The 72089-nt window shown below is 44.6% G+C and overlaps 1 protein-coding gene across 1 annotated transcript; it reads right to left on the bottom strand.

The window, feature by feature from the left end:
- Nucleotides 1-49076: 49076 nt before the first annotated feature.
- On the bottom strand, nt 49077-51878 carry LOC127311298 (uncharacterized). The gene is made up of 2 exons (XM_051341706.2): nt 51587-51878; nt 49077-50590 (listed from the first exon to the last, which is right to left on the bottom strand). Exon 2 carries the CDS (start codon nt 50579-50581, stop codon nt 49382-49384), a length of 1200 nt encoding a protein of 399 aa, XP_051197666.1. The 5' UTR covers nt 50582-50590; nt 51587-51878; the 3' UTR covers nt 49077-49381.
- Nucleotides 51879-72089: the final 20211 nt, after the last annotated feature.

Below are 72089 nucleotides of genomic sequence, written 5' to 3'. Positions count from 1 at the left end.
CAAATTCTGGTGATAACACATGCCCCCCTGGTTTTGGAAATGACAATTCCAAAATCATTTTGCTTTTCCTTCGTCGGGTCATGTCGTGGCAGAGCAGAACCGTTGCAGTATCCTCCATCATGATGCCTTGCCTCTTCCACGTCTGCGTGAACTCCCATTTTTGAAGAAGGTTTCGACGAAGGACCAGCCGATGACACCCCAATCAGCTTTTAAAACAGAGCATCTACCAGGCCAGCTGCCCCCCGAGCCTCAGCCAAGGCGAGAATACTGGTGAAGATGCACAGATCAGACCAAAGGCTTGGAACTCAGATAATTCTGAGACAGCCACCCTGCCGATTCAGCCGCTCTTGACCCCATCGATTGCCTCTTCCCCCGTTGAAAGCCGATGTTGTACGCCAAAACTAACTTCTGACAGCACTGTTGTAATCGGCTCATTGCAGCTGAGGAAGCTCTCATCGTTTGCCCCCTCGAGGAAGCAGAGGGCCTCAAGAAATCCGTGTCTTGCACCCCAACCGGTAGATCTTGCGTAATTGTACTAGAGTCGATGGTTGTGCATCGGCTGTATGTCATGAAAAATCATCTATGGAAGAACATTGCAAAACCAAATGACATTTGGACTGAAAGGGCAAAAGGTGGCATCTTCTGGATATTATCAACATAAAGTAATATAACAAGTGCAATATGCAAGTATGTAGGAATCAATGCACAGTTAACACAAATGTTTGCTTTTTAGATAGAAGGAAATGGGTAAACTGACTCAACAATAAAAGTAGAAGAAAGGCCCTTTGCAGAGGGAAGCATGGATTGCTATATTTGTGCTAGAGCTTTGATTTTGAAAACATGAAACAATTTTGTCAACGGTAGTAATAAAGCATATGTATCATGTAAATTATATCTTACAAGTTGCAAGCCTCATGCATAGTATACTAATAGTGCCCGCACCTTGTCCTAATTAGCTTGGACTACCGGATCATCGCAATGCACATGTTTTAACCAAGTGTCACAAAGGGGTACCTCTATGCCGCCTGTACAAAGGTCTAAGGAGAAAGCTCGCATTTTGGATTTCTCGCTTTTGATTATTCTCAACTTAGACATCCATACCGGGACAACATAGACAACAGATAATGGACTCCTATTTTATGCATAAGCATGTAACAACAATTAGTAATTTTCTCATATGAGATTGAGGATATTTGTCCAAAACTGAAACTTCCACCATGGATCATGGCTTTAGTTAGCGGCCCAATGTTCTTCTCTAACAATATGCATGCTTAACCATAAGGTGGTAGATCGCTCTTACTTCAAACAAGACGGACATGCATAGCAACTCACATGATATTCAACAAAGAATAGTTGCTGGCGTCCCCAGAAACATGGTTATCGCACAACAAGCAACTTAATAAGAGATAAAGTGCATAAGTACATATTCAATACCACAATAGTTTTTAAGCTATTTGTCCCATGAGCTATATATTGCAAAGGTGAAGAATGGAATTTTAAAGGTAGCACTCAAGCAATTTACTTTGGAATGGCGGAGAAATACTATGTAGTAGGTAGGTATGGTGGACACAAGTGGCATAGTATTTGACTCAAGGATTTTGGATGCATGAGAAGTATTCCCTCTCGATACAAGGTTTAGGCTAGCAAGGTTGTTTAAAGCAAACACAAGTATGAACCGAGTGCAATAAAACTCACATAAAAGACATATTGAAAGCATTATAAGACTCTATACCGTCTTCATTATTGTACCTTTTATCATCATATCGAAGCCGATCGCTTGAACCGGCCTCCTCTTTGTCCTTGCCACCAGAGTGACTGCTCTCTTCTTTGTCTTTACCATGGCGGTATACAGAAGCTGCACTGAAGACCGACTTGGTGAAAATCCACGTCTTGAACACGCAGCGGGTAGATCCATGAGAAATTTTTTTTTTACTGGCCGATTTTTCTATCGGCCCCCAATATTTCACTGCACATGTATCGCACATGTTCATAGCATCTGTCTATCTGATTATGTGCCCCTGAGCCGATTACGTCGGGTTGCGCAGATATCGGCTCTGCAGTTATCCACAGAACTATACCTAAACATCGGCTCTGCAGACATGACCAATGCCGATTTCCTCGAGCTCTCAAGCCGATGTAGTCCCACCGGGCGTGCCAGAATGTGTTGTCGTCAGAAACCCACCAGCGGGCAGCGACGGGCAACACCGTAGAGCCGGGAACAACCTAGGGCTGCGGCTGGCCGAGGTCCCTCCGAGCGACGGCCCGCAAAGCCTTCTGGTCACACGTCCGATGCTGATTGCAAGGGCGTGCCACCTGACCTATACCTGGTCAGGAAGGTGATGGAGATGCCTCGCTTAGTTTCCTGCATGGCATACACGTAAACATTAAATACGAGCCTCGATCGGCTCTCAGGTTATCCTGTGAATCGGCTCAAGGAGCCGATCCACCCATGATTCGTACAGGGTGCACGAATATATGGTGGTCCTGCTTGATCAAGATAAAGCTAATTAGATCTACGACGATTTAGGGTTTTCACCGCATAATCGGAACATCCTACTCAGGATTGGGCCTCGCGGCCACGCACGGTGATCGTAAGTCGATCCTAGACAAGGCCTAAAAACCAACACGAGGTTGATCCCCGGAACATCCTGTCTAGGACTAACGAACGACACCCTACGTGCCGCTGGATCCTCCAGCCCCTTGTAAGGCCTAACTATTGCAGATATTAAACTAATCCTTGATGAACAAGGAGCAATCGTAACGGATCAGATCTACTAAATAACGATCAAGCGGGCTGCCGCCCCCACACCTGAGATAGGTGTGAGGGCGGCTAGATATGCAAGGGTTGCACTACGATAGCATGTTTACGCGAAGAACTATGCTAACCCTAACACATCTATGATAACTACGTTGCTCGCCATCAACAAGGCTTCAGTACGAGCAACGCATGAACAACGTGGAGCTTGTGCTGCCTCGATCGCAAGATGCGATCTAGGCAGCATATTGCTTACCGGTAGAAACCCTCGAGATGAAGGAGTTGGCGATGCGCCGAGATTGATTTGGTTGGCTGAACGTTGGTTGTTGTTTATTCCATAAACCCTAGATACATATTTATAGTCCGTAGACTTTCTAACGTGGGAATAATCCCAACCGTGCACGAGGCAAACTCTAACTAACCGACACGTATCCTACTATGTTACATATACACGGGCCAACTAGCCCAAACTTTGCATATAAAGGCCGATTCACGTATTCCTTCCATGTATATTCTTCAAGCCCATCTCCAATCGCGGCCCACCTCTGATCCGGTCAAATTCTGGTGATAACAGATCCAGGCTTACCTTTTCATTTTCATGTTTTAAACTTGTTTAAATCTAGGTCAAACCTAGGATTTGACCAATATAGTAAGCATATAGTCTTCTTATGTCATATAGTAAGCATTCAAAAGTAAAAAAATAAATAAAATAAAAAACCAAAGCACATAGTCTTCTTATGTCATATAGTAAGCATTCAAAAGTTCATAAACAAGGTCTAGACATATTCAAACCAGACAAATCATGTACCCCCTAACCCTAAACTTTGTCTTAATTATATATGAAGTCAAGCATGAAGCAGAGAAGTGTGGTTTTGGGTTTCAAACATGGAAATTTCAAAAACCTCCCAAAAAGCTTCATTTTAATTAGACTGGCTGGTTAATTAAGAAGGATCCATGATTAATTACCTTTTCATTGTCATGTTTTAAACTTGTTTAAATCTTGGTCGAATCTAGGATTTAACCAAGATTCAAATGGGCATAAAAATTCAGAAAAAAATCGAAAGAATGAAAAACCAAAGCACATAGCCTTCTTATGTCATATAGTAAGCATTCAAATTGATAAACATGGTCTAGACATATTCAAACCAGAAAAATCATGTATCTACCCCTAACCCTAAACTCTGTCTTATGAAGTCAAGCATGAACAGAAGTACGGTGGTTTTGGGTTTCAAACATGGTAAATTCAAGAACCTCCCAAAAGCTTCATTTTAGAGTTACTAAGAGAAAGATCCAGACTTAATTACCTTATCATTTTCACATGTTAAACTTGTTTAAATCTTGCTCAACAAACCTAGGATTTTACCAAGATTCTCAAATGGGCATAAAAATCAAAAAATGAAATACCAATGCACATAGTCCTCTTATGTCATATAGTAAGCATTCAAGTTGATAAACAAGGTCTAGACATATTCAAACAAGACAAATCATGTATCTACCCCCTATCGACCCTAAACTTCGTCTTATGAAGTCAAGCATGAAGAGAAGTGGTTTTGGGTTTCAAACATGGAAATTTCAAAAACCTCCCAAAATTCAGCTTCATTTTAGAGCGACTAAGAAGGATCGATGCTTACCTTTTCATTTCCATGTTTTAAACTTGTTTAAATCTTGGTCAAATCTAGGATTTGACCAAGATTCAAATGGGCATAAAATAAAAAAACGAAAAATGAAAAACCAAAGCGCACATAGTCTTCTTATATGTCATATAGTAAGCATTAAAGTTGATAAACAAGGTCTAGACATATTCAAACTAGCTAGACAAATCATGTATCTACCCCCTAACCCCGAAACTCTGTCTTATGACGAAGTCAAGCATGAAGATAAGTGGTTTTAGGTTTCAAACATGGAAATTTAAAAAACCTCCCAAAAACTTCATTTTAGGGTGACTAATTAAGAAGGATACATGCTTCCCTTTTCATTTTCATGTTCTATATATACTTGTTTAAATATTGGTCAAACGTAGGATTTGACCAAGATTCAAATGTGCATCAAAATTCCAAAAAATATCAGAAAAATGAAAAACCAAAGCACATAGTTTTCTTATGTCATATAGTAGCATTAAAGTTGATAAACAAGGTCTAGACATATTCAAACAAGAAAAATCATGTATCTACTCCCTAACCCTAAACTTTTTCTTATGTAGTCAAGCATGAAGAGAAGTGGTTTTGGGTTTCAAATATGGAAATTTCAAAAACCTACCAAAAGCTTCATTTTAGAGTAACTAAGAAGGATCAATGCTTACCTTTTCATTTTCATATTTTAAACTTGTTTAAATCATTGTCAAACCAGGATTTGACCAAGATTTAAATGGGCATAAAATTAAAAAAATCAGAAAAATGAAAAACAAAAGCACATAGTCTTCTTATGTCACATATATATATAGTAAGCATTCAAAAGTTGACAAACAAGGTCTATACATATTCAAATAAGACAAATCATGTATCTACCCCTAACCCTAAACTCTGTCTTATGAAGTCAAGCATGAAGAGAAGTGGTTTTTGGTTTCAAACATGGAAATTTCAAAAACCTCCCAAAAGCTTCATTTTAGAGTGACTAAGAAGGATCCAGGCTTACCTTTTCATTTTCATGTTTTAAACTTGTTTAAATCTTGGTCAAACCTAGGATTTGACCAATATTAAAATGGGCATAAAATAAAAAAATAAAAAACCAAAGCACATAGTCTTCTTATGTCATATAGTAAGCATTCAAGTTCATAAACAAGGTCTAGACATATTCAAACCAGACAAATCATGTATCTACACCCTATCGACCCTAAACTTCGTCTTATGAAGTCAAGCATGAAGAGAAGTGGTTTTGGGTTTCAAACATGGAAATTTCAAAAACCTACCAAAAGCTTCATTTTAGAGCGAGTAAGAAGGATCGATGCTTATCTTTTCATTTTCATGTTTTAAACTTATTTAAATCTTGGTCAAACCTAGGATTTGACCAAGATTCAAATGGGCATAAAAATTCAGACAAAAATCTAAAGAATGAAAAACCAAAGCACGTACATAGCCTTCTTAATTATGTCATATAGTAAACATTCAAGTTGATAAACAAGGTCTAGACATATTCAAACCAGAAAAATCGTGTATCTACCCCTAACCCTAATTAAACTCTGTCTTATGAAGTCAAGCATGAAGAAAAGTGGTTTTGAGTTTCAAGCATGCATGGAAATTTCGAGAACCTCCCAAAAGCTTCATTTTAGAGTGACTACAAAGGATCCCTGCTTACACCTTTTCATTTTCAAGTTTTAAACTTGTTTAAAACCTGGTCAAACCTGGGATTTGACCAAGATTCAAATGGGCATAAAATTCAAAAAAATTAGATAAATGAAAAACCATAGCACATAGTCTTCTTATGTCATATAGTAAGCATTCAAGTGGATAAACAAGCTCTAGACATACTGAAACCAGACAAATCATGTATCTACCCCTATCCCTAAACTATGTCTTATGAAGTCTAGCATGAAAAGAAGTGGTTTTGGGTTTCAAACATGGAAATTTCAAAAACCTCCCAAAAGCTTCATTTTGGATTGACTAAGGTGGATCCAGGCTTACTTTTTCATTTTCATGTTTTAAACTTGTTTAAATCTAGGTCAAACCTAGGATTTGACCAAGATTCAAATGGACATAAAAAATCAACAGTTTACAACAGCACACAAAATAAACATGAAATTACATCTAAATCCCTAACTTTTACATGGAGGACCCCAGGCTGAAAGCAAGAAATGCGATCGGGTCTTGAATCTTGATGCGTCTTCTCTTGACAAAGAAGATCGCTGGGAGTTTGCGTACGTACAGCACGTCACTTGTGCTCACTGAAGTGTGGGACATGACGCATGCATGGGCAACACACGTAAGTGACATGGATTCAAGGGTATGGAAGCCAAGAGAAAAAAACGAGAATTTGGACAAAAATAACCCAATCTTGCTAGTATGTCGAAAGTTTGTTTTCCCAATCTTTTCGAGTTTGGGTTATTTCTGTCTATTTTGCCGATCGAAAAAACGAGGACAGAGACTGGAAACGGTGATGCATCTAGCTTCAGAGTACGTTAGATTAAGACTTCATGAGCAACACTAGTCTGACGTAAGTACAGTGTATACAGACAAGACAGGGACTAGACATTGCTACCCACGTCCCTCTGCGCCCCTTCAAAGAAATCATACTCCGTACTAGAATCTCGAACGTAGGAATTAGTCTGACACGATTTCTGATTGTTTAATTCATAGGATTGCAATTTTCAGAATTCATTGACAATACATTTTTATACAAAAACAAAAAATCCTTCATTGTGTAACAGTATGTTACTACTAGTATTTCTTTTGGTTTTCACACGCAATCAAATGTTATTGGATCCAAATACCGTTGTTTCTCAATCCTATATATTTGGAGATGATCATCACTCTCTAATCATACAATTTTCATATTCCCGCACTTTGAAAATCTTGCGAATAATCAAAGCAGCCAAAATGTATGGTGTGTATTGTATATGTTTATGCCATGCTTAGTTTCATCGAATATTGTTTGGTTGCATCGCGGGGAAACCGCGTGAATTTAGATTAATTGTTGCATGTTTGTTTGTGGTGTGACCAACTGCTTTTGCAACGAAACAACCCCCCCACCATGTACGCATTGTTTGGGTCGCATGCATGATGTGTACAAAATGTTAAAATAGAAATAATGTAGGAATTGAATATGATTGCATGTTGAATTAATCCTATATGAGAGAAATCACACAAATTTGAATTGCATGTTCTTTGGTTGTAGTGCTAAACAAAAAACACGTGAATTAGTATGAATTATCATGTATTCAAGAATCAAAGGAGCCACTGAGATTTGAATCCCACAAAATTTCTATGAATTTTCTTCGAGCCAAACAAGCCCAACAAGATTCCAAAGGAATATAATACAACGAACAAACAACTTCCGTTGTTGGAATATTTCCTTAGGACATCAATCCAATAGAAACTATATGATCCAGTTTCAGCGACAATCTGGTCGGTGTAGGCTCGAGGAGGCCAATTGTATATATATGTTTGGACCCGATTGGTTGAGTGATCATGCTCGTGACATCCAGCCTGAAAGGTAAAATTCGGGCAAGGCCAGCGTGACGCCACAATACTTTTGAAATATTCAAAAGCGCGTAATATTTGTGAAATTTTAATAATAGCTACTCCTTATGTGAATTTTTTTCGTTCATACGCTTATTGGGGGGTAGGCTAACCCTAATGGCCTCCTCAAGATCCCTACCTCTACCAAGGTTTCCCGAGTTCATCCACCTCGACGGGTTCCTTGCCACTTTCGACCATGTTGTGGGCATCATTTCGGGTTCCCGTACCACGGCCAGTCCTTTTCAGGAGTCCCGAACCCGATGCCATAATATTTGTTTGAAAAAAATTCAAGACCGCACAATATTTGTTGAAATAAATGAATAAGCATTTTTAAATAGCTAAATAAAAGAAGTATGAATTTTGAAAAATTTATTTTTTCTAAAACATTAATTGGAGCATTGACATGTTGAACCCACTTGTCGATTTTGCTATCAACATGACTAACTAGCTGATTAGATAACCAAGTGGTGAAATTTGCAACATATTAGACCACCACATGGTGGAAACTGCAAAAAAATGTCCAAGTGGTGGTTTGTGCAACATATAGAGCAATACAGTATATGGTAGTACAAGATGAATGTGCACTGCCGTGGGCCCGTGGTAATATATCATGATGATGGCAAAGGATCTTTTCTCTACTGAAACTGTCCAGAGCTGATTTGATGAGACAAAATACAGCTCCACGGCGTGCAAGGACAGTATACAGTACATTAGCTTCTTCTCGGGTCACACGCCTTCACGACAGGTGCAGTAGTGCAGCAGAGACCAGAGAGAGAAGGCACGCCCGTAGTACTCGTATTATTGATTTCAATTCAAATTGTTTTTTTTGCCTGCTTCTCCGTCTTCTTCATCTCCATCTTCTCTGGCGACCCCGCCTACACCAGCAGCCCCTGCACCACCGCCGCCATGCCTTTTTCGGATCATCTCGAGCCACCTGTTTGATGGTACTAGTAGGAGTTGTGGACTTTTATCCATATCGCTCTACCAGCTGCCGCTCGCACTGTCCTCCAATACCTCATACCCAAACGCCAGCGTCCCACTCCCACACCCCCACACCCACTTGACCGCATCCTTCCAATGGCGAGATCGATCAATGAGAGTGGCAGTTCTTGGGTGTTTCCTGATGGCCCCCTTGAAGAAATCGCATCCCGATGCGATGTCATCACCGCCGCGAGCCTCGTCGGTTCATGCAAGTTTTATCATGATTCAGCAACACAAAGTGTAGCTACGCTGCATCTCAGCCGTTTGGCATGCCTGTGTTCTTCACACTCACCAAACTGAGGTACCGCCCGCGCACAATCCCTTCTCCCGCGTCCACAAGTTCAAGCAGCAGGGTGCGCAGAAGGACAAGCAGCATGATGCAAAAGATCGCAAGGGTACCTTGTGCCAACTGACGCCGCTGGACAGGATCTCTTTCGATGCCGTGATTCTAGATGGTGGTATGGGCATGTGGGCAGGCGCGAATGGAGATTGGATCGCCCTTCTTGGCTTCCCCTGGAATTGGGAGCTTGTCAATGTGTATACTGGTCGCCGGATTCCTCTACCACCAATAAGTGAGTTTAAATCCACCCCGGATAAACTTGTGTTCGAGTCTAATGATCAACATCTTCAACTGCTGAAGATAGCTATTTGCCGAGTTCCAACAGCTGCTTCAAATTATACTAGTTTCTCTGTTCTTGCCATCTTCAACGCGGCAATTGCAGTCCTTCACTGTGCTTCTAGCAGATGGACAGTTCTTAGCGTACGGCTACTCCGATGCAATCATCCACAAGGGTATTGTATTTGATGTAACTCAGACAGGCGAAGTTTATGCATGGAATCAACTTTCTTGGGGTAATTTTTCTCATCTCATATGATGTGTTTTCGCTATTACCTGCTAGTTTCAGATTTAGCTTTAGCCTTTTTCTTTTTGTTGTGCAGTTTTCGTGTCATGCCTGTACCTTTCCCCCTCTATATTCAATCAAAATCAGCAGCGATATGCCTTTGAGTCAAAATAAAGTACTCCCTCCGATCCAAATCAAATTGACTCAGCTTTGTCTAGCCAGTGCATCTAGCTAGACAAACTTGAGTCAATTAATTTGTGCATATCTAGCTAGACACATCCAGTTGAGTCAATTAATTTGGATCGGAGGCAGTATTTTAGCTACATCATTATTCATGTATGTAATGAACTAATCAAGTTTTGCCGAACTGACTTCAAGCTGTGCTTTCCTTTGCAAGGTCCTTTGTTGATCAGCACGGCACCTATTCCGCCAGAACTTGATGAACAAGGTCGGTACAATCTTGGCTCCTGGTGGTTAGCACGATCTCCTGATGGTTCTAGACTTTTTCTGGTCCATACCTGGGGCGTTACTGACGGGCGGGATTATACTGGACTGGTTCGGATTTTACCTGCTGCTGCTACCTCTGAGGGTCGTCATGGTCGCACTATTCGCGGGTATGGTAATGATTTACTTGGCTGCGAGGTGTACAGCATGGACACCAGTCAGTTGATGCCACCGAGGCCATGGAGGAGGATTATTTCCCTTGGATCATATTCTCTCTTCCTTGGAGTGAACTATCCGATTATCATTCCAGTAGAAGACGGGGCAGAACATGACCGTCCAAATATGGCGAAGCAACTCTGTTTACACATCGCACCATGCAGTAGGCCTTGCATATCCTCCTTCTCCAGAAATTTGCCGCTTCGGTTTGAATTAGAAGACTGTCTTTGTTGGTTTCCAAACCAACATTAGATGGACATGGCGGCAGGTTCCGTTGTGGCTCATCCCAAGCTTCGCCAACGCCCGGCAATGGAACCTGCCTTCGCGTCACAGGTCCAGAAAGAAGGGCTGATGTACTTTATGTAATACTCGTATTGTAATGCAAGATTTGTATCTGTTGAACTATTTCATTTGCATGTTTATCTCTACCTAGGCTACTCCCTTTCCTTAGTTGTGTTGTACTATCTGTTGAACTATTTCCTTTGCCTGTTATCTCTACCTAGGCTACTCCTCCGTAGTTGTTAAATTGATGTAATGCTCCTACAATGCAGGCTACACTGGGCGTGTGGCCTGTAATGTTATCAAACACCTTTTGTACTCGTTCTAGTAAGCATTTCACACTATAGCTCACATAATTAAAGTACTCCTATAACGTATTAGTTGAAAGATATCTCTCATAAGTAAGTACCCCTCTTTGAGCTTATGCGAAACATAAATGACTATTTTAGAAATATATACTCTCGACACAAGATTATATTAAAAACAATGGTACATAGTTCTATTAGAAAAAGAAAGTGTGAATAGTAGAATGATGGAGAAGTGTTTTTTGAGGTGCAATGCATAGCTAGTGTTCATGGTGCAAAAACACTTAGACTAGTCACAATGGGAAGTATCGTAGACTGATACTAGTCTATGATACAACACCTTCAATGCATAGTATCATGAATTAGTATCATGCAATGTTGCGAAAAACCAATTATTCATTTCTTTCCAAATAGACTAGCTTTGCGAGGATGACAAAACATTTCTTTATTGCCCTCTCGTATGAATCACCTCCATACATCACCTCTCATATCGATTGAAAGCCATGCCAAATCGTTGGTTCAAGACCATGAATACCAAGCCAATTTTGTTAGCTAGTTGGACCACCCTCGGATTGAGAACCAACGGTTGAAAGAAAGGTGGGCGCCAACTCATATTTTTTTCTCGAGAGTCCGACACTTGATGTTGATTGCAAAGTTCACAAAGGCCAAAATTTTGACATCCTCTTTGTGCAAGTCTTGCCACCATCCAAACTCGGTTTTGAAGTACCAACCAAGAAAAAAAAGCTTGCACTTTGGAGGACCCCATGGACCATGAAAATTTTGAAAAACTTCCAGTAAATCATGCATATTTCGATTTATATTTTGGTGAAGTTTCATCCGATTTGAATCATAGGTTTGTGAGCAAATATATATTTAGTTTAAACTAGTGCTCGAGTACGTAAGAATCTATTTAATCACAAGCTAGTCATCCGAATGGGATGAAATATTCATAGATTTTAAAACAAGGAATCTACATATTCTTGGATTTTTTTCAAAATTTTCTGAATAGTTTTTCTTTTTTAGCTTCGAAATAAGAGATAGTTTGGAACGTTGGATCTCAAATGGATGGTAGATGGTGGGACACAGTCACAATGTATCTTGGAAGCATCAAGTCACTGAAGCTCTATCCGGTTTCCAAACCAAGCTAGGAAAGGCATTGAAAATGAAGTTCTGCTCTAAAACATTTCTCATTCCATTTTGGTGCTCGCGCGGATGCATGCTGCCCACGTGTTAAGGTACGTGTCTCTGGTATGTAGAGAACTACGATTATTGGCGAAAAATATATCGAAATGGAAACTGTAAAAAAAAGCCCTCTCTGGTCAACCTGATGTGACGAGACATCACTGCACCAAACGTCGTCGCAAATTTATAGATGGGTGGCGTGCTAGTCTACCAACGATCAAATCGGCGCCCGATCGCAGCAGCAGCCTAGAGTACTACCTAGTTTTTGCCCCTTGCATGTCTATCATCTTCTTCTTCACCCCGTTACAAAAAAAATAAAAATCTTCTTCTTCACCCTCCCAGAATCACGCGCACGCGCAGGATCTCGATCCCCACCACGCCGCATCACTAGTACTACTCCATATACCTTTCTCTCCTTACCCCGGCCAGCCGTGCGCCGCATCGTTCCTTCCATAGCGCTCGCCCTCTCCTCCGAAAACCCCAAGCGCAGTTGCATCCGCCATCCACCTAAATCCATCTTCACGTGATGGATTATTCTAGGCTTTGCCGGGGCGGCGGGGACGGCCACTTGGAGGCTCTCACCGGCGACAACATCGACCTCATCGCTGCGCATCTGGACGTTACCTACACCGTCCGACTTGCTGCATGTTCCAGGGAGCTCTACGACATGATCAGCAAGGATGAAGGTAAGATGCACCATTGGGATGAACCCTGCCTGCTGATGCCTCCGCCTGCTTATTGGTTCGGTGAACACTGGGACCTAGCGACAACATCTCGTCTGCATGATACCGTGTACGACCTGGTGCCCCTCGACCATCCTCGCTGTTCTGTCGCCCTGCCGTTCATGCACGACAGAAAATGGCTTGGCGCGAACGGCGACTGGATCGCCGCCGCCGATCATCATGAGTGGTGCCTCGTGAACGTCTACACCGAGCGACATATCCCCCTTCCATCCCTACCTGATTCGAAGATTCATCATAGTATTGTTTCATATCGACCTGCATACTCTTTTAACTGGGGTCCAGCAATTAATTTGTTGAAGATTGTAATCTGCCAAGTGCCCACAAAAGGTGGGAGGTACGCAGATTACAAGCTCATCGCCTTGTTCGACAAAACGATTTTCTACCTTGAAGGGGGTGGCGACTGGAGAATGTTGGAGGCCCTTACACCTGCACCTGATTATCCAAATTACTGTGATGCCATTGAACTCCGTGGCCATGTTTTTGCGGTGGACGAAACTGATGGCTCCACGTACTTCTGGGACACCGCAAATGGTATTTTTTCAGTCCTTATGTTGCATTGCATGATACACTGCCTTAGCCAATGAAGTTATTCATGAACTACCTTGTTTATATTTTACCTTTCTTATATGACTTAATGATCACACCCCCTTTTGCTGAATATGAATGAACCGTTGCTTGCAATGAATTAGTAGTACTAATTAGTCACCAACAAACATAGTATGCTCAGTATGTGATTGCATTCCTGAATTAGTAACTCTACGCCACTGCAGAATATGGGTGTAATTAACCAGTATCTCAAAAGATAACGTGGCACTATGAAGGCACCCTTTTTGATAACCTTTTACACCCATTGTTTCATATATAACTAATTGATTTTGCCTCCAAAAGGAGGACGAGAGACCCCCGCCATCTGCATCAGAGAGATGCATAAGGACTTTCATAAGTATATGACTTAACGATCACATCCTTTATCTGAATATGAATGAACCGTTGCTTGCAATGAATTAGTACTAGTCAGTCATCAGCAAACATAGTATACTCCGTATGTGAATGCATTCCTGAATTAGTAACTCTATGCAACTGCAGAATATGGATGTAATTAACAAGTATCTCAAATGTTAACGTAGAAACAGAAAAATAGAAGAAAATCGTTTGTAATTACATGCGTAGCTTATATTTTCTAGAGATCGGGAAAAAAGCCTTGATTGGATGTACCTACATGCAGATCAAACAGTTCTTTGTTTATATCGGTGAACAATCTGCAGAATGGTATAATTAATTTTGTTTTTGATACATTTTTTCTCCCATTTTCTTGAATAGATTTTAGTTTCCCACAATTATCTTTCATTAGTGATTGTGACGTCCCCTCATTCAAAATAACTCAGGTTATCTTTTTCCTAATTCAATGATATTTAAGTTTGAGTAAGTTTACGATTAATATCTACAACCTCATATATATATAAGATTTAGCACCTGCAGGCCTAACAAAGTTAGCTGCCTCTAGTCCCCTGTATAGTTCTTTCTTTTTGCTTTCTCAGTTTTTCGTAGCCTTGCTACAACCCTGTATGCTCTAATATATAATGATGCACGACTAGGCATGTGTTCGAGAAAAGAAAATCTAAATATCTTTTGTAATATATGAACCTATATTGATGTTTTAGATGTTGGTAGTATAATTTTCGATAAACTTGAACAGACTTAAATCAGTTTAACTTAGCACAACCATATAGCGTACCTTTTTTAGAACGCGAAAATGAGGTAAACAAATACCATGTGTACCCTTTACTATCAATAGTAGAGAAGAGATTATGAACCTTCAACTCTAAAATGCAAATTCTTCTACTGAATGGATAGCTGCATCTGATACCTATTTTGCAAATGTTACCAGACTTGGGGTTAGCTACAAAGAGCATTTCTTTCTTGTCAAGCTTCATGCACTACCAACACAACCAAAAGTCCGAACTGATCGCAAGGGCGGCAATCCACTTATACAATTCAACACCCCCCTCACGTGTGATGGGAGACAAGTCAACATGTGGAAAGACTCAGAGGTATAGCTCAAGAGGCATATACGTGGACTCCGAGGGGGCAACAACAATTTTAGGATAAATTGCGAAAGCCAGGACTCGAACTCGAGACCCTGGCTCTGACACCATGTCAAGCTTCATGGACTAGCCAACGCAACCAAAAGTCCGAACTGATGGAAAGGTCTAGGCAATCCACTTATACAGTTAAACATTTCTTACCCTTCGGGTGGTCACAGGGAAGCTCTCTAATAGATCACTTAAGACAAAGGGAATTAACTACAACACAGGACTTAAACTTAAGATGATATATATTTGTCAAAATTTGAATGTATCTATATGCTTTCCTTTGTCTAGATACATCTGAATTTGGACAAATCTCGGACACTTTCGGTGGGACAGAGGTAGTATATAACTGTGTATACACTAACTAGTGTCTAGTTTTGGCGAAGTTTAGACTAGTTTCGTGGGATGGATGCGGTATAAGCGATATATTGGAAACTCGATTTGACAACATGAATGACCAATGTCCTTAGCTTACATAGTCGTATTTATACTTGTGAGCATGAACGATGAACAATGCTCTTTGTTTGAATATGGTTGCCGGTAACACCCTATTCGTCTCCATTTCTAATATTGCGAGAAAACCTGATGCTCCCGTTTGTAATCCCGCCACCGGTGGTGGATGATCAGCAGTACGCGTGGTTCCTCGCTCCATCTGCTGATGGCAAGCGATTGATGATCATCCTTACAGTAAACAAGATTGGGATTGCCAATGCTGAAGTACCTCCTGACATTCCCTATGCTGCTAATGGGCTTCAGCTACGGCAATATCCTCTGTTGCCACCTACGTCTTTGAGCTGGATCCCTTATCATCGCACGTGCGGGGGACTTTCTTTGGAGGCGGGTTAACAGCCTCAGCGACCACTCTCTGTTCCTTGGACTCAATTACCCAATCATTGCCAACCTGAAGAAGCGTGAATCCAAAGCTCCTGATGGCACATTGGTTCCATTCATGAGGAAAAACTGCGTCTACACAGCATACCGGAATATTCGTTATAATCAATACCCTAAAATTTTGCGCTGCAACCTCCAGCCAGATGAAGGTGAGACTGTGGGAGTTATCAGCCTTCCCAAGGATGGTTGGGATAGTGTCCGACAAGCGGCTATGTGGTTTAAGCCTGCTTTAAACATTGCCCGTTCGGTGTTACCTTTAAAAAAACAGTGACACTTTTTTATTATGCTTGAAGTGTTGAGAAGTAGTACACTGTTTTTAGTATGTACTAGTTTGAATCAGTTTATTTGAACACTGCCCTGCTTTTGTATTTCGTGTTGCCTTCATATTATAACCCATGCATGGCTGTTTTAGGATTGACTTTATTTCAGCACTATAATTACAATGTGTGTACGTCCTTTATAATATAGCCACCTCTTGTTGATCATACTCATGAGAGGACCATTCCTATTTTTTTCGCCGCTAAAGGGTAAAGTACATCCACTGGCACGGGGGTGTGTTCGGTTCCACCCCATCCCCAAACCGAACATGCATCAACTACGAGCAAGGAAGTAGATGTGCGACCTAGGTGACTGTGCGGACCCCACATGTGAACCAAAGAAAAAAACATGTCAATACAGAACTGATGTACATACGACAACTCCTATATGATATGCGTATGTACGATTGAGCATACGGAGGTGTCTGCCACAGCTTCCTCACACGAAGGATTGGATCTTGTGTTTCGTACACGGATCGGACTGAAATTGTCGTGTGCATAGCAAGGTTCATGTCAATAAGGCTGAGTTTGGCATCTAAGTCTAGGCAACAAATACTTTTGGGTTCCAACGGCCATCTACAAGGTATTTGCTATAGGCCTACTTGCTCCGGCTGTCGAAGCCCAATAACTACAAATGGGCCTTTCTGCTCATGCAATGTTGGCCCTTTTCTAAAGAACCACAGATCCTATGATTGGCAAAAAAACAAAAACACGGAGATTCTACATAAAAGTTGTTTGTATTTATTTTGAATTATTGGGTTGCAATTTTTGAAACTGCTCATGGCCAATATGAAAATCCTTGATCGCTCCATACCCACATAGATCACGGTATTTTCAAAAGTTCATAAAGTGGATTTGAAATTTAAAACATATCCTAATAATTCCATGATTTATTCTATTAACTTGCAAGATCTTGGAGCGAAAGAGCTTGTATTAGTCTGCGAAAATAATGCGATAAACACTGTCGTTAACAAGAAATGAAGGTTTATCGTTCAGAGAGGATGCCATGTGGGACCCATGAGACAGTAGCGTCCTCAACGTTTCAAAGAAAAAGGCAAGTAGCCCGAAAATAGGGGTAAAAAATAAATCCTACAAAGGAAACATTTATAGTTCATAGAGGCTGACATGTGGGACCGATACGCAGTGCATCCTCATCATTTCGAAGTCGGCAGGGATCAGAAGAAAAAGGCAAATAGCCAGAAATTAGGGGTCAAAAATAAATCCAAAAAGGAAACTTTTATTCTTCATAGAGGATGACATGTGGGACCGACCTGCTAGCAGCGTCCTCATCGTTTCAAAGGCCGCAGGGGATCAAAAGAAAAAAAGGCAAATAGCCAGAAATTAGGGGTAAAAAATAAATCCAACAAAGGAAAGGTTTGTTGTTCATAGAGGCTGACATGTGGGACCCATGAGCCAGCGGCGACCTCAATTTCAAAGGCGGCATATGATCGAAAAGAAAAAGGCAAGTTAGCAAAAATCAGGGGGTAAAAAAATCTAAGAAAAGAAACTTTATTGTACATAGAGGATGACATGTGGGTCCCATGAGCCAGCACCTTACTCAACGTTTCAGAGGCGGCATGAGATCAAAAGAAAAAGGAAACTGACCAAATATCAGGAGCAAAAAATAATCCAAGAAAAGAAACTTTTATTGTACATAGAGGATGACATATGGGTCCCACTTATACAAGCTCTTTCGCTCCAAGATCTTGCAAGTTGATTGTACATAGAGGATGACATGCGGGGCCCTTGTGTCAGCAGCTTAATCAACGTTTCCAAGGCGGCAGGGGATCAAAAGAAAAAGGAAATAGCCAAAAATAAGAGGGTGAAAGAAAGCCAAGAAAAGAAACTTTTATAGTATAGAGGATGACATGTGGGTCCCATGAGCAGCAGCTTCCTCAACGTTTGAGAGGCTGCATGAGATCGAAAGAAAAAGGCAAGTGACCAAAAATAAGAGGGTAAAAAAATCCAAGAAAAGAGACTTGATTGTACATAGAGGATGACATGCGGGTCCCATCAGTCAGCAGGGGATCAAAAGAAAATGGAAATAGCCAAAGATCAGAGGGTGAAAAAAATCCAAGAAAAGAAACTTTTGTAGTACATAGAGGATGACATGCGGGTCCCATGGGCCAGCAGGTTCCTCAACGTTTTCAAGGGCGGCATGAGATCGAAAGAAAAAGGCAAGTGACCTAAAATCAGAGGGTGAAAAATAATCCAAGAAAAGAAACTTTTATTGTACATAGAGGATGACATGCTGTCCCAACGTTTCAAATGCGGCTTGAGATCAAAAGAAAAAGAAAGTAGCCAGAAATTAGGGGGTAAAAAAAAACTCCAAGAAAAGAAAATTGATTGTACATAGAGGATGACATGCGGGTCCCACGAGTTAGCAGCTTACTCAACGTTTCCAAGGCGGCAGGGGATCAAAAGAAAAAGGAAATAGCCAAAAATCAGAGAGTGAAAAAAAACCCTAGAAAATAAACTTTTGTAGTACATAGAGGATGACATGCGGGTCCCATGAGCCAGCAGGTTCCTCAACGTTTCAAACGTGGCATGAGATCGAAAGAAAAAGGCAAGTGACCAAATATCAGGAGCCAAAAATAATCCAAGAAAAGAAACTTGATTGTACATAGAGGATGACATGCGGGTCCCATTGTGCGGCAGTGGTCCCAACGTTTCAAATGCGGCTTGAGATCAAAAGAAAATGAAAGTAGCCAGAAATTAGGGGGTCAAAAAAAACTCCAAGAAAGGAAAGCTTTATCGTTCATACAGGCTGACATGTGGGACCTATGAGCCAGCAGCTTACTAAACGTTTCAAAGGCGGCAGGGGATCAAAAGAAAAAGGAAATAGCCAAAAATCAGAGGGTGAAAAAAATCCAAGAAATCAAACTTTTATTGTACATAGAGGATGACATGCGGGTCCCATGAGTCAGCAGATTCCTCAACGTTTCAAACGTGGCATGAGATCGAAAGAAAAAGGCAAGTGACCAAATATCAGGAGCCAAAAATAATCCAAGAAAAGAAACTTTATTGTACATAGAGGATGACATGCGGGTCCCATTTTGCAGCAGCGGTCTCAACGTTTCCAAGGCGGCACAAGACCAAAAGAAAAATGAAGTAGCCAGAAATCAGGGGGTGAAAAAAATTCAAGAAAAGAAAGATTTCAATTGGGCTGCATCTGGACATCTGGGCCTTCGAACTATCCTTCTGTGCCTTTTGACTCGTACAATTTCAGCCCACTCCAGAACATGAAAGTTCGGATTTTTCTCAAAAAAAAACAGGAAAGTCCTATGCTTCGCCAAAACAAAAAACAAGGAGATTCAAGATATAAGTTGTAAAAATAAAGATTTAATTTATCCGTTTGCAATAGCTCAGAGCGAAATACACTGTTTATTGTCTGCAAAATAATCAAGATATCACATGTTTCTTGTACGGGGAGGCTGACATCAGGGACCCATTGATGACCCACAAGTATAGGGGGTGTATCGTAGTATCTTCGATAAGTAAGAATGTCGATCCCAACGAGGAGCAGAAGGTGTTGATAAGCAGTTTCGATGAAGGATTCACTGTAAATGCTCACAGACAAGTATTCAGGGGGTTTTGATGTAACAGTTGAATAAAGTACGAGTAAGTAAAGTGCGAGAGTAATAATTGCAGCGAGTGGCCCAATCCTTTTTAGCACAAAGGACAAGCCGGTTTGTTTACTTATAATTACCAAACGTTCTCGAGGACACATGGGATTTTAGTCTAGTGCTTTCGCTACATACGGCTAAATAATCTTCATTGTTATGATAAGTGTTGTGTGGGTGAACCTATGCTAATGTACCGCCCTTCCTATGACTAATACATACTTGTGATTATACCCCTTGCAAGCATCCGCAACTACAAGAAAGTAATTAAGAATAAATCTAACCACAGCCTTAAACTCTGAGATCCTGCGATCCCTCCTGCATCGATATACCAACGGGGGTTTAGGTTTCTGTCACTCCGGCAACCCCGCAATTAGCAAACGAATACAAGATGCATTCCCCTAGGCCCATAAATGGTGAAGTGTCATGTAGTCGACGTTCACATGACACCACTAGAAGAATAACACCACAACTTAAATATCATACCATTGAATATTACTCAACCATAGTTCACTACTAACATTTAGACTTCACCCATGTCCTCAAGAACTAAACGAACTACTCACGAGACATCATATGGAACATGATCAGAGGTGATATGATGATGAATAACAATCTGAACATAAACTTGGTTCAACGGTTTCACTCAATAGCATCAACAACAAGTAGAGATCGATACCGGGAGAGTTTCCCCTATCAAACATTCAGGATCAAACCCAAATTGCTACGGCGGTGACGGTGTCCAGCGGTGATGACGGCGGTGATGATGGTGGAGATGATGATGATGGTGATGGCGATGATGTCCAGCTCGATGACGGTGACGATGGCGTCGATTTCCCCCTCCCGGAGGGAATTTCCCCAGCGGATTCCTGCCCGCCGGAGAGCTCTTTTCTCTCTGGTGTTCTCCGCCCCGCAGAGGCGGCTGTAACTCTTCGCGAGGTACCCTCTGTGGCTTAGGTTTTCGGGACGAAGGATTTCGCGAAGAAAAGGAGGCGAAAGGGTCGTGGGCCCCCCAAACCACATGGCGGCGCGGCCAGGGCATGGGCCGCGCCGCCCTAGGGTGTGGGCCCACCCTGGATCCTCCTGGCCCCTCCTTCTGGCTTCCTTCATCATCTTGAAAAATAGGATTTTTGGTATAATTTCCTTCCACAGTTGATCTTCCGAAATATTGCGTTCTGACGGTGCTTTTTCCAGCAGAATCCTGGCTCCGGTGCTTGATCCTCCAATAATGATGAAACATGCAAAATAGATGAAATAACATAAGTATTGTGTCCCAATATGAAATATATCAATGAATAACAGCAAATTATGATATAAAATAGTGATGCAAATTGGACGTATCAACTCCCCCCAAGCTTAGAGTTCGCTTGTCCCCAAGCGAAACTGAGCTCGATAGACAGGACCACATGTTTATGGAGTGAAGAGTCGATAAATAAAATACGGACAAGAAGCATCATATTCATTCACACAAGACATTATAGTAAACAACCTCTTATAACTCAACTTGAAACAAGTATAAGGTAATCACAAGTAAAGGTGCATAAGAAATCATAATTGGTGATGGCAAACTTCGTTCTTGGTCAGAGAACAATTAACAGATTATACTTATCTCATTGAGCAGCGCTCTCATGTTAAAGTTTATAAGGCACAACTTGCATACTCAATCATAATGGTCTCTTCATAATCATTGATAACGTGCAAAGCTATATTCATTCAGATAAAACTTGTACTAAACAAGGAAGAATAAAAGACATGATGAAGCAAATCACAATATAATGGTTTGATCACAACTACTCAAATGCTTGCTTGAGATGGAGGGAAATAGGTTTACTGACTCAACATAAAGTAAAAGACAGGCCCTTTGCAGAGGGAAGCAGGGATTAAATCATGTGCTAGAGCTTTTTCAGTTTTGCAATCATATAAAGAGAATAAAAGTAACATTTTGAGAGGTGTTTGTTGTTGTCAACGACTGGTAGCGGGTACTCTAACCCCCTTGCCAGACAACCTCCTAAGAGCGGCTCCCATATTATTTTCATTTTGTGTGGCACTCCTTCCAACCTTTCTTTCACAAACCATGGCTAACCGAATCCTCGGGTGCACGCCAACAATCTCATACCATGAAGGAGTGCCTTTTTATTTTAGCTTTATGATGATGATGACACTCCCCCCAACCTTTGCTTACACAAGCCATGGCTAACCGAATCCTTCGGGTGCCATCCATCAATCACATACCATGGAGGAGTGTCTATTTAGTTTAATTAATTTGGGACTGGGAATCCCATTGCCAGCTCTTTTTGCAAAATTATTGGATAAGCGGATGAAGCCACTAGTCCATTGGTGGAAGTTGCCCAACAAGATTGAAAGATAAAACACCACATACTTCCTCATGAGCTATGAAACATTGACACAAATAAGAGATACTAAGTTTTGAATTGTTTAAAGGTAGCACATGAAGTATTTACTTGGAATGGCAGAAAATACCATGTAGTAGGTAGGTATGGTGGACACAAATGACATAGGTTTGGGTTAAGGTTTGGATGCACGAGAAGTATTCCCTCTCAGTACAGGTCTTTGGCTAGCAAGGTTAATTAGCAAGCATAAGAGTCGAGGGAAACAAACAAATATACATATGATAGAAACAATCATGCATCTTCCTTGTAAGCACAAACAATCTTAACTTCAGAATAGTAAGCTATGAGCTAACAAGAAAGACAATGAAACATCTACATGTATTTCTCTTTTCTACTTAAACCTCAAAGTGTTGTTGCTATTGACCAATGCTAAGTTTGCCAAAACCAAATAGATTTATTCAATGCTCCCAAAGTGATACCAATACTAAAAACAAGGTAAATCATATAATAGAGATTGCAAACTAGAATAAGATGTGCAATATGTAAATGATAAGACTTCTCATTAATATTCCATGACGATAACTCACACCAAGGGATACATAGATAACTAACTAAAGGAGAGATACTTCCAACAGCAACCCATCTTATATGATAACTTCCCTACTCATGATATGACACTACTTGACAATAAAAGTAAAAGGTAGTGATAATGTGATACCGCGGCACTCCCCCAAGCTTGGAACAAACCAAGGGGATGCCAATACCGATGATGAATTACTCCTTTGGTGATGGTGGTGATGAATTCCTGACAAGCTTCTCAATAAGCTCCTGAAGCTCGTCAATCCTGTATATGAGATTGCGAATCATCTCTGAATTGTGCTCGACGCGGTTAAAGAGTCTGTCTGATGGCGAGTCCCAGCTCTTGGAGTTATTTCCCCACTCTTCAGCCTCAGGCTCCTTCTCTCCTGCAGTGTTAGAGCGATCTATATCCCACTGGCTAGGCAATGCTGCCTTGGGAGTCCCTTCAATTTGATTATTGAAAATTAGATTGTGGAAGGGGTGATGAGTGCCTAATGGAGATGTTTTCGAAGCTAGGTAATGACGTGGAACCCCTTCTCCAGTGCGAATTCTTGCGCTCTTGCTTGCACTAAAAGGGTTGTCCACCACCTTGATGCTTGCGATAGTAGCGCGCGGGTGTGCGCGCGAATCTTCCTCCACCTCTTCTTCATCCTCTTCCTTGACGTCCTTGTCTTTCTCTTTCCACCCAAGATCTCGATCATCTTCATCCGGAAACTCCTTGCCCTTGTTCTTGGAGACCATGGTGCTTCTAAACTGAAAACAGATCCTGGCAGAAACAGCTCGAAACAAAACACGTCGAGAAAACGATATACGGACCTCCAGCGGTCCGGGGGATTATATAGCAAAAATTTTCACGACAAACGGAAAGTACCAGATCGAACCAGAGTCGGAAAGGGGCGACGAGGCGGCCAAACCATAGGGCGGCGCGGGCCCTGGTCAGGCCGCGACGGCCTATGGTGGCGCCCCCTCATGCGTCCTTTCCACTCCGTTTCGAACTCGTAATTTTTCATATTTCTTAAAAACAGCAAAAATATTATTCGGAAAGTAAATTGCGTACTTTTCATTACCAGTACTGTTACCTATTCAAAGTCGAGTTCTGGCGGACTGTCAATTTGCCCTTTGATGAAAGCTTCCGGTGTTTCCACTTGAATAATATCAATATCAACATTATAGGAATCACCTGAGATATAATGCTTGAGTCTTTGTCCATTCACCACTTGCGTAGCATTGCCTTGGAGAGAGCTAATTTTGATTGCTCCTGAACGATACACCTCCTCGACAACATACGGTCCTTCCCATTTCGAGAGTAATTTCCCTGCAAAGAATCTGAGACGAGACCGATACAATAGGACTTTATCCCCAATATTAAATTCTCTTTTGATAATCCTCCTATCATGCCATTTTTTAACTTTCTCTTTAAAGAGTTTAGCATTTTCATAAGCTTCACTTCTCCATTCATCTAGAGAACTTAATTGCAACAACCTCTTATCACCGGCAAGTTTTGGATCTTTATTTAATTCTCTAACAGCCCAATAAGCTTTGTGCTCTAGTTCTAAAGGTAAATGACAAGCTTTCCCATAAACCATTTTATAAGGTGACATTCCCATGGGATTTTTATAAGCAGTTCTATAAGCCCATAGTGCATCCTTCAATTTACTAGCCCAATTCTTTCTAGTTTTATTAACGGTCTTTCCCAAAATAGATTTAATCTCTCTATTTGATAATTCTACTTGACCACTAGTTTGAGGATGATAAGCGGAAGCAATTCTATGATTAATACCATACTTAGCAAGAGTTTTTCTAAAACCTCCATGAATAAAATGAGAACCTCCATCAGTCATAATATATCTAGGTACTCCAAATCTAGGAAAAATAATATCTAAAAGCATTCTTAAAGAGGTCTCACCATCAGCACTTTTTGTAGGTATAGCTTCCACCCATTTAGTAACATAATCAACAGCAACAAGTATGTGAGTGTTACCTTCTGAAGACGGAAAAGGTCCCATGAAGTCAAATCCCCAACAATCAAACGGTTCAATAACAAGAGTATAATTCATAGGCATTTCATTGCGTCTGGAGATATTACCAACCCTTTGGCATTCATCACAAGATAAAATAAACTTTCTCGCATCCTTGAAGAGAGTTGGCCAATAAAAACCTGATTGTAGAACCTTTTGCGCGGTTCTTTCTCCGGCATGATGTCCTCCATAAGCACTACCATGACATTTACTCAATATCTCTTGTTGTTCATATTCGGGAACACATCTTCGCATAATACCATCCACTCCTTCTTTATATAAGTGTGGGTCATCCCAGAAATAATGCCTCAAGTCATAAAAGAATTTCCTCCTTTCTTTGAGCTGAAAAGGTTGGAGGCAAGTACTTGGAAACAATAAAGTTAGCATAATCAGCAAACCAAGGATTTGTCTCGCGAGTTCACCTTTATTACAGCCAATTGTTCATTTGGAAAACTATCATTAACAGGAACAGGATCATAAGCAATGTTTTCCAATCTAGACAAATTATCAGCAACAGGATTATCAGCACCTTTCCTATCTACAATATGTAAATCAAATTCTTGCAAAAGAAGTACCCATCTAATAAGCCTCGGCTTAGCATCTTTCTTTGTCATAAGGTATCTAATTGCAGCATGATCAGTATGAATAGTAACTTTTGAATCAACAATATAAGATCTAAATTTATCGCAAGCAAAGACTACAGCTAATAATTCTTTTTCAGTTGTAGCATAATTTCTTTGAGCAGCATCAAGAGTTTTACTAGCATAATGAATAACATTCAGCTTTTTATCTACTCGCTGTCCAAGAACAGCGCCTACAGCAAAATCACTAGCATCACACATAATCTCAAAGGGTAAGTTCCAATCAGGAGGTTCAACTATAGGAGCAGTTGTTAAGGCTTTCTTAAGAGTTTCAAAAGCTTCCTTACAATCATCATCAAAAACAAATGGTACATCTTTTTGAAGAAGATTAGTAAGAGGCTTTGAAATCTTGGAGAAATCTTTAATAAATCTCCTATAAAACCCAGCATGACCAAGAACACTACGAATACCTTTAACGTCCCTTGGATAGGGCATCTTCTCAATTGCTTCAACTTTAGCTCTATCAACTTCAATACCTCTCTCAGAAATTTTATGTCCCAATACAATTCCTTCATTAACCATAAAGTGGCATTTCTCCCAATTAAGAACAAGGTTAGTTTCTTCACATCTCTGCAAAACTTTATCAAGGTTTCGCAAGCAACTATCAAAAGAATTCCCATAGACGGAAAAATCATCCATGAATACCTCTACAATACTTTCACAAAAACCATGAAAAATAGCAGACATGCATCTTTGAAAAGTAGCAGGAGCATTACATAAACCAAAAGGCATGCGTCTATAAGCATAAGTTCCATAAGGACAAGTAAAAGTGGTTTTCTCTTGATCTTTAGCTTTAACAGCAATTTGTGAAAACCCAGAATAACCATCAAGAAAGCAAAAATGAGTATTTTTAGACAATCTTTCTAGCATTTGATCAATAAATGGTAAAGGGTAATGATCTTTCTTAGTAACTTTATTAACTTTTCGAAAATCAATGCACATTCTATACCCTACAACTACTCTTTGAGGGATGGGCTCATCATTATCATTAGGCACAACAGTCATTCCTCCTTTCTTGGGAACGCAATGCACAGGACTAACCCATCTACTATCAGCAATAGGATATATAATACCAGCTTCAAGAAGTCATAATACCTCATTCCTTACCACTTCCTTCATCTTCGGAATTAGGCGACGCTGATGTTCAACAACAGGCTTTGCATCATCTTCCATATTAATAGCATGTTGGCAAATAGAAGGAGAAATCCCTTTCAAATCATCAAGAGTGTAGCCAATAGCTCCTCGGTGCTTCTTCAATATTTCCAATAACCTTTCTTCCTCAATCCCTGAAAGCTTAGAACTAATAATAACAGGATATATTTTCTTATCATCAATATGAGCATATTTAAGATTATCAGGCAAAGGCTTTAAATCAAAAACAGGATCTTCCTTTGGTGGCGGTGTTGTACCCAGATCTTCCACCGGTAAATCATGCTTGAGAATAGGTTGGCGAAGAAAAATTTCCTCAAGCTCATCTCTTTCTTTCCTAAAAACTTCACTCTCGCTATCCTCCAAATGTTGCTGCAAAGGATTGTTAGGAACAAGAACGATAGATGCACACTGTTCCATTTTAAAATCATTACTAGGCAAATCAGCTTTATAAGGAGTTTTAGTAAATTTAGAGAAGTTAAACTCATAAGATTCACCAGCAAATTTAGTCAAAATTTTCTCTTTCTTGCAATCTATAATAGCTCCACAAGTATTTAGAAAAGGTCTACCAAAAATAATAGGACAATAATCACTAGCACAGAACCAAGTACCAAAAAGTCAGGATATTTAATCTTACCGCATAAAACTTCCACATCTCGAACAATACCAATTGGAGAAATATTTTCTCTATTAGCCAGCTGAATAACCACATCAATATCTTCAAGTTCACAAGAATCAATTTCGTGCATAATCTCCGTGTAAAGCTCATACGGAATAGCACTAACACTTGCACCAATATCACATAATCCATAATAGCAATGATCACCAATTCTAACAGATAGCATAGGAACACTAGCTTGTTTGGGTTTATTAGGATGTGAAACAATATTAGAAGCATCTTCACAGAAAATAATATGACCATCCTCCACATTTTCAGTCACAAGATCTTTAATTATTGCAACAGCAGGTTCAACTTTTATTTGTTCTTCAGGTTCTACAGGTTTCTTTTCACTTTTATGAACTGCACTATTTATAACAGAGTACTCCTTCATTTTAGCAGGGAAAGGAGTTTTTTCAATATAAGCTTCAGGAATAATATGATCAGCAGTTTCAACTACAACACATTTATTAATAGATGAATCAATTTTATCTTTATAAGGTTCATGATACTTATCAAAATTCTTCTTTGGCAATTCATAATGAGAGGCAAAAGCTTTATAAAGATTTGCAGCAACTTGAGAATCAAGACCATATGTAGCACTCATATTACGAAATTTATCAGTATCCATAAAAGCTTCAATGCATTTATAATCATAAATTATACCTGATTCTCTATCCTTGTCGTTCTCCCATCCTTCAGTATTTTCTTGGATCCGATCAAGAAGGTCCCTTTTAAACTCTTCTTTGTTGCGTGTAAATGATCCAGAACAAGAAGTATCCAGCAAGGTCTTGTCTTGAAAAGAAAGTCTTGCATAGAAATTATCAATAATAACATTACCAGGAAGCTCATGAATGGGGCATTTGAGCATTAAAGACTTCAATCTCCCCAAGCTTGGGCAATACTCTCTCCATCATGAGGCCAAAAATTATATATGCGATTCCGATCCTTATGAATTTCACTTGGAGGATAGAACTTAGAATAAAACCGGGGCACAATATCATTCCATTCAAGAGAATCCCCATTATCCAGTAATTTATACCAATGCACCGCTTTACCAGACAGCGATAAAGAGAATAGTTTCTTCCTCACTTCATCCATAGCAATACCTGCACATTTGAATAAACCGCATAATTCATGCAAAAACAGTAAATGATCACCAGGATGGACAGTTCCATCCCCTTCATAGCGGTTATCCATAACACGTTCAATAATTTTCATAGGTATTTTATATGGTATTACTTCCTCACCTGGCGCCTCATCCACTACCGTTGCAGTAGTAGTAGATTTCCCAAATAAAAATTGAAGAGAAGATCTCTCCATAATGACTTATAGCGACGAGAAATAAAATCAGCACAACTTGATAAAGGTTTTCCTTACCAATTCCACTTACCAATAGCGCTTCACTCCCGGCAACGGCGCCAGTAAATAGTCTTGATGACCCACAAGTATAGGTGTTGTATCGTATAATCTTCGATAAGTAAGAATGTCGATCCCAACGAGGAGCAGAAGGTGTTGACAAGCAGTTTCGATGAAGGATTCACTGTAAATGCTCACAGACAAGTATTCAGGGGGTTTTGATGTAATAGTTGAATAAAGTACGAGTAAGTAAAGTGCAAGAGTAATAATTGCAGCGAGTGGCCCAATCCTTTTTAGCACAAAGGACAAGCCGGTTTGTTTACTTATAATTACCAAACGTTCTCGAGGACACATGGGATTTTAGTCTAGTGCTTTCGCTACATACGGCTAAATAATCTTCATTGTTATGATAAGTGTTGTGTGGGTGAACCTATGCTAATGTACCGCCCTTCCTAGGACTAATACATACTTGTGATTATACCCCTTGCAAGCATTCGCAACTACAAGAAAGTAATTAAGAATAAATCTAACCACAGCCTTAAACTGCGAGATCTGCGATCCCTCCTGCATCGATATACCAATGGGGGTTTAGGTTTCTGTCACTCCGGCAACCCCGCAATTAGCAAACGAATACAAGATGCATTCCCCTAGGCCCATAAATGGTGAAGTGTCATGTAGTCGACGTTCACATGACACCACTAGAAGAATAACACCACAACTTAAATATCATACCATTGAATATTACTCAACCATAGTTCACTACTAACATTTAGACTTCACCCATGTCCTCAAGAACTAAACGAACTACTCACGAGACATCATATGGAACATGATCAGAGGTGATATGATGATGAATAACAATCTGAACATAAACTTGGTTCAACGGTTTCACTCAATAGCATCAACAACAAGTAGAGATCGATACCGGGAGAGTTTCCCCTATCAAACAATCAAGATCAAACCCAAATTGCTACGGCGGTGACGGTGTCCAGCGGTGATGACGGCGGTGATGATGGTGGAGATGATGATGATGGTGATGGCGATGATGTCCAGCTCGATGACGGTGACGATGGCGTCGATTTCCCCCTCCCGGAGGGAATTTCCCCGGTGGATTCCTGCCCGCCGGAGAGCTCTTTGCTCTCTGGTGTTCTCCGCCCCGCGAGGCGGTGTAACTCTTCGCGAGGTACCCTCTGTGGCTTAGGTTTTCGGGACGAAGGATTTCGCGAAGAAAAGGAGGCGAAAGGGGTCGTGGGCCCCCCAAACCACATGGCGGCGCGGCCAGGGCATGGGCCGCGCCGCCCTAGGGTGTGGGCCCACCCTGGATCCTCCTGGCCCCTCCTTCTGGCTTCCTTCGTCATCTTGAAAAATAGGATTTTTGGTATAATTTCCTTCCACAGTTGATCTTCCGAAATATTGCGTTCTGACGGTGCTTTTTCCAGCAGAATCCTGGCTCCGGTGCTTGATCCTCCAATAATGATGAAACATGCAAAATAGATGAAATAACATAAGTATTGTGTCCCAATATGAAATATATCAATGAATAACAGCAAATTATGATATAAAATATTGATGCAAATTGGACGTATCACCCATGAGCCAGCAGCGTTGTCAACGTTTCAAAGGCGGCAGGGGATCGAAAATAAAAATAAACCAAATATCAGTTGGTAAAAAAATCCAAGAAAAGAAAACATTTATCGTTCTGAGAGGATGACATGCGGGACCGATGAGGCAGCAGCATCCTCAACGTTTCCAAGGCGGCAGGGGATCAAAGAAAAAAAAAGGAAATAGCCGTAAATTAATTAGGGGTTCAAAATAAATCCATCAAAGGAAAGTTTTATTGTTCATAGAGGATGACATGTGGGACCGACCTGCCAACAGCGTCCTCATCGTTTCAAAGGGGGCAGGAGATCAAAAGAAAAAGGCAAATAGCCAGAAATTAGGGGTAAAAAATAACTCCAAGAAAGGAAACTTTTATTGTTCGTAGAGGATGACATGCGGGACCCATGAGCCAGCAGCTTACTTAACGTTTCAAAGGCGGCATGAGATCGAAAGAAAAAGGCAAGTGACAAAATATTAGGAGCCCAAGATAATCCAAGAAAAGAAACTTTATTTACATAGAGGATGACATGCGGGTCCCATTTTGCAGCAGCGGTCCCAACGTTTCAAATGCGGCTTGAGATCAAAAGAAAAAGAAAGTAGCCAGAAATTCGGGGGGAAAAAAAATACAAAAAAAAAAACTTGATGGAAATAGAGGATGACATGCGGGTCCCATGAGCTAGCAGCTTACTCAACGTTTCCAAGGCGGCAGGGATCAAAAGAAAAAGGAAATAGCCAAAAATCAGAGGGTGAAAAAAAACAAAGAAAATGAACTTTTATAGTACATAGAGGATGACATGCGGGTCCCATGAGCCAGCAGGTTCCTCAACGTTTCAAACGTGGCATGAGATCGAAAGAAAAAGGCAAGTGACCAAATATCAGGAGCCAAAAATAATTCAAGAAAAGAAACTTGATTGTACATAGAGGATGACATGCGGGTCCCAATTAGCAGCAGCGGTATCACCGTTTGAGAGGCTGCACGGGATCGAAAGAAAAAGGCAAGTGACCAAATATCAGGAGCCAAAAATAATCCAAGAAAAGAAATTTTATTGTACGTAGAGGTTGACATGTGGGTCCCATTTTGCAGCAGCGGTCTCAACGTTTCCAAGGCGGCACAGAACCAAAAGAAAAATGAAGTAGCCAGAAATCAGGGGGTGAAAAAAATCCAAGAAGAAAGATTTCAATTGGGCTGCATCTGGACATCTGGGCCTTCGAACTATCCTGCTTGGCCTTTTGACTCGTACAATTTCAGCCCACTCCAAAACAGGAAAGTTCCGAATTTTCTAAAAAAACAGGAAAGTCCTATGCTTCGCAAAGACAAAAAAACAAGGAGATTCAACATATAAGTTTGTTTATGTAAAAATAAAGATTTAATTATCCGTTTGAAATAGCTCAGAGCGCAATACATTGTTTATTGTCTGCAAAATAATCAAGATATCATATGTTTCTTGTACGGGGAGGCTGACATCGGGGACCCATGAGCCAACAGCGTCGTCAACGTTTTAAAGGCGGCAGGGGATGGAAAGAAAAAATAAACCATAAATCTGTTGGTAAAAAATCCAAGAAAAGAAACATTTTCGTTCTGAGAGGATGACATGCGGGACCCATGAGGCTGACATCCTCAGCGTTTATTGTTCATAGAGGTTGACATGTGGGACCCGTGAGCCAGCGGCGTCCTCAACGTTTTAAAGGCTGCAGGTGATCGAAAGAAAAAATAAGCCAAAAATCGTTTGGTCAACAAAATCCAAGAAAATAAACATTTACCGTTCTGAGAGGATGACATGCGGGACCCATGAGGCAGCAGCATCCTCAACGATTCCAAGGCGGTAGGGGAAATATCCAGAAATTAATTAGGGGTTCAAAATAAATCAATCAAAGGAAACTTGTATTGTTCATAGAGGATGACATGTGGGACCGACCTGCCAACAGCGTCCTCATCATTTTAGAGGGGGCAGGAGATCAAAAGAAAAATGCAAATAGCCAGAAATTAGGGGTAAAAATAACTCCAAGAAAGGAAACTTTTATTGTTCGTAGAGGATGACATGCGGGACCCATGAGCCAGCAGCTTACTCAATGTTTCAAAGGCGGCATGAGATCGAAAGAAAAAGGCAAGTGACAAAATATCAGGAGCCAAAGATAATCCAAGAAAAGAAACTTTATTGTACGTAGAGGATGACATGCGGGTCCCATTTAGCAGCAGCGGTCTCAACGTTTCAAATGCGGCTTGAGATCAAAAGAAAAAGAAAGTTGATTGTACATAGAGGATGACATGCGGGTCCCATGAGTCAGCAGCTTACCCAACGTTTCCAAGGCGGCAGGGGATCAAAAGAAAAAGGAAATAGCCAAAAATCAGAGGGTGAAAAAAAAATAAAGAAAATAAACTTTTATAGCACATAGAGGATGACATGCGGGTCCCATGAGCCAGCAGGTTCCTCAACGTTTCAAACGTGGCATGCGATCGAAAGAAAAAGGCAAGTGACCAAATATGAGGAGCCAAAAATAATTCAAGAAAAGAAAGTTTTATAGTACATAGAGGATGACATGCGGGTCCCATTTAGCAGCAGCGGTATCACCGTTTGAGAGGCGGCAGGGGATCAAAAGAAAAAAGAAATTGCCAAAAATCAGAGGGTGAAAAAAAACCAAGAAAATGAACTTTTATAGTACATAGAGGATGACATGCGGGTCCCATGAGCCTGCAGGTTCCTCAACGTTTCAAACGTGGCATGAGATCGAAAGAAAAAGGCAAGTGAAAAAATATGAGGAGCCAAAAATAATTCAAGAAAAGAAAGTTTTATAGTACATAGAGGATGACATGCGGGTCCCATTTAGCAGCAGCGGTATCACCGTTTGAGAGGCGGCAGGGGATCGAAAGAAAAAGGGAAGTGACCAAATATGAGGAGCCAAAAATAATTCAAGAAAAGAAAGTTTTATAGTACATAGAGGATGACATGCGGGTCCCATTTAGCAGCAGCGGTATCACCATTTGAGAGGCGGCAGGGGATCGAAAGAAAAAGGCAAGTGACCAAATATGAGGTGCCAAAAAAATCCAAGAAAAGAAAGTTTTATAGTACATAGAGGATGACATGCGGGTCCCATTTAGCAGCAGCGGTATCACCGTTTGAGAGGCGGCAGGGGATCGAAAAAAAAGGCAAGTGACCAAATATGAGGTGCCAAAAAAAACTCCAAGAAAAGAAAGTTGATTGCACATAGAGGATGACATGCGGGTCCCATTTAGCAGCAGCGGTCTCAACGTTTCCAAGGCGGCAAGGGATCAAAAGAAAAAGGAAGTAGCCAGAAATCAGGGGGTCAAAAAAATCCAAGAATAGAAAGAATTTTGGTTCATAGAGGATGACATGCGGGACCCATGATCCTGCATCATAAACGGCTCGATCGGAGAACGTTGAACGAGATGGCGCGATCGAGAAAAAAAACAATACCAGAGAGGCTGCCATCTGGGCCCTACATCCCTCGGCGGTGCGGATTTGCGTTGACTCGGCCGGCGAACCCGAGATTTCAAGATGCACCACGTCCCGGGCCACCATACGCGACGTTTTGGCCGCTTTCGTCGGGCTAGGTGGCCTCAAAAACGAGAAAAAAAAAGTTTTGACATGCACCACGGAGGGACCCAAAATCGTCGGCCATGGTACACCAGCAACCACGGCGCGACTTCAACTTCGTCGGCCATGGCAACTTTTCTTGTAGTGGAGTGAGTTGCCATAATTGGATCTCGTAAGTTCGCAAGAGGTGGAGGAGGAATTCATGAGCGGGAAGAGAAAGACCCCGATATAAGAACGACAAGAACATCACGGTAAAGCCAGCAGGAGGATTAGGCCGAGAAATCGCACCTGGAAAGATCACATTCCCCTCATCGGAGGAGATCAATCCTAGGCTTCAGGATCTCTTCTCGTCACGCTTGGTGACAGTTGACGCTATCCAATCTCCAGGCTTGGCTACTGAGCTTGGTGGCGCCGGCGGCGCCGGAGCTGGGGGAGGAGCATTTGGGGCACCCTCCTTCGGAAGAATCGAGGAAGATTTGGCGGCGACGCCACCGCTTATGGAACTGGCGGCGGCGCTAGGGTTCTTCTTCTTCACCATCGCGAGATCTGGGGAAAAACTGGAAAGCAGTGGTGGCGGCGCAGCAGTTGCGAAAAGAAGAAGAGGAGGAACGACGAAGAGAAGCTTATGACGAATGAAGGGGAAGATTAGGGATTTTCATCCTTAGGAAATTTAAGGAAGGCCCTGTACTGCTAGTGGACCTTTTTCTTCAGTTAATAGTTGCAGAAATCGAGGAGGTGCCTCGGTAACTTTGTAAGAGGAGCAGGAATTGCTCGAAGAAAGGGCCGGCGGGTCGCGTCTTATCAGTCAGAATCAAGGTGTCAGTAAAACGTCATCAATGACGTCATGTGGAATGATTGCATACGAAGGGATAAAAAGCTATCGGATGGTCAATTTGAGTCTATGCACAGATTGCAAAGAATCTGCACTTAGACTCGGGGGCTACTCCCATCGGGAGCGCTGGATGCGCACCCGACAGAATGAGGACTCGAAGGAAAAACTCGACTTGAGTCTGCACCTGGACGCAAGCGCCCGTGCCCAGACTCGGGGGCTACTCCCATCGGGAGCGCAGGACGCGCACCCGACAGAACTTTTTTCGCACTCCAGGATCATGCCCGGGGACTTGATTCTGTGTAGGGTAGCGTTGTTTTGCCGTCGGCAGTTAACCAGCAAAAGTTGGGCACGTTACTCATTATCCCTTGCATGAAGAAAATATATCGTATGACCTACAAAGACTTGCAGAAAAACTTCGGCAGAGAAAAATGTTCGAGTAGTACAACTTGAGTCTACGCACGGATTGCAAGCATCCGCACCTAGACTCGGGGGGCTACTTCCATCGGGAGCGCTGACGCGCACCCGATAGAAGAAAATGTTGCAGACAGAAGGAAAACAAGAATGATCAAGGAGAAGGACGTCAGAAGAAGACATGCTTCAGTCTCTACCCGAACTATGTTCGGCTAGACACTCGGGGGCTACTGACGTGGGCATTACCCTTCGGGTAACCAATGTTGCTCTACCCTATACGGTCCAGCTGGAGGCCCATGAAGGCACTCGATTGCAAGATGGGCCACTAGGGTGGTGCAACGGAGGGTTCCTTGAAGTACAAGACACGGAAGGAGCCGAACAAGGAAAGTTTAGAAATAGATCTGTTGTAAACCTAGTCATACTCGATTAGGCCTCTCGAGACCTGGCCTCCTATTTAAAGGCCAGGAGAGGGGCTATCGAGGGACACAATCAATCTTAGCCAACAGAAGCTTAGACCTAGGTTACCCTAGTACTTAGCTATCTCGACGAGATCTCAGCCGAACTATTCGGCACCCCATTGTAACCCATTATCATCATAATCAAGAACAGACAGGCAGGACGTAAGGGTTTTGCCTCATCGAGGGCCCCGAACCTGGGTAAATCGCTCTCCCTGCTTTTCTGTGAACCGATGTCTCGTGTCAGCTTGCAGGATTTCATCAACCCTAAGCCCCTATCGGAGGGCATTGCCGAGGAGCACCCTCGACACCCTCCCCCAGATCTTTTTTTTTTTGGTCTAGCATAAGCCGTTTCTTCATCCGACACTCCCCAGTCCTAACCCAACCCACGAGGGGGTAGGAGGGAAGCGGCGGGAGAAACGGCTAGTGGAGCCTCGGCCCAGCTGCTACCCGCACAAATGCGTCTCCAGTCGTCCTCGACTCCTTATTTCATACAAAGCCTTTAATGGCAGCGAGTCGTCGCGCCCTATGGGCGGATGCATCACCATAATTGTGCGTCACACGCTCCTTTCCGGAGTGTCCCACGCCTTCTCGCCATTTCCCTCGCCTATATCTAGCCCGCACGCCGGTTCCGCACCGATTATCACAACAGAGTTCTATAACGTCGACACCCACTACGCCACAGAAACCCTAGGCTCCCGTGCAATCTCCTCCACACCACCACAATGTCGCGCCGGCTTCCCACCACCTACTCCATGCTAGTCTGTGTTGGAGATATGCCCAAGAGGCAATAATAAAAGTGGTTATTATATATTTTTATGTTTATGATAAAAGTTTATATACCATGCTATAATTGTATTAACTGAAACATTGATACATGTGTGTTATGTAAACAACAATGAGTCCCTAGTAAGCCTCTTAACTAGCTTGTTGATTAATAGATAATTAGTTTCATAATCATGAACATTGGATGTTATTAATAACAAGGTTATATAATTATAAGAATGATGTAATGGACACACCCAATTAAGCGTAGCATAAGATCACGTCATTAAGTTTTTTGCTATAAGCTTTCGATAACATAGTTACCTAGTACTTTCGACCATGAGATCATGTAAATCACTTATACCATAAAGGTACTTTGATTACATCAAACGCCACTGCGTAAATGGGTGGTTATAAAGATGGGATTAAGTATCCGGAAAGTATGAGTTGAGGCATATGGATCAACAGTGGGATTTGTCCATCCCGATGACGGATAGATATACTCTGGGCCCTCTCGGTGGAATGTCGTCTAATTACCTTGCAAGCATATGAATAAGTTTCATAAGAGACTACATACCACGGTACGAGTAAAGAGTACTTGTCAGGATACGAGGTTGAACAAGGTATAGAGTGATACCGATGATCAAACCTCGGACAAGTAAAATATCGCATGACAAAGGGAATTGGTATCGTATGTGAATGGTTCATTCGATCACTAAGTCATCGTTGAATATGTGGGAGCCATTATGGATCTCCAGATCCCGCTATTGGTTATTGGTCGGAGAGAGTTCTCAACCATGTCTACATAGTTTGCGAACCGTAGGGTGACACACTTAAGGTTTGATGTTGTATTAGTAGAACTTGAATATGGAATGGAGTTCGAAGTATTGTTCGAAGTCTCGGATGGGATCCCAGACATCACGAGGAGTTCCGGAATGGTCCGGAGAATAAGATTCATATATAGGAAGTCGTTTTATAAGTTTGAAAATGATCCGGTGCATTTATGGAAGGTTCTAGAAGGTTCTAGAAAAGTCCGGAAGAAATCACTTTGGAAGGCGGAGTCCCGGAGGGACTCCACCACCCATGGCCGGCCAACCCTAGAGGGGTGGAGTCCCAGGTGGACTCCACCAAGGTGGCCGGCCACCCCCTCCCAAGGAAAGGTGGGAATCCCACCTCAAGTGGGAATCCCACCTTGGGTAGGTTTCATGTCATATGGAAGGTTTTGGTTTGGGGTCTTATTCGAAGACTTGTAGACCAACTCTTGGGTGTTCCACCTATATAATGAGGGCCAAGGGGAGGGGCCCGGCCACAACAAAGCCATTGCTTGGCCGCACCCCATAGTGGCCGGCCACCCCCTCTCCCAAACCCTAGCCGCCCCACCTCCTCCACCTCTCCCGCAACGCTTAGCGAAGCTCCGCCGGAGATCTCCATCGCCACCGCCACCACGCCGTCGTGCTGCCGGATTCAAGGAGGAGCTACTACTTCCACTGCCCGCTGGAACGGGGAGAAGGACGTCATCTTCATCAACACCGAACGTGTGACCGAGTACGGAGGTGCTGCCCGATTGTGGCACCGTCAAGATCTTCTACGCGCTTTTGAAAGCGGCAAGTTATTGTCTACCGCAGCAACAAGAGCCTCATCTTGTAGGCATTGGAAATCTTCAAGGGTGAGTCTCGTTCATCCCCTCGTTGCTCCCATCTTCTAGATTGCATCTTGGCTTGGATTGCGTTCTCGCGGTAGGAAATTTTTTGTTTTCTATGCAACGAATCCCTAGAGTGGTATCAGAGTCATGTCTATGCATAGATGGTTGCACGAGTAGAACACAATGGTTTTGTGGGCGTTGATGCTTATGTTGTCTTTAGTTTGAGTACTTTGCATCTTTGTGGCATAGTGGGATGAAGCGGCTCGGGCTAACTTTACATGACCGCATTCATGAGATTTGCTCCAGGCTCGACATGCAACTTGTATTGCATAAGTGGCTTTGCAGGTGTCTGTCTCTCCTACTATAGTGAAGATTCAATTTACTCTTCTATTGACAACACTAGTATCACCGTTGTGGTTCATGTTCATAGGTAGATTAGATCTCACTCGAAAACCCTAAACCACGTAAAATATGCAAACCAAATTAGAGAACGTCTAACTTGTTTTTGCAGGGTTTGGTGATGTGATATGGCCATAATGTGATGATGAATATGTATGAGATGATCATTATTGTATTGTGGCAACCGGCAGGAGCCTTATGGTTGTCTTTAAATTTCATGTTGAGTAGTATTTCAAAGAAGTTGTAATAGTTGCTACATGGGAGAACAATCATGAAGACGGCGCCATTGACCTTGACGCTACGCCGACGATGATGGAGATCATGCCCGTTGATGATGGAGATCATGTCCGTGCTTTGGAGATGAAGATCAAAGGCGCAAAGACAAAGGGGCCATATCATATCACATATGAACTACATGTGATGTTAATCCTTTTATGCATCTTATTTTGCTTAGATCGCGACGGTAACATTATAAGATGATCCCTCTCACTAAAATATCAAGATAATAAAGTGTTCATCCTTAGTAGCACCGTTGCCAAGACTTGTCGTTTCGAAGCATCTCGTGATGATCGGGTGTGATAGACTCAACAAGTGCATACAACGGGTGCAAGCCAGTTTTGCACATGCGGATACTAAGGTGCCCTTGACGAGCCTAGCATGTATAGACATGGTCTCGGAACACGTGATACCGAAAGGTAGAGCATGAATCATATGATTGATATGATGAACACTTTGAGTGTTCGCCATTGAAGTTGCATCTTGTCTCGTGATGATCGGACTTGGTGTGGTGGATTTGGCTCGTGTGATCACTAAGACAATTCGAGGGATATTGTTTTGAGTGGGAGTTCACCTAGTTTTTAATTTTGTTGAATTAAAATTTGAACTCAATTTGTCATAAACATTAGTCTAAACTATTGCAAATATATGTTGTAGATATGGCGTCCCCAATTCATTTTAACCAGTTCCTAGAGAAAGAAAAACTTAAGAGCAACGGTAGCAACTTCACCGACTGGTTCCGTCATGTGAGGATCTTCCTCGCTGGCGGAAATCTGCAATATGTGCTTGATGCACCGCTAGGTGACCCTCCTGCAGAAACTGAAACCGACGAAGTAAAGAATGTTTACGAGACTCGGAAAACTCGGTACTCTCAAGTTCAGTGTGCCATCCTATGCAGTCTGGAAGCCGATCTTCAAAAACGTTTTGAGCACCATGATCCTCATGAGTTGGTCAATGAGCTGAAAGCTATCTTTGAAACTCATGCGGCCGTGGAATGCTATGAAGCATCGAAACACTTCTTCAGCTGCATGATGGAAGAAGGCAGCTCCGTTAGTGAGCACATGCTCGCCATGACCGGGCATGCGAAGAAACTCAGTGACTTGGGAATAGTGATTCCTAACCGACTGGGGATTAATCGTGTCCTTCAATCACTGCCACCTAGTTACAAGAAATTTGTGATGAACTAAATATGTAGAACATGAACAAAGAGTTACATGAACTCTTTGCCATGCTAAAATCTGCTGAGATTGAGATCAAGAAAGAGCACCAAGTGTTGATGGTCAACAAGACCACCAGTTTCAAGAAACAGGGCAAGTCTAAGGGGAAATTCAAGAAGGGTGGCAAGAAAGCTGCCACGCCTCCTGTGAAACCTAAGACTGGCCCTAAGCCTGATGCTGAGTGCTATTACCGCAAGGAGAAGGGACACTGGAAGCGTAATTGCTCCAAGTATTTGGCGGATCTGAAGAGCGGCCTTGTCAAGAAGAAGAAAGAAGGTATATCTGATATACATGTTATAGATGTTTATCTTACTGGTTCTCGTACTAGTACCTGGGTATTTGATACTGGTTCGGTTGCTCATATTTGTAACTCGAAACAGGAACTAAAGAATAAACGAAGACTATTGAAGGATGAAGTGACGATGCGCGTTGGAAATGGATCCAAAGTCGATGTGGTCGCTGTCGGCACACTTCCTCTACATCTACCTTCGGGATTAGTTTTAAACCTCAATAATTGTTATTTTGTACCCGCGTTGAGCATGAACATTATATCTGGATCTTGTTTAATGCAAGACGGTTATTCATTCAAGTCTGAGAATAATGGTTGTTCTATTTTTATGAATAATATCTTTTATGGCCGAGCACCTGAAAAGAATGGTTTATTTCTGTTAGATCTCGATAGTAGTGATACACATATTCATAACATTGATGCTAAGCGAATTAAATTGAATGATAATTCTACTTATACGTGGCACTGTCGTCTTGGTCATATTGGAGTGAAACGCATGAAGAAACTCCATACCGATGGATTACTTGAATCACTTGACTTTGAGTCACTTGATAGATGCGAAGCATGTCTAATGGGAAAAATGACTAGGACTCCATTCTCTGGTATTATGGAGCGAGCTACAGACTTATTGGAAATCATACATACCGATGTGTGCGGACCAATGAGTGTAGCCTCGCACGGTGGTTATCGTTATGTTCTAACCTTCACAGATGATTTGAGTAGATATGGGTATATCTATTTCATGAAACATAAATCCGAAACTTTCGAGAAGTTTAAGGAATTCCAAAGTGAAGTAGAAAATCAACGTAACAAGAAGATTAAATTTCTACGATCTGATCGTGGAGGTGAATATCTGAGTTATGAGTTTGGCATGCATTTAAAGAAATGCGGAATACTTTCATAATTGACACCGCCGGGAACACCACAACGAAACGGTGTGTCCGAACGTCGTAATCGAACTCTCTTAGATATGGTTCGTTCTATGATGTCTCTTACTGATTTGCCGTTATCATTTTGGAGTTATGCATTAGAGACAGCCGCATTCACTTTAAATAGAGCACCATCAAAATTCGTTGAAACGATACCGTATGAATTATGGTTTAATAAGAAACCTAAGCTGTCGTTCCTTAAAGTTTGGGGTTGCGAAGCCTATGTAAAAAAGTTACAACCGGACAAGCTAGAACCCAAAGCGGAGAAATGCGTCTTCATAGGATACCCTAAGGAAACTATAGGGTACACTTTCTATCACAGATCCGAATGCAAGATCTTTGTTGCTAAGAACGGAACCTTTCTTGAGAAAGAATTTATCACTAAAGAAGTGACTGGAAGAAAAGTAGAACTCGATGAGATTGATGAATCTTCACTCATTGATCAGAGTAGCGCAGTACCGGAAGATGTTCCTGTGCCGCCTACACTGACAACAGAGGAAGCTAATGATAATGATCATGAAACTTCAAACGAGATATCTACTGAACCTCGCAGATCGACAAGGGAACTTGCCACTCCTGATTGGTATGATCCTTGTCTAAATGTCATGATTGTGGACAACAATGATGAAGACCCCGCGACGTATGAAGAAGCGATGATGAGCCCAGATTCCAACAAATGGCAAGAAGCCATGAAATCCGAAATGGGATCCATGTATGATAACAAAGTGTGGACTTTGGTAGACTTACCTGATAGCCGCAAGGCTGTCGAGAATAAATGGATCTTCAAGAGAAAAACAGATGCTGATGGTAATATTACTGTCTATAAAGCTCGACTTGTCGCAAAGGGTTTCCGACAAATTCAAGGTGTTGACTACGATGAGACTTTCTCACCTGTAGCGAAGCTAAAATCTGTGAGGATTTTGTTAGCAATAGCTGCATTTTTCGATTATGAGATTTGGCAGATGGATGTCAAAACGGCGTTCCATAATGGAGACATTGAGGAAGAGTTGTATATGGTACAACCCAAAGGTTTTGTCGATCCTAAAAATGCTGACAAAGTATGCAAACTTCAGCGTTCAATTTATGGACTGAAGCAAGCATCGAGAAGTTGGAACCGACGCTTTGATAAGGTGATCAAAGACTTCGGGTTTATACAGTGTCATGGAGAGGCCTGTATTTACAAGAAAGTGAGTGGGAGCTCTGTAGCGTTCCTGATATTATATGTAGATGACATATTATTGATTGGGAATGATATAAAACTATTAAGCAGTGTAAAAGGTTATTTGATTAATAGTTTTTCAATGAAAGACCTTGGTGAAGCATCGTATATATTAGGCATCAAGATTTATAGAGATAGATCAAGACGTCTAATAGGGATATCACAGAGTACATACCTGGACAAGATTCTAAAGAAGTTTAGAATGGACGAAAGTAAGAAAGGATTCTTACCTATGTTACCAGGCAAGGTCTTGAGTAAGACTCAAGGTCCAGCTACGGCAGAAGAAAGAGAAAGGATGAGTCAAATCCCCTATGCCTCGGTAGTAGGCTCTATCATGTATGTCATGCTATGTACTAGACCGGATATAGCACATGCTGTTAGTTTGACTAGCAGATATCAAAGTGATCCGGGAATGGAACACTGGACAGCGGTCAAGAATATCCTGAAGTACTTGAAAAGAACTAAGGATATGTTTCTTTGTTATGGAGGTGACCAAGAGCTCGTTGTAACAAGTTACACCGATGCAAGTTGGAACACTGATCCTGATGACTCTAAGTCACAGTCTGGGTATGTGTTTATATTGAATGGTGCTGCAGTAAGCTGGGCAAGCTCGAAGCAGTGCACGGTGGCGAAGTCTTCAACAGAATCGGAGTGCATAGCGGCTTCAGAGGCTTCATCAGAAGCGGTATGGATGAAGAGGTTCATTGTAGAGCTCGGTGTGGTTCCTAGTGCATTGGACCCATTGGTCATCTACTGTGATAACATGGGTGCCATCGCCAATGCACAAGAACCAAGGTCACACAAGAGGCTGAAGCATATCAAGCTGCGTTATCATTCGATTCGCGAGTACATCGAAGATGGAGAAGTAAAGATTTGCAAAGTACACACTAATCTGAATGTAGCAGATCCGTTGACTAAAGCTCTCCCTAGGGCAAAGCATGACCAACACCAGAATGCCATGGGTGTTAGGTAGCTTACAATGTAATCTAGATTATTGACTCTAGTGCAAGTGGGAGACTGTTGGAGATATGCCCAAGAGGCAATAATAAAAGTGGTTATTATATATCTTTATGTTTATGATAAAAGTTTATATACCATGCTATAATTGTATTAACCAAAACATTGATACATGTGTGTTATGTAAACAACAATGAGTCCCTAGTAAGCCTCTTAACTAGCTTGTTGATTAATAGATGATTAGTTTCATAATCATGAACATTGGATTTTATTAATAACAAGGTTATATCATTATATGAATGATGTAATGGACACACCCAATTAAGCGTAGCATAAGATCACGTCATTAAGTTTTTTGCTATAAGCTTTCGATAACATAGTTACCTAGTCCTTTCGACCATGAGATCATGTAAATCACTTATACCGGAAAGGTACTTTGATTTCATCAAACGCCACCTTGTAAATGGGTGGTTATAAAGGTGGGATTAAGTATCCGGAAAGTATGAGTTGAGGCATATGGATCAACAGTGGGATTTGTCCATCCCGATGACGGATAGATATACTCAGGGCCCTCTCGGTGGAATGTCGTCTAATTAGCTTGCAAGCACATGAATAAGTTCATAAGAGACTACATACCACGGTACGAGTAAAGAGTACTTATCAGGAGACGAGGTTGAACAAGGTATAGAGTGATACCGATGATCAAACCTCGGACAAGTAAAATATCGCGTGACAAAGGGAATTGGTATCGTCTGTGAATGGTTCATTCGATCACTAAGTCATTGTTGAATATGTGGGAGCCATTATGGATCTCCAGATCCCGCTATTGGTTATTGGTCGGAGAGAGTTCTCAATCATGTCTACATAGTTCGCGAACCGTAGGGTGACACACTTAAGGTTTGATGTTGTATTAGTAGAACTTGAATATGGAATGGAGTTCGAAGTATTGTTCGAAGACTCGGATGGGATCCCGGACATCACGAGGAGTTCCGGAATAGTCCGGAGAATAAGATTCATATATAGGAAGTCATTTTATAAGTTTGAAAATGATCCGGTGCATTTATGGAAGGTTCTAGAAGGTTCTAGAAAAGTCCGGAAGAAATCACTTTGGAAGGCGGAGTCCCGGAGGGACTCCACCACCCATGGCCGGCCAACCCTAGAGGGGTGGAGTCCCAGGTGGACTCCACCAAGGTGGCCGGCCACCCCCTCCCAAGGAAAGGTGGGAATCCCACCTCAAGTGGGAATCCCACCTTGGGTAGGTTTCATGTCATATGGAAGGTTTTGGTTTGAGGTCTTATTCGAAGACTTGTAGACCAACTCTTGGGTGTTCCACCTATATAATGAGGGCCAAGGGGAGGGGGCCGGCCACAACAAAGCCATAGCTTGGCCGCACCCCATAGTGGCCGGCCACCCCCTCTCCCAAACCCTAGCCGTCCCACCTCCTCCACCTCTCCCGCAACGCTTAGCGAAGCTCCGCCGGAGATCTCCATCGCCACCGCCACCACGCCGTCGTGCTGCCGGATTCAAGGAGGAGCTACTACTTCCGCTGCCCGCTGGAACGGGGAGAAGGATGTCGTCTTCATCAACACCGAACGTGTGATCGAGTACGGAGGTGTTGCCCGATTGTGGCACCGTCAAGATCTTCTACGCGCTTTTGAAAGCGGCAAGTGATCGTCTACCGCAGCAACAAGAGCCTCATCTTGTAGGCTTTGGAAATCTTCAAGGGTGAGTCTCGTTCATCCCCTCGTTGCTCCCATCTTCTAGATTGCATCTTGGCTTGGATTGCGTTCTCGCGGTAGGAAAATTTTTGTTTTCTATGCAACGAATCCCTACAGTCTGAAACGGCCGCACGTCGGCGGCGACGCGGAGGTGGAGAACCTGTAGGCAGACGCTGAGGACCTATGGGACGTAGCTGACTTGCGGTGAGGCGGCCAGGCCCGCCAATGCACGGCGGCACGACGCTTCCGGCACCCGAGCCTGTGGACCTGATCTGGGTTGTGCTAGTCCAATCTGGGTCGCATGGGCTGCAGGCTGTTGCGTGCAGCGGCAATTCAGCTCATGGGTTGCGCTTGTTACGTGGCGAAAGTGGGCTCCTGATGCTTATTTATCGCTGGTGCGCTCGACGCTTCCTTATTCGGTGGAGGTTGAACTTTCTGCGTCGTCGTTGGGTGGAGGATGTCGGTGTGGGGGTCTGCTCGTTTGCGTTGAAGAATAAAGGTGGTATGATCCTACAGTTTTTCGAGCACCAGGGCATCAAACTGTTTCATGTCGGCCTTCTTGATCTGGTTGCCGACAAATTTCAATCTTCCTCTCAGAGATTTCCGCAATTTGGCGCTACTGGATTGCTAGATTAAATCGATATAGTCATGTGCGCAACTTCAGCCAAAGTGGCTTATTTTGGGCGAGGTGTGAAGCTTCGCCTTTCAGTTGGTGCTATGGGACATGCCTTAATATAGATTTCTGTGGAACTCACAGATGCAGAGAAAGTCATGGTAGCTGCGATCAAAAGTTGGCTACGACAGAGAGGTTACGGGTTGCAAGGAATACAAAGTGGCACAAGTTCTCTCTATGTGTCGTGTGAATGGCGACTTACATCAACAACCTTGGTAGCATAGGTGGACTGTATTCTTGGTGGTGCTCCCTTAGGCCTTGTCTGGTACTAGTGTTTTAATGGGAATTAGTGGGGATAATACTCTAGAGTATTAGAGTATTAAGTGAATCTCTGCTGTCACCTAATCCCCACAAAATCCCATCCCAATTCACTAGGTAGGGGTAGAGTATTGGGGATTGAAAAAATTACACTAAAATTTGGGGAAAAGTGAGATAAATGCTCTAGCACCAAACATGTATTGGGGATAAGTGGGAATTTGAAGTTTGGAGCGGATTATCCCCTCTAATCTCCACTAAAACTCTAGTACCAAACAAGCTCTTAGTATACCAAACCACGATTTTCAGGTGAAAATCCATTGTCTAGCCTTCATTAGTTGTGTCTGGCAATGTCCTTGCCGAAAGCATTATTTTAGAAACATGGTCTTCTGTGCTAGGGTGAAAACTCAAGATCTTTGATCGGACGACGAGACGTCCGTTTGTGCATTTGTTTACTTCTTGGTGGCGCTGCTTTTGGAGAATCTCGTGAACATGATCTTGTTTAATTTTTGTTTTTTAGCTGTGTGTATCCACGGTGTTTTTGTATATCTTGTTGACGCAAAAGCGGATGTAATTAGTATCTTCGTAATATTAATATATTTTTTATTTAAAAAAGACATACACAAACAAAAGAAACGAACGATCAAGTTGTGGGGAAAAGCCAGGTCGGAGACCAAGGACCATCACACGTCGTCGGTGGTGCTAGAGTCTCTGACGCCAAAAACGGTGCCATTGTGCGGCCTCTCATATTGTACACTCCGTAATCTCGGAAGGGATTCTCATAAATCTTCTTGTCGGACATGTCGGTGTACTTGTCCTTCTCGTTCATAAAATAGATGCAATCTTCTCGAACTCCGGCGCCCGAAGCTGAAAGAGACTCGGAGCTGCCTTGGCTGACGAAGAGCGCACGGCCCATCAGCGTATCAACCTCTGCCCACCGTCCACGGCCGCCATTAAGGCCCACCGCCTCAAAGACCTCGAACCAGCGAGTCCGCTTGTGTCTTAGATACGTCAGCATCGAGTCCATCTTTCGTCTCACCATCAGCAGCCGATCGCCGGAGACGACCAGGTAGTCCCGTTGTACAAGCAGGTCGTCACCGTACGACCCTCCTTCGCCGTCGTCGTCGTTGTTAGCTAGGATCGACGTCGTATGGATCCTTGTGGCCGTGATCGTCCCTCCGGACGCTGGGTATGCAGCAGACGGATGTGATCCGCCCATCGCGGGCGTCCAGGACGTGGAGCTCGCGTTCGTGTTTATGTAGGTCGGCGGTGAGGACGTAGAGCTTCCCTTTGAAGAGCGCAATGTCGACGGTGAAGCTGCTCGCAGTGCGGTGCGGCTGCCGCCGAGGTGAGTTGTGGAGATGACGACGTTGTTGCGGCCAGTTGACTTGAGGACGGCGACTAGCCGATCGGAGACCACCGCCTTGCGGACAATGTTGTCTGCGCGGTGTCGGTTTCTCCGGAATTGGAAGGCTGTAGGCCGGATCGTGGCGGAGGAGGCCCGGGAAGGGCTCATCTGGGAGCACGTGCCGTCACGGTGGACGAGGAAGAGCGTGCTCCCTGTGGAGACCCGGCTGGAGACAGACATGGTGTTTGTCCGTGTGCGTGCCAGGGATGGACCGAGTAGCTGGCTCTCTCCGGTTGCAGTCGACGGGGTTGTACGATGTGTCGCGTTTCTTTTAAGGCCCTTTCTCATGCAATTATTTCCCGAATCGGTCTCGTTGTTCCAATCCTCCTGCATCCTTCGGAAACCCGTTTTGAAACTCTGCCCCAGATAATTACTCCCTACCGAGGCCATGGTTACTTCTAGTGTATTTTAGAAAATAAAATCTTGACTAGTCCTTAACTTCTTCCGGTTTGGAAAGGGTAATTCCGGTTTGGAGTAGATTAACAATTGTACCTCATACTAGTAGTATATTTCTGAAGAAAAATATTTGAGAGGATGGCAGGAATTGGGTGAACACCAAATCCCGTCTCGTCCCCGTGAGGTCTTGATTCTTCTCTCGTATTTCAGGATTTGTTGTTCATCCAATCCTCTACCATTTTCTCAAATACTCTTCCCCAAAAAAAATATACTAGTATGAGATAGAGTTTTTAATCTAAGCAAAAAAAAAGTGGTGATTTGAGGGGATATCCAGGTTGTCAAGTGGGATCCCACCTAAATCCCATTTGTAGTGTATTCTGCATTTCCTATTGTAAATTCTGACATAAAAAAATTTGAACTAAAAAGACAAAATACACTAAAAGTGAGATCCCAGCGGAATCCCACCTTAACACCCTAGGGATATCGCGAAATTATACCTTCCAAACCAGGAGAAGTAAACGAACTATTTCGGATTTTTCAAAATCCGGGATAATCCTCTTCAATCACCTAAAATACACTAGAAGTAAACAAGATCTGAAGGTGAAAATACGAGAGAAATAAAGAGGCCTGAATATCCAAATCAGCCACACTTACTTTTTACTGCTGACACTGAAGATCTTGCGCAGGGAGAATTATATTCTGATCTTCCTTTCTACGGAGGTACTGCCAACAGCCCCTCTGGGCCGCATCATATAGCAGCGACTCAAATCAAATACTCTATGCCAGCCCTCGTTTCCACATTTCACAACGAGACATTTAGGTACCAAAACGCCACCGGCAGAGGAAACTTTGCACTGCACGCACCATTAACATCGCCACTAAAAACAACCAATTCAAACAGAGACGTTAGGTTCACCATAAGTTTTCTTTTTCTGGCACATCCCACAGGGATTAAATTAACAGGTACTCAATATCATATACTCCCTCCGGTCGGATTTAATCGACGCGGAGGGAGGCTTGCACATGCACGTTTTAGTTAGTTAGGTACGTCAATTTTTTCAGACCAGAGGTAGTAGTATATTATTCAGTTTCAGTCCATGAAACCGAGCTGACTAGTACTTCAGCTCTGTGACACTAAAAGTCCAAAACAAATGGAGGATTACCGGGTACCATGTAGACCAGGACGCATCCCCAAGGTGTCTTGTCCAGTCCCTTTGACCTGGGTTTGTAGCACGCCCTCTGTTCATGTTCGTGCACAAAACTCTCCGCTCGCACTGATGACGATTCAGGGGCTAGTGACAGACTAATTTGTTTACCTTCAGAACTGAGCACCAGCTGCACCTAGCACGCAAAGGGCGTTCAAGCCTTGGCTCCACAGCTGTGCACCTCAGTTGTTTCCCCATGCTGGTTCCGTTCTTAGTTTGTTCACCGTCAGAAAAGAAAGGGCATGTTCAACTTCATGTCACAACACTCACATAAGATCTCAAGTTTGTCGTAATGATGGACTGGCACATTCAAATACATTACATTAAGATCATCCATAGGGTTTCAGGCTTACACCATCATGCTAATAAAGAGTTTACAGCCACAAAAGAGCATAGCACTAGGACAAAGATATCCAGAACATAGGCTGGGTTGATCATCATACTAATTAATAACTCAAGTAGCACGGTAACATATCACTAGGATAAATATGAGCAGTGTCCAGGCTGGATTGTTCACAAAGATTCAGCATAAGTTAAGAGGTGCATATGATAGTCTCCAAACCAACATACCCAACCCTGTTGGAATGATCACACAACTTCAGGAGGGAAGAACCATGTCGGACGCCACTGGCCAACAAGACGTGGCGGTACTTCTGTAGACCCTGACATCAATGGCGTGAATGTGCCATCCCTAATATTATACACACCAGAGTCACGCAGAGGGTTTGCAGAATACTTCGGCCTGGGATAGTCACACATGAAGTAGATGCAATCCTCCTGGTATTCACTGCATTCTCTAGCAGGCAGGGACTTAGAGCTATGTTGGCCAAGAAAGAGTGCATGTCTCCCCAAGTCGCTGGCCGTTCTCCATCGACAAGGTTTGGTGAGCAAGTCTGCCTCAAAGACCTGAAGTGCCACAGTACGTTCATGTTCAAAGAAATCATCGCTTGTCGAACGGGCCATGGAGTGAAACCACCGTCTCACCATCAACAGTCTACTGCCACATTCAACTAGATACTCCCTTATCATATACCCCTCCTCACTCGACAAGGATTGAGGTATTCCATCTAAATCACCCAGAGAGTCAATTATACACTCCATGGATGAAATACCAATGTCGTCTAATCCAATGATGAAAAGTCCGCCGAACACGCCCAACACGTACAGCTTTCTATCAAAGAATGCAACATCCCTAAGGAGCCGTACTGGATGATTATCATCTCTGAATGAGTCAATGGCAATCGGTGGTTGGCTAATACAAAGTGTACCACAGTTACCTTCATCCATGATCATAGCAGCAACAAGCGAACAGGGTGATGAGTCCAGGGACGAGGGCACCACCAACTTATAGAAAATTGGTTTAAATTCATAGTCAGGATCATATAAAATCTTACTCTTCCATACTTTGGCCAGATTAGGAAGCTCCAAACTGGTCTTGGAGAAAGGATGCATCAATGAGCACACCTCACCATTGTGCATGAGGAATAGCCAGTTGTCAATGGAGCCTTGGCAACACGCACCTTCTGGTACAGATATACGGTGAATTTCACCGCTTGGAATGCTGAGGAAGGTACCATCAGGGAGGGCAAGCCACGGGAATGGGAGGGGAAGGGACTGAAACATACTATTAGAACGCCATGGGTGACAGACTGCCCTGATACGAACCCGATCAGCCAGGGAGGGGAGGCGCCTGAGGATCAGGCCTAAGAGTTCCGGCTGAAGATCTGACCAAGGTCGAGACTGTTCCGGCTGAAGATCTGACCAAGGTCGAGACTCTGCAGTCTCCATCGTGCAAGCCTGCAAGACAAGACATAGGATTCATTGTTACAAATATGGAGCTAGCAAAACATATGCTTCTTGTACTACTACTCCAAGACCAAAGGCCATCAGCCTAAGAAAAGTGATGAATTTCAGAGAATAATCAAAATGAAGATGTAGCGGAAACTTTCAATGCACAAGACAAAAATAAAGTAGTAAACCTACATTTATCATACGACCGAACTTTGCATGACATATAATGCTTCATGCACTTGGAAACAACAGCTGCAGTGAGCACTAACTGCAAGTCCGCAACTAAGTTTAGAGAGCCTTCTTTTAAGATAATGAGGTGCATGACTAAAATAGAAAAGAGGACCCTTTGTGTGATGTACTCTAACTAGCAACACCAACAGTAGCAGCGTAAAGAGCTGTGAAAGAATTGTGCTTAATTTCTCATGTGCAATGCCCCAACACTAATGACCTAGCCACTGCACACATTCCATTTTTGTTTAGAAAAGGTCCAAGGGAATTCAATTAATTAAAACATGTATAATCCCTTAAAAAGGTAAAAACAATGCATAAATAAGTGTCATCTTATTCAAGTACAGGCCGAAACAATGGTGGCTACGCATCAGAGCAAAGTATATTACTGTATATTCGTTGTTCTTTACATCAGATAATAATTAACTCCATTACTGGGCTTAAATCAGTAATATGTATTCTGAATCAGTGATAGGTGTGCATCAGGATGTATCAAGCGCAGATCCACTAAAAGGAAACAATTTTGGTTAGATAAAGCCTGCAGTCGGCAGAATAGGTGCCATTTTTTCCCCTTTCAAGAACATGGTGAAACGGGGAGAGGTCCGCATCAGAGCCAAATATATTCCTAAACATTGGCAGTTCACGCCTGGTAAAAACGGCATGACCAAGCACAGATGATAGATCTACTACAATTAAACAATATTGTACATTGATCCGCCCAACCAAATGAACTACTCCGTACTAGAAATGATAAGCACATAGAGGAGAGCTTACTCTCGAGTTCGTCCTAGTGGCCTCGCCGGCGATTGGGGAGGGGGGGCGCGGAACCCAGTCGGCCGCCGGCAATGGAAGAGGCTGATCTCCGGCCGCTTGGGAGGCTCAGATCGGCGAGGAGCTAGGGTTTGGGACCTGGTCGTGTCGGGTGGTAAGGGGAGGAGGCCATGGACGCGAGCTGGGTGCTTCGGTTTTGGGCAGTGCTGGGCGTCCCCCGGGGATGAGGGATCAGATTTCTAAGAGCATCTCCACTCGTTGGAGAGCTCCCCGGGCCAAATTTCCGTCCAGATGAACCTAATCCGGATGAATTTTGCACTGGGAGAAGGGTTTTCCCAGCCGTGCCTCGCCCAAGCCTCCTCTTCGCCGCCACGCGTCGTCCTTCTCCGAGCTCACCTCGACGCCACGCGCATGGACCTGCCGGGCTCGCGCTTCTTCGACTCCTGGGACGACGCCGCCGGCGTCGTGTGCGCGCCCGACGAGGAGGACCAGTCCGTCCTCACGCTCGGCAGCGGCGGCGCGCGGGGCAAGGGGCAGCGACGGCGCGCAAGACCAAGGCCGGCGGCGCGCAGTGTCTGCGGCGGCGACGGCGCACGAGGCAAGGGGCGGGCGGCGCACTGGGCCAGTGGCGGGAGTTGGAGCGTGGGGCCAGGGGCGGGCGGCGGCACGCGGGGCAAGGGGCAGCAGCGGAGTGCGGCCCCGGCGACGAGCGTGGGCGTGGAGAGGCGTGGGCGTGGCAATTATTTCGCTAATGGCCACTGACGATGGGCCAGACGACTTGTTTTCATCCATCTGGAGTCCCCGGGAGACCCCTGGGAAACCGAGGATGGCATGGGGAGTCCGGACGAAAATAGGCTCAAATCTGGACCAAATCGAGGAATCGGGGGCTGACTGAGCCGTTTTTCGCCGTCCGGATGAAAAAAAGTGGTCGTGGGGGGCTTCTCGGGGAGACGAGTGGGGATGCTCTGATCCCCGGGTCCCCGACAGTACGATCAGTTAAATCATCAACATCTCTCTCCCACTTTTACTTCCATAAGAGCATCTCCAACAGCACGCGCGCCCTAAAAGAACCGCCAGTCCGGCGCGCGAAAAAGAGGCGCGCGTTAAAAGCTTTATCGTACCTGCGCTTTTACGTTATCCCGCGCGGGAAACTTGCCGCTTAGGTTGGCGCGCGCGCACGCCAACCGCCCGGAAACTTCAGTCACTCCACGTGTCGTTTCGCCTCTGCCTTCCCCCGTCTCGCCGCTCTGCCTTCCACGCCACGCCCGCGCCGCCACTCCGTCTCCGACGACAAGATACCTCCCCGCCGCCGCTCCGCCTCCGGCTACCGCGGCGTTCGCGCGCGGCCAAGCGTTCGCTTCGACGCCGAGATTTGCTCCGGCGAGGAGCGCATCCGCCTGGGCACCTTCGACATGGCGCACGAGGCGGCGCTCGCCTACAAGAAGAAGAAGAAGAAGAAGAAGAAGAAGAACCGCGAGAAGCGCCGGATGGAGTCGGCGGCGAGGAAGGCAGCGAGGGCGGAGAAGGCGGTGAGGAGGGCGGAGGAGAAGAAAAACGGAGCCGGGCCATCGACGATCGCCCTCTCCTCCTCCTTCGAGTGGACGTGTACTCCGGTGTCCGCACTACTCCGACGTCCGACAGCACCCACGCGTCGGACTTCGACTGGAACTCGGAGTAGATTTTAGGGTAGTTTCAAATAAAATGTCGCTGTACCGTCGAACGTTTAATATATTTCGTATTTTCAGTTAATTTTTCGTGTTTTCTTTGATTTATTTTGAACTAAAACGATCAAAATAGTCGTTCGAGCCACGCCGCGTGCTGCATAATGGCGCACCCGGCGGAGGAGCACTTTTACCGCCCGCGCTGCAAAATAGAGCATCCGGCGGTGTTGTGGGTATATTTTATGGGTATATCAACGGCATGGCCTAGATCCGGCAAGCCCGGGTGGCCCACAGATGGTGATGTGGCATGTGGCCCATCGGGCGGCCCAGTTGCTGTAGATCCTGAAGGATGAAGTCCAGTCCAGGAGCAGGAAGCCGGATCTCAACCGACCTACGAAGGAGGCCGGATCCGTGAAAGCCCATGAAGTATCCGGATCCAGCACGTTTCCGGAGGAAGGCGGATCCTTGACGTACACGGCAAGATATTGTACCGTAGTTAGGCAACTTGTATTCCGGCTAGGACTCTCCGTGTAAACCCTAGATCCGTGCGCCTTTATAAGCTGGATCCCGGGAGCCCTAGAGGCACAACCACAACTCATTGTAACAACGCGAAAGCGCCCAGATAATTCCAGACAAGCAGCAGTAGGCCCTGTCCTCGTGCAGGTGTTCCGAAGCTGGGTAAATCGCGTACCACCGTCCCAAGTGCACTCCGCCCTATGGCCCCTACTTCTTCTCCCCCTCGTGAGGATCCCTCCTCCGAGGTACCGTCGAATAGGCAACGACAGTTGGCGCCCACCGTGGGGCCAGCGGCGTCTGGAGGCCGGAACCGGGAGGGTTCTACCTTCGGAGGCATCGGCGACACCATCGCCGTGGGGCGCGTCAAGTATGCCGGAAACTTTCCGATCGTCCCTGAGGACGAGTGCTGGATTCCGGCTAAGACAAACCCCGTCAAGCTCTCCATCATCCCGATCGGCGGGATACACATCTTCATCGGCGAGACCGTCGATTCCGACGGGAACGCACTGGTAAGTAACGCTGACGCGACCGCCGCTGAGCGGGACGCAGTCGCAAAGATCCGATCTGAGTCACAGGAACTTCTTAAGGAAGATTCCGCCATAGACCTGGAAAATTCAAAGCCCACCCAATCCGCCCCTGAGCAGGAAATACCGGTGGAAGACCAATGCAGATCCGCCTGGGTCTCCCAGGTGTTAGAAAAGCAAAGGTGTCACTTCGTGCACTTCATAGCCCATACTGTAGGAGCCGCCCCTCAAGAAGTCGGAGCTGGCCCCGCGCAGGTCGTGGCCCGGGAAAACGGCGACGCTCCGGATCAGCAGGAGGCTGTCGGAGAAAGCGATGCCCCGGGTGAAGAATCGATCCTGGGAAACCTGAGCCCAACTTCCGATGATTCCTCCTCCATGGACACGGAAGAGTTCAACCGAAAGCTGGAGGAACTCGGAGGCGGTGAGCAACCTGACGTCGATTCCGCCCAGCCTATGCAGGTTCTCGCAACCGTGGCACCGCTGGATCAGCAGGAACAGGAAGATGAAGATACCACCTCCGACCCAGGACCGTCCAATGCAGGATCTCCGTTAGATCGGGAGCGTCCGTACGAAGACGTCCTGTCTCCAGAAGAGATAGTTGTGCAAGCACGCATGGATTTAGTCGCGTAGTCCGACGTCCTCAACAAACCCATAACCCCTGGCGATGCCGCAGATCCGGAGGCTTTAGAGGCCACAAGAAAGGAGATGCTGGCCACAGCCAAGAAGTTCGCCAATACTGCAGCTGCAATATTGGATGACAGGGCGGAAGCTGCACATATCATGGATCGCTTTGAAAGACAGGACCGCGAAATCACTGAAACACTCGAGCAAGTCAAGAGTATGAGGAAAGAGTGGGAGGTGAAAATGACCTACGCGCAGGCGAAGGCTGATAGAATCATCAGAGAAGCAATCCCTCCCCGCAGGATCAACTTCGCAACCCCTGTCGAACAGCAGCCGCTCGCAACTCCAAAGGATAACATGCAAAAGGCGGCGGAAATCCTGAAAAAGAAGGACGAGGAAATTGATATCAGCTACGTCCGCAAGCTCGTTGCTTCGGCAGTGCAGCAGCAGAATAAGGCAGATACTTCGCGCAGGTTGGAATCTGATGCGTGTGGTTGGCACGTCCGTTGGGAACCCCAAGAGGAAGGTGTGATGCGCACAGCGGCAAGTTTCCCTCAGTAAGAAACCAAGGTTTAATCGGACCAGTAGGAGTCAAGAAGCACGTTGAAGGTTGATGGCGGCGAGATGTAGTGCGGCGCAACACCAGAGATTCCGGCGCCAACGTGGAACCTGCACAACACAACCAAAGTACTTTGCCCCAACGAAACAGTGAGGTTGTCAATCTCACCGGCTTGCTGTAACAAAGGATTAACCGTATTGTGTGGAAGATGATTGTTTGCAGAAAACAGTAGAACAAGTATTGCAGTAGATTGTATTTCAGTAAAGAGAATTGGACCGGGGTCCACAGTTCACTAGAGGTGTCTCTCCCATAAGATAAACAGCATGTTGGGTGAACAAATTACAGTTGGGCAATTGACAAATAAAGAGAGCATGACCATGCACATACATATCATGATGAGTATAGTGAGATTTAATTGGGCATTACGACAAAGTACATAGACCGCCATCCAACTGCATCTATGCCTAAAAAGTCCACCTTCAGGTTATCATCCGAACCCCCTCCAGTATTAAGTTGCAAAGCAACAGACAATTGCATTAAGTATGGTGCGTAATGTAATCAACAACTACATCCTTAGACATAGCATCAATGTTTTATCCCTAGTGGCAACAGCACAACACAACCTTAGAACTTTCACACATCGTCCTGTGTCAATGCAGGCATGAACCCACTATCGAGCATAAGTACTCCCTCTTGGAGTTACAAGCATCTACTTGGCCAGAGCATCTACTAGTAACGGAAAGCATGCAAGATCATAAACAACACGTAGATATAACTTTGATAATCAACATAACAAGTATTCTCTATTCATCGGATCCCAACAAACGCAACATATAGAATTACAGATAGATGATCTTGATCATGTTAGGCAGCTCACAAGATCCGACAATGATAGCACAATGGGGAGAAGACAACCATCTAGCTACAGCTATGGACCCATAGTCCAGGGGTAGACTACTCACTCATCACTCCGGAGGCGACCATGGCGGTGTAGAGTCCTCCGGGAGATGATTCCCCTCTCCGGCAGGGTGCCGGAGGTGATCTCCTGGATCCCCCGAGATGGGATCGGCGGTGGCGGCGTCTCAGTAAGGTTTTCCGTATCGTGGCTCTCGGTACTGGGGGTTTCGTCACGGAGGCTATTTGTAGGCGGAAGGGCAGGTCAAGAGGCGGCACGGGGGGCCCACACCATAGGGCCGCGCGGCCAAGGGGGTGGCCGCGCCGCCCTAGGGTTTGGCTCCCTCGTGGCCCCTCTTCGTCTCTCCTTCGGACTTCTGGAAGCTTCGTGGAAAAATAGGCCCCTGGGCTTTGATTTCGTCCAATTCCGAGAATATTTCGTTACTAGGATTTCTGAAACCAAAAACAGCAGAAACAAAGAATCGGCACTTCGGCATCTTGTTAATAGGTTAGTTCCAGAAAATGCACGAATATGACATAAAGTGTGCATAAAACATGTAGATAACATCAATAATGTGGCATGGATCATAAGAAATTATCGATACGTCGGAGACGTATCAGCATCCCCAAGCTTAGTTCTGCTCGTCCCGAGCAGGTAAAACGATAACACAGATAAGTTCTGAAGTGACATGCCATCATAATCTTGATCATACTATTTGTAAAGCATATGTAGTGAATGCAGCGATCAAAACAATGTATATGACATGAGTAAACAAGTGAATCATAAAGCAAAGACTTTTCATGAATAGCACTTCAAGACAAGCATCAATAAGTCTTGCATAAGAGTTAACTCATAAAGCAATAAATTATAGTAAAGGCATTGAAGCAACACAAAGGAAGATTAAGTTTCAGCGGTTGCTTTCAACTTATAACATGTATATCTCATGGATATTGTCAACATAGAGTAATATAATAAGTGCAATATGCAAGTATGTAGGAATCAATGCACAGTTCACACAAGTGTTTGCTTCTTGAGGTGGAGAGAAATAGGTGAACTGACTCAACATTGAAAAGTAAAAGAATGGTCCTCCATAGAGTAAAAGCATCGATTGCTATATTTGTGCTAGAGCTTTGATTTTGAAAACATGAAACAATTTTGTCAACGGTAGTAATAAAGCATATGCATCATGTAAATTATATCTTATAAGTTGCAAGCCTCATGCATAGTGTACTAATAGTGCCCGCACCTTGTCCTAATTAGCTTGGACTACCGGATCATCACAATGCACTGTTTTTACCAAGTGTCACAAAGGGGTACCTCTATGCACTTTGTACAAAGGTCTAAGGAGAAAGCTCGCATTGGATTTCTCGCTATTGATTATTCTTCAACTTAGACATCCATACCGGGACAACATAGACAACAGATAATGGACTCCTCTTTTATGCATAAGCATGTAACAACAATTAATAATTTTCTCATTTGAGATTGAGGATATATGTCCAAAACTGAAACTTCCACCATGGATCATGGCTTTAGTTAGCGGCCCAATGTTCTTCTCTAACATATGCATGCTTAACCATAAGGTGGTAGATCTCTCTTACTTCAGACAAGACGGACATGCATAGCAACTCACATGAAATTCAACAATGAATAGTTGATGGCGTCCCCAGTGAACATGGTTATCGCACAACAAGCAACTTAATAAGAGATAAAGTGCATAATTACATATTCAATACCACAATAGTTTTTAAGCTATTTGTCCCATGAGCTATATATTGCAAAGGTGAATGATGGAATTTTAAAGGTAGCACTCAAGCAATATACTTTGGAATGGCGGAAAATACCATGTAGTAGGTAGGTATGGTGGACACAAATGGCATAGTGGTTGGCTCAAGTATTTTGGATGCATGAGAAGTATTCCCTCTCGATACAAGGTTTAGGCTAGCAAGGTTTATTTGAAACAAACACAAGGATGAACCGGTGCAGCAAAACTCACATAAAAGACATATTGAAAACATTATAAGACTCTACACCATCTTCCTTGTTGTTCAAACTCAATACTAGAAATTATCTAGACCTTAGAGAAACCAAATATGCAAACCAAATTTTAGCATGCTCTATGTATTTCTTCATTAATAGGTGCAAAGCATATGATGCAAAAGCTTAATCATGAGCACAACAATTGCCAAGTATCACATTACCCAAGACATTTATAGCAATTACTACATGTATCATTTTCCAATTCCAACCATATAACAATTTAACGAAGGAGAAACTTCGCCATGAATACTATGAGTAGAAACCAAGGACATACTTGTCCATATGCTACAGCGGAGCGTGTCTCTCTCCCATAAAATGTGAATGCTAGGATCCATTTTATTCAAACAAAACAAAAACAAAAACAAACCGACGCTCCAAGAAAAAGCACATAAGATGTGATGGAATAAAAATATAGTTTCAGGGGAAGAACCTGATAATGTTGTCGATGAAGAAGGGGATACCTTGGGCATCCCCAAGCTTAGACGCTTGAGTCTTCTTGATATATGCAGGGGTGAACCACCGGGGCATCCCCAAGCTTAGAGCTTTCACTCTCCTTGATCATGTTGCATCATACTCCTCTCTTGATCCTTGAAAACTTCCTCCACACCAAACTCGAAACAACTCATTAGAGGGTTAGTGCACAATATAAATTGACATATTCAGAGGTGACACAATCATTCTTAACACTTCTGGACATTGCATAATGCTACTGGACATTAGTGGATCAAAGAAATTCATCCAACATAGCAAAAGAGGCAATGCGAAATAAAAGGCAGAATCTGTCAAAACAGAACAGTTCGTATTGACGAATTTTAAAATGGCACCAGACTTGCTCAGATGAAAATGCTCAAATTGAATGAAAGTTGCGTACATATCTGAGGATCATGCACGTAAATTGGCTTAATTTTCTGAGCTACCTACAGGGAGGTAGACCCAGATTCGTGACAGCAAAGAAATCTGGAACTGCGCAGTAATCCAAATCTAGTACTTACTTTTCTATCAACGGCTTAACTTGGCACAACAAAACACAAAACTAAGATAAGGAGAGGTTGCTACAGTAGTAAACAACTTCCAAGACACAAAATAAAAACAAAGTACTGTAGGTAAAAATATGGGTTGTCTCCCATAAGCGCTTTTCTTTAACGCCTTTCAGCTAGGCGCAGAAAGTGTGTATCAAGTATTATCAAGAGATGAAGTGTTGTTATCATGAGCTCCCCCATCCATAGTGGTACTAAGGGCTTTGTCAATTTTAGGCCTATAATAATACTTCTTTGGTCTAGGCACTTTAGAGACATACATAAACTTTTGCTCCTTACCCACATAAGCTTTCTCCTTATATTTAAGAGAAGAAAATGTTGAACCCAAGGTTCCCATAGCCTTTTCAAGTTCATCAATCCTATTAATTTGATCATCATGGACAACACAAGTTCCTAGGGCACTAATTCTTTCATCAATTCCTACTAAGGATTTATCAAGTTCATCAGTTTTATCAAGTAACACTTCCACTTTAGCTTCAATACTTGGAAAATTTTTCTCTATGGTTTCCAATTTTTTCATAACATCTTCAAGAGAGATTTCAGTTTTAACTTTATCAACAGGGGGTATTCCAAATAGACTCTCAATAATGCAGCTAGCTTCTAATGCAGGGGTACTTAAGAAGTTACCTCCTACGAGACAATCAAGAACATGCCTATTCCAGCTAGAGATACCAACATAAAAATTCCTGAGTAAAATAGTGGTGGAGTGTTTCTTAGTGCACCTATTATGGGCATTAATAATTCTATACCAAGCATCTCTTAAACATTCTTCCCCTTGTTGCTTAAACGAACGAACTTCAACTTCAGGATTACTCATTTCAGCAGTAGTAAATAAAGCAAACTAGATAAAGTAAATGCAAGTAAACTAAATTTTTTTGTGTTTTTGATATAGCAAACAAGATAGCAAATAAAGTAAAACTAGCAACTAATTTTTTTGTATTTTGATTTAGTGCAGCAAACAAAGTAGTAAATAAAACTAAGCAAGACAAAAACAAAGTAAAGAGATTGAGAAGTGGAGACTCCCCTTGCAGCGTGTCTTGATCTCCCCGGCAACGGCGCCAGAAATTTGCTGCTGGCGTGAAGTTGGCGTGGGAGATAGAAATCTTTGTGGTGTAACTTTTCTTCAGGTCCCCGGCAACGGCGCCAGAAATTTGCTTGATGCGTGTGGTTGGCATGTCCGTTGGGAACCCCAAGAGGAAGGTGTGATGCGCACAGCGGCAAGTTTCCCTCAGTAAGAAACCAAGGTTTAATCGGACCAGTAGGAGTCAAGAAGCACGTTGAAGGTTGATGTCGGCGAGATGTAGTGCGGCGCAACACCAGAGATTCCGGCGCCAACGTGGAACCTGCACAACACAACCAAAGTACTTTGTCCCAACGAAACAGTGAGGTTGTCAATCTCACCGGCTTGCTGTAACAAAGGATTAACCGTATTGTGTGGAAGATGATTGTTTGCAGAAAACAGTAGAACAAGTATTGCAGTAGATTGTATTTCAGTAAAGAGAATTGGACCGGGGTCCACAGTTCACTAGAGGTGTCTCTCCCATAAGATAAACAGCATGTTGGGTGAACAAATTACAGTTGGGCAATTGACAAATAAAGAGAGCATGACCATGCACATACATATCATGATGAGTATAGTGAGATTTAATTGGGCATTACGACAAAGTACATAGACCGCCATCCAACTGCATCTATGCCTAAAAAGTCCACCTTCAGGTTATCATCCGAACCCCCTCCAGTATTAAGTTGCAAAGCAACAGACAATTGCATTAAGTATGGTGCGTAATGTAATCAACAACTACATCCTTAGACATAGCATCAATGTTTTATCCCTAGTGGCAACAGCACAACACAACCTTAGAACTTTGTCACTTGTCCTGTGTCAATGCAGGCATGAACCCACTATCGAGCATACGTACTCCCTCTTGGAGTTACAAGCATCTACTTGGCCAGAGCATCTACTAGTAACGGAAAGCATGCAAGATCATAAACAACACGTAGATATAACTTTGATAATCAACATAACAAGTATTCTCTATTCATCGGATCCCAACAAACGCAACATATAGAATTACAGATAGATGATCTTGATCATGTTAGGCAGCTCACAAGATCCGACAATGATAGCACAATGGGGAGAAGACAACCATCTAGCTACAGCTATGGACCCATAGTCCAGGGGTAGACTACTCACTCATCACTCCGGAGGCGACCATGGCGGTGTAGAGTCCTCCGGGAGATGATTCCCCTCTCCGGCAGGGTGCCGGAGGCGATCTCCTGGATCCCCCGAGATGGGATCGGCGGTGGCGGCGTCTCAGTAAGGTTTTCCGTATCGTGGCTCTCGGTACTGGGGGTTTCGTCACAGAGGCTATTTGTAGGCGGAAGGGCAGGTCAAGAGGCGGCACGGGGGGCCCACACCATAGGGCCGCGCGGCCAAGGGGGGGCCGCGCCGCCCTAGGGTTTGGCTCCCTCGTGGCCCCTCTTCGTCTCTCCTTCGGACTTCTGGAAGCTTCGTGGAAAAATAGGCCCCTGGGCTTTGATTTCGTCCAATTCCGAGAATATTTCGTTACTAGGATTTCTGAAACCAAAAACAGCAGAAAACAGCAACTGGCACTTCGGCATCTTGTTAATAGGTTAGTTCCAGAAAATGCACGAATATGACATAAAGTGTGCATAAAACATGTAGATAACATCAATAATGTGGCATGGATCATAAGAAATTATCGATACGTCGGAGACGTATCAGAATCCAATCCGGATCACTGTGTATCCACCGCAGAAGGACGCCCATATCAATCGACATCCTGATGACGAATCGCGCACCGGATCCACGGAGTGCAGAAGAAAAGCAAGGGAGCACCCAAATCCGATCCCCGTACCATCAAAGACACCTCCGTCAGATCCGAAGAAGGGGAAGGATGCAATGTACGCTGGTAGGAACAAGTACCGGAACCCGTCACCTCCGCCTAACGCGTACCCGCGTCCCCCACCTCCTCGCCGCCGCAGTCCAGCCGGAAACACCGGGCCCCATGGGGCCGGTGGAATCAACATCCGCGACAACATGCCGCCGCCAAGGGCCAGGGAGCGTACGCCGGAGCCACGTCGGAACCAGAACAACGATCGTGAGCCTGAGCCCAGAAGGAGCCGGAACAACGATCGTGATCCTGAGCCCAGGAGGAGCCGGAACGCGGAACGTGAGCCGGAACCCCGCCGAAGCCGGAACGACGGAGGAGACAATCACCAAGGTGAAGGTAGCCACCGGAGCCGGAGCGAGCCACGGGAAGATCGCCGGGAATCAGAGGGAGGAAGCAAAAAATCTTACAGGCCCCCTCGCAGGTCCCCTTCACCACCACCCAGTGGCGGAGGCGGAGGCGGTGGCCGGAGATCTCGTTCCCGCTCAAAAACCCCGGGCGACGGCCCACGCGATGCCCGAGAACGCCTCAATGAGTACAGATCTGATTACATCGGCCCAAAGTGCTTTGGCAGGATGATTCGAGAGGAACCAAAGCCAAGGATGAACCTCAAGCTACCCGGAAACCTGAAGAATTATGATGGCATGGAAAGGTCGGATACCTGGATTGAGGACTACTATAATGCAGTAACCTTCGCCGGAGGAACCCCTAATATTGCCTGCCGCATGCTTCAGTTGTACCTTGTAGGTCCAGCCCGGATCTGGCTCAGTGACCTCGAGAAGAACTCCATCTTTTGCTGGTTTGACCTGAAGAACGCCTTCGAGAAACACTTCAGAGGCACCTACAAAAGACCTGCCACAACAAGCGACATGCAGGCATGTATTCAGAAGAAGGGTGAAACATCAAGGAACTTCCTCACCCGATGGTTGCAAATCAGGAACGAGTGCGAGAACGTCGATAATCGCACAGCAATGCACGCCTTTATTGGTGGCTTGCAGAGAGGAGGACTGCTGCGGCACAAGCTGACCTGCTTGGTCAATGCAAATAAACTGACTTTGGATGACATGATCACCATCGCCAGTGATCATACTGCCGCCGATGACGACGCAGGCGGAGATCTAGCAGCTACAGAAATTCCCCTGCATCAGCAAAAGAAGAACCGTGACAACGGTAGCAGCAGCGGCACCAAGCGGAAAAACCCCCCTGATGACCAAAAGAGTGGCGGATCCGACTTGATCGCCATGGCCTTCCAGCGCAGAGGCCAAGGAGGCGGAAGAGGCCGCGGCCGCGGTGGCGGAGCTGGAAGGGGCCAGCAGCGTGGCGATGAGGTCACCGCTGCCGGAACCCGCGCCCCTCAAACTTATGAAGAGTACAGAGACATGCCTTACCTGGCCCATCTGGATCCGGCTACAGGGAAGTCCACTCACACCAACCGCAACTGCAAGTGGGTCAATGATCTAAAATCTGACCCGGAAGCAGGATACAAGCGAGCCCGGAAGCACCGCCCACGCGGCAAAGGAGGCAAGGGCAAGAACAAGGACAAGGAGGAAGACAGTTCCGAGGCGATGGACGAGGATGACGCTTCGCCGGATCCCAAAGCCGGATCCGCAGCTAAACCCAACCCCTTCGACAAAAAGAGTGTGAGCGCATACCACACTTTCCTTGGCACTCCAACAGTCCGTGCAAGCAAATCAGCTCTCCGGATCCTGAACGCCACAGTTCCCGCTGTGCCGCAGTATGTCAGGTGGTCGGAAAATCCGTGTACGTTTGATAGGAAGGATCATCCTACTGTCATTCCGAAAGAGTGCTATGCCTTGGTCGTAAGTCCCCGCATCGATGGGTATGACTTCTCCAAGTGCCTCATGGATGGCGGAGCCAGCCTGAACATCATGTACCTGGAAACTCTGGAGCGGATGAACCTTACCAAGGAACAGCTAAAGCACAGCACCACTGAATTTCATGGTGTGGTTCCGGGTAAAAATGCAAATTCCTTGGGCAGCATCAGACTTCCCATGGCCTTCGGCGATGCGAATAACTTCCGCCAAGAGATGATCACGTTTGAGGTCGTGCCCTTCAAAAGCTCCTACCACGTCATTTTCGGCAGGCCCACCTACCACAAGTTTCACGCAAGAGCGTGCTACATCTACAAAAAGCTCAAGATTCCAGGTCCAAAAGGTATGATTACCGTATCCGAAGACTACAAGAAGGCTCACAAATGCGAGTTAGGCGAAGCCGCCTTCGCAGAGTCTGTGATATCTGGAGAGGAGCTGCAAGGCTATAGAGCCGCGGTGGATCCAACTGAGAAGCAGATCTCCGAACAGAAGACCTTGTTCAAGGTCGCGATAGAAACCAATAAGCACGACCTCATCGTAGGAGATGCCTCCAAACAGGTTTCAGTCGGAGCCAACATGGACGCCAAATAGGAAGACGCGCTCGTCGAGTTCCTCCGCGCTAACATGGATATCTTCGCATGGCAACCTTCTGACATGTCCGGAGTACCTAGGGAACTCTCCGAGCACTACCTCAACATAAATCCGGGGGCTAAAACGGTGAAGCAAGCTATGCGACGCTTTGGAGATAAGAAGCGCCGCGCCATAGGAATGGAACTAGCTAAACTACTAGAGGCAGGTTTTGTAATAGAAGTTATCCATACTGATTGGGTCGCAAATCCCGTCCTTGTACCCAAAAAGAACACTGAAATACTAAGAATGTGCATCGATTACTCCGGCTTGAACAAGCATTGTCCGAAGGATCCGTTCGCCTTGCCGCGCATTGACGAAGTCATTGATTCGACGGCGGGGGCGGAACTTCTGTGTTTTCTTGACGCATATTGTGGGTATCATCAGATCGGGATGAAGGAGTCTGACCAAAAGGCGACTTCGTTCATCACCCCCTTCGGCACTTACTGCTATGTCACCATGCCCTTTGGTTTGAAAAATGCAGGTGCCACCTACCAACGTACGATGCAGCGGTGCCTGAAGGACCAAATTGGCCGGAACGTACACGCTTACGTCGACGACATCGCGGTCATGACCCGGAAAGGATCCGACTTGATCAGCGACCTCACAGAAACCTTCGAAAATCTCCGTCGGTACAAGATGATGTTGAATCCGCTGAAGTGCGTCTTTGGCGTGCCTGCTGGAAAACTCCTTGGCTTCATAGTCTCCACAGAGGCATTGAGGTTAACCCGGAAAAAATCAAGGCAATCCTGTGTATAAAACGGCCAACTTGTCTCAAAGATGTGCAACGACTAACTGGTTGCGTCACAGCAATCAGTAGGTTTGTTAGCCGTCTTGGCGAGAAGGCGCTACCTTTGTACAAGCTGCTGAAGAAAACAGACAAATTCGTCTGGGACGACGCAGCAGATGCAGCACTTCAGGGGTTGAAGGAAATACTCACCTCCCCACCTATCTTGGCGGCTCCAGTAGAGTCAGAGCCCATGCTCCTTTACCTGGCAGCTACCAACAGAGTCATCAGTCTCGTCATCGTGGTGGAACGAAAGGAAGAAGGTCATGAATATGACGTCCAAAGACCAGTCTATTACGTTAGCGAGGTACTGACGGAGTCAACGCAAAGATACCCTCACTTTCAGAAGCTGGCCTATGGTGTGTTCCTAGGCAGCCGGAAGCTGAGACACTACTTCCAAGAGCACCCAGTAACAGTCATGAGCAAGGCTCCGCTGTCGACGATTCTCAACAACGCTGACGCAACAGGACGCACAGCAAAATGGGCATCGAGTTATCTGCCTTCGACATCGCTTACAAGCCCAGGACTGCGGTCAAATCCCAAGTCTTGGCAGATTTCGTCGCAGATTGGACAGAGGCTCCGGATGCAAATCTGGAGCCGGAACCAGAAACATGGGTCATGCACTTCGATGGATCCAAGCAGCATCAAGGCTCAGGAGCCGGAGTCACCCTGAAGTCCCCTACCGGAGAAGAACTGCAGTACGTTCTGCAGATTTACTTCGAAGCTACAAATAACATGGCGGAATACGAGGCTCTACTACACGGTCTGCGCATCGCTAAGGAAATTGGGATCAAGCACATAATTTGCTGCGGAGATTCCGACCTGGTGGCACAACAAGTAGCCGGAACCTGGAACGCCAGAAACTCCGTCATGGCGGCCTATAGAGATGAAGTTGACGAGATCGCCAAGTGCTTCCTCGGATACGAAGTCAAATACGTCAGACGCGACGATAACACAGCGGTAGATATGCTATCCAAGCTCGGATCCGGCAGAAAACCAATTCCGCCTGGTATTTTCCTGGAGCACCTACGGATACCCTCAGTTAAGGGCGCTAACCCGGAAAACCCAGAGGTGGCAGTAGCTCCGGCAAAGGAAGTGATGGTTATCATTCCGGCCTGGATGCAGCCTTTCCTGGACTACCTCATCGATCAAAAGTTGCCAGAGGACGAGGTCCTCGTGCGACAGATCATCAGACGAGCAAGATCCTACACAATCATTGACGGACAGCTCTACAAACGAAGTGCAACCGGAGTATTCCTCAAATGCGTCTCCAATCAAGATGGCATTGAAATCCTCAGAGAGATCCACGCAGGGGATTGCGGGCATCATGCCGCTCCCAGGTCCCTCGTTGCCAAAGCTTTTCGGCTTGGATTTTACTGGCTCACAGCTAAAGAAGATGCTGATAAGTTGGTAAAAACCTGCCGAGGTTGTCAGTACTACGCTACTCAACCAAATGCTCCAGCCCAAGAGCTGAAGACCATCCCTATCACCTGGCCATTTGCGGTCTGGGGGCTTGATATGGTTGGTAAGTTAAAGAAATCATCTCCTGGCGGTTTTGAGTACCTCCTGGTCGCTATTGATAAGTTCAGTAAATGGATCGAGGCAAAGCCAGTGAGAAAAGCCGACGGTGCTACGGCACTCAAATTTGTCTGCAGCCTCGTGACGAGATTCGGCATCCCACACAGCATAATCACATATAATGGTACAAACTTCGTCCAAGGAGAATTGAAGGATTATTGCCATGACGTTGGGATCCGACTAGACCTGGCATCAGTGGCACATCCACAGTCCAATGGTCAGGTCGAAAGAGCCAACGGACTCCTCTTATCTGGAATAAAACCACGCCTTGAAAAACCGCTGCGCCGCGCAGCCGGAGCTTGGGCTGAGGAGTTAGACTCCGTCCTGTGGAGTTTACGAACTACACCCAACATGTCAACAGGATTCACTCCATTCTTCCTGGTATACGGATCCGAAGCTGTGCTCCCCTCCGACATCATCCACAATTCACCGCGAGTCTCCGCCTATGATGAAGAAACTGCTGACGAGGCCAGACAGCTATCTGTGGACCTGATCGAAGAAGCTCGGAACTTAGCAGACCAATGTTCCACCATTTACCAGCAGAAGCTCCGACGCTACCATAGTCATCGAGTTCGGAATCGCACGTTCATGGCAGGAGACCTGGTCCTCCGCCTTTGCCAGGTGAAAGAGCACAAGTTGCAATCTCCATGGGAAGGACCCTTCGTCGTTAGCAAAGTGCTTCACAACGGATCATACTACCTCGTCGATTTCCGAGAGCTAAAGGATAGACCTGCTAATTGGCACCGGAAACGCAAGAGGGAGGATCCGGATGACATCTACGATGAAACAGAATGTCCTTGGAACATTGCACAGCTACGTCCTTTCCACACTTAGCATAGAATTACATACTTTGTAACAGTTATACATGATCAATGAAATAAAGCTTTTGGTTCACTCTTTGAGTCTTTTACCTCCTTTACTTGTTCATTTTAGATCGTGTATGTTTTCCGACTAAAACCGCAGAGCTGGATATTTCCGCCTAGGCGTGTATGAAAGTTGTGATTTTCAAAATCGTCCTTTAGGAAGTAAGCTTAAGTTTTCTGGTGGAAATATCTTCTGTTGCAAACTCATGGATTCCTGGTAGCGACTTCCGGCACTTGGGCTGGGGGCTTGTTTCCGCGGTTATTGACGGATTGCCATTGGGCTTCGTCGCCGCTGGCGAGCGTTTCCGGCTACAGGTTTTCCGGCTCGTGGAAGGTCAAATGGGCAAGCCGGAACATATAACATCAGCACTTTCTTTCAATAAACGAAACATGCAAATAATATTAAACGGATAGCAGGATAAGTTTTTTCCACCCATGCATAACTGTTTCGTTCCTAGCTACTTAAGAATTTAAGTTATATTACAAACCCTCTCGGGGCCAAAATGATGCATTGTTTTTCCCATCTTCCCGCAGGAATAAGTTTCTCACTTCTCCTTCGCCGGAGAAGTTTCCGCGTCAATATCAGTTGCAGGAGCATCTGTCTCTTCACCCTTAGCCGGAGAGGAGACGTCCTCATCATCTTCTTCCTCATCGGTAGCCGGAGATGCAGCACCACCTTGGTCCTTGGAGCTTGTCCAGGTATACTGGCTTCCGGATTGAGCAGGTTTGGCCTCCGCTTCGCGTTCCTTGAGAAGCTCAGTTTCGAGGGGCTCGTCGGCTGGAAGCACCACCTTGTCATAAAATTCGTTGTGGCGAATTCTCCAGGCAATGCGAGTGTCGTAGCCGCTAACTGCATCCAGTAGCGCGCCAACGTCCGCATCTGCAGGCACGCCAGAAGTCACCTTGTCGACATCCAGATCTAGGTTGTGCCCCAAGCACATGGCCAGGGACATAGCAGCTACGCCTCGAGCTGAAGACGCTTGTAGATCCACCACCAACTCCGGAAGCATGTCCATCCTGGTGATAAGATCGCGAACATCACAGCTTCGGCTTTTCTTGATATTCAGGTTGTGGCAAATCTTCCGGGAGGCGGATATGAGATCCTTGCGGTCATCGCCAGCAAGCTGGATCAGATCGTCCCGGAGGAATTGGCTCTGACGCTCCTCGTCATATCCAAGAGGATCTGGGGAAAGCAATACCAAAATTAGCACAATAGGTTAAGGCTTGGAACATACGCTGCTATATAACGGAATTTTACCAAGGACACCGGAGGTCAGCCAGTCCCATGACGCCTCCGCTGTCTCCATATATTTCCGGAGCCCAGCAAGCTCTTTCTGTTGTTTCTTAATGGTGTCGCGGTCAGTGTTTCTCTTTAACTGAAACTCTCCCTCTTTTTGGATGAGCTCCGAGTTCTTCTCCGCCAGTTTCTTCTCCGCCTCTGCAAGTTGCGTCTCAAGAGTTTTCTGGGACTCGCGCAGAGTTTCCAGTTTGGAGGAGGCTGCAGCGAGGGACGAGGAGGCACCTACTCAAAGTTACGTAAAGCATCAAGTATGAAAAATGCGGAACATAATTCACAAGCATCAGACAGTCGGAAACCAACCTTGGGCTTCTGATAGCTGTTTCTTCAACTCCGCGTTCTCCGTTTGGAAACGCTGGATCCTCTCCGCCTGGCTGATAGTCACACGACGCTGAAGCGCAATGTTCTTGTGCAGCTCATAATGCAGAGCCTTTTGTTCCTGCAAACACAGTCAGAGCCGGAGTGAGTTCCACAAGTATTATATGGTTTAAGTCTCTCTAAAGCATTGTTGCTAGAAATATTTCCGCAATATTGCTTGGGGGCTACCATAACATTTAAATCTTCCATCAGTTTGAATTTTCTCTAAAGTATTCAGGCGCTAACTACAATAGTTTCCGCCTAAATACTTGGGGGCTACTGGGGAGTTACCTTTTGCTTGCAAACAAGCTTGTCGAAGAACTAGCCAACATCCTTTTTGAAATCCTGGATCTCCGACGTCTCGACGTCTGGTTTGCCCCAGGCATTGTTCAGCATAGAGTTGAGCAGATCTTGCTCTAATTCCCACTTTTCCGCCTCAGTTAGTTTGTTAAAAAACTTGGTGGCATAGGCTTTTGGGACGCAGCTTCAGCTTTGCCGGAGGAAGTGACTTCTACTTCCTCACGGCCTTGTCCTTCAGTTTCGTCTTGAACGGGGCCCTTGCTGCCGGAACTTTCTCCGCCCGCTCTGTCGCTGCTAACCGGAATTATTTCCGGTGGAGTGGGAGCATCAGGAGCAGGAGATTGATCCGCGGGAGGAGGAGATGGCTGTGGGGTAGCTTGGGGAGCGCTTGGCGGAGCTGGCATCGAGGGACCAACAGCAGGGGACTTCTTATGCATATACTTTGTTATATGCTCCAGAACGTTGGTCCGCGCGGTGGTTGGGTCGGATTCCTGCAAGCGAGCGAAGGAAAAGTATAAGTAACACTGTTTACCAAGATAAAAGACGCACCATACTCGGAAACCTACGCTGCGCCCGGAATGATGGGACGCGAATTCTTTCCAGCTGTCGACAGCAGCTTGAGGCTTTCGCGCTCCGCCTTCTTGGAGTTAAGTGGAGGGGGCTTGGTCACCTTGGGTTTCTTGGCGGAAGCCTCGCCACTAGCTCCGGCTTCAGAGCCGGAAGCTTTGGCGCGGGGACGCTTCGAAGGTCGAGGGGCAGCTTTTCGAGGCACTCGCTCCTCTTCCTCCTCAGGGTCCTCCGGATCCTCCTCCACTGATTCGCCGCTAACAGGGACTCGGAGTATGTTGCGCATATTCTCCTCCACCATAGTATCGAGCTGCGAGGAAGGTCAGCAAAACAAGTTAAAACATGTTGAAGATATGAGAAGTTGAAAAACGGTGAAGAGGCATATGCTTACCGAAGGACACTTGTCGTGCGTATAAATATCCTTGATCAGTTCCGGGATTGGTTGTCCCCGGCCTATCTTCACCAGCGTCTTGAATCTCCTTTTGAGAGAGTCAGCCGGAAGATCGTGACGCGTTACCCGGAGAAGATCATCCGCCCCAGTATACGCGCACATCAGGCGTGCGTTGTAGCGTAGAGGCTGGATTCTCCGGGAAAACCAGCTGAGTGTCAGCTGAGCTCCGGTTAGTCCATCATGAACCAACCAAGAGATTCTCCGAGCGGCCTTCTCCAGTATCGGAGTCTGGGCGAGCGAAGGGATGAAGCTCCAGCTAGCCAGTTCTTCCGGAGGATTGTTGTTGAAGGCAGGGAGCCCGTCATGAACGTTCGGAACTGATACGTTCTTCACGTAGAACCATCCGGCATTCCAGTACCGGACGGACTCGTGGGAATCGTGAGGCGGATACATGCGGTCGGAACGGAGCATAAATGTCATTCTCCCGCAATTCAACATGGCTTTGTCCTTTGTCTCCTTCTTCACTCGGAAGAAAAACTGCGAAAACGTGACACTTGGTCGGATCCCAAGATGCCCTTCGCAGAGAGTTGCGAAGTTCGAGAGCAGGAGGTAGGAGTTGGGGCAGATGTTGTGGGGCTGAAGACCGTACGTGTCGAGGATGAAGAGGAAGAATTCCGAACAGGGGAGCGATAGACCGCGCTCAACCCATGCCTTGGTCATGACTCGTTCGTCCGGTTCGGGTTTGGGGACGTCGGAGTCGCGCATGAAGCTCCAGTACTCGGAGATCATGCCCTCGTTTTGGAGCTCTCTAAGCTCCGCATCTGTGGTTTCACAAGGCCACCATTGACCCCTCACGCCTTCACGGCTCCGGGCCTTGGAAGCCTTCTTATTCTCCGACTCCTGGACCTTGGCTGCCATTCTAGCTTGGCCTTGTAGTTCTTCTTCGAGCTCTTGAGCGGTTGGAATCCGGCCTAGTATGGTACTGGAAGAGGCGGAGAATGGTTGAGCAAGCCTAATGTCGGAAATGTATGGTCGTAGATATGAAATGGGATCCGGACAGATTGGTTCTACGGTGCTGGGTTCCGGGCTACTCGTAGAACTACCAGTACAGTGTGAATCATGCGGCATGCTTCCGGCTGCAC

This window comes from Lolium perenne, chromosome 7 (genome assembly GCF_019359855.2).
Source record: "Lolium perenne isolate Kyuss_39 chromosome 7, Kyuss_2.0, whole genome shotgun sequence".
Classification (NCBI taxonomy): domain Eukaryota; kingdom Viridiplantae; phylum Streptophyta; class Magnoliopsida; order Poales; family Poaceae; genus Lolium; species Lolium perenne.
The sequence above is the reverse complement of the archived record's forward strand: the minus strand, read 5'-3'. Positions and strand labels throughout refer to the sequence as shown.

What these genes read in the sequence shown, in the direction of transcription:
- LOC127311298 (XM_051341706.2), bottom strand. Translation starts at nt 50,581, where the DNA reads ATGGAGACTGCAGAGTCTCGACCTTGGTCAGATCTTCAGCCGGAACAG.